This window comes from Lygodium microphyllum, chromosome 23 (assembly GCF_053477565.2).
Source record: "Lygodium microphyllum isolate KBCC chromosome 23, Lygodium_microphyllum_v1.1.10, whole genome shotgun sequence".
NCBI lineage: Eukaryota > Viridiplantae > Streptophyta > Polypodiopsida > Schizaeales > Lygodiaceae > Lygodium > Lygodium microphyllum.
The window spans coordinates 21,718,698-21,790,786 of record NC_141157.1 but is presented as its reverse complement, the minus strand read 5'-3'; the positions used below and the strand labels follow the sequence as shown (position 1 = coordinate 21,790,786).

The following is a 72,089-nucleotide window of genomic DNA, read 5'->3' as shown; positions in this document are numbered from 1 at the left end:
GCTCCTGACAAAGTGGTTGCTAGATAACACGGCCATAGAACAAAGCACCGCAGCATTGTCAACATCACTACTGACAGGTTTGGGAGTCAACCAACGCTCTAGGAGCCAATCAAAAATCCCTCTAGTAGCAAAGAAGTTGGATAAATACCAAGCAATCGACAGCCCATATAGCTTTATGGAGCAGTTTGAGCAGGTTTGCGAGGCCAACGGCCTCATTGATCCTACTCAACGCTCCCAATCCTTCGGATTGTGCTTAGGCGACAAGGGTCGGACCTAGTACACAAGTCTAGATGATGCGGAGCGTGCCGATTTCAATGGCCTAAAAAATCTCTTCATTAAGAGATTTTCCGAATGGGGATACTCCGATAACCTATTAGTGTGGCTTATGAATGTCAAGCAAAAAGAGAGAGAGGACATTCGAGATTATGTGGCCCACATAAGGAGCCTCCTCAGCAGAATTCCCCTGGGTGAGAGACCAACGAAGGTATCCACGGTATTCATCAATGGAATATGGGGCAAGGAGCTCTACAAAGCCTTGGCCGACAACTTAAGCTTGCAGCGAGACACACTGACAAGGGTCTCTCAAGAGGCTATTAGAGTGGATGACCAGCTCAAGGAAAGAGGCTCCAATGGCGTGAATCAAGAAGAGTCTAGTGCCAGGAGTTTCGAGAGAGCCTCAATGCCAAGTGAGAGAATAGACTCAAGCACTCAGGACAAAGGGAAGGGCACTAAGTCTGGACAAGAGCTTGTAGCTGAATCTGACCGAAGTCGACTTTCCACCCAGTAGAAATTTCACCTTAGCAGTTTGCTTGGTACAAGAGACCTCTCGACCATTTGCTAATTCCATAATTAAGGTAGGTGCATCTATTGTGGCTATTCCTAATCTTTTTGCACAGAATGGTGAAATGAAGGAATGTGTACTGCTACAATCAATAAAGGTTTTGAAGCTTTTACCTTGATAATCCGATGGAGATTGAATCACCAAGAATTGGAGAATCGAGCCTTTCTTGTGAAGAGCGGCAAAAACCATTGCCCTCTCAATGTCAGCTTCCATGGATGGATCTTCTTAATCACCCAGCTCCTTGTCAGCAACACTGGAGGTTCTCCCTCTAGCCATAATGGTGGCAGAACAGGAAGTCCTAGACATGGAAGAAGGTAGCTCATGCCGTAGAAGCAATGAGGAGCTTAACCTAGGAGGCTTTCCTGAGGTTATCCAATAGTTAGTGTACAAAATTGACGCTCAAACTCGGCGAGAACATCGTGGTAGACTCGTCAAGGACATCATGGAAAACCTAGAGGAGGAAACAAAACTGGCCTGTAGTGCTTTACAAGGCCTAGCAGCATACAACCAGGATTAGTAAACTAGGAACTTACACCAAAGCTTACAAATGCAAGAGATCCAGAGAGTGCTAGCCTTAGCGGGCAGGAATCGATTAGAGAGTGAGAGAGTGCTAGAAGGAGATCTCATGCTAAGCAAACTCCCAACAAAGCGGCTGCTAGATAACACGGCCATAGAACAAAGCGCCGCAGCATTGGCAACATCACTACTAACAAGCTTGGGAGTCAACCAAGGCTTTAGGAGCCAATCGAAAATCCCTCTGGTAGCAAAGAGGTTGGATAAATACCAAGTAACCGACAACCCATAGAGCTTTATGGAGTAGTTTGAGCAGGTCCACGAGGCAAACGGCCTCACTAATCCTACTCAATGCTCCCAATTCTTGGGATTGTGGTTAGGCGACAAGGGTCGGGGACCTAGTACACAAGTCTAGATGATGCGGAGCATGCCGATTTCAATGGCATGAATAATCTCTTCATTAAGAGATTTTCTAAACGGGTATACTCCGATAACTTGTTAGTGTGGCTTATGAACGTCAAGCAAAAAGAGAGAGAGGACATTCGAGATTATGTGACCCACATAAGGAGCCTGTTCAAGAGAATTCCCCGGGGTTAGAGACCAACCGAAAGGGTGGTATTCATCAATGGAATACGAGGCAAGGAGCTCTACAAAGCCTTGCTCGACAACTCAAGCTTGCAGAGAGACACACTAACAAGGGTCTCTCAAGAGGCTATTAGAGTGGATGACCAGCTCAAGGAAAGAGACTCCAGCGGCTCGAATCAAGAAGAGTCTAGTGCCAGGAGTTTCAAGAGAGCCTCAACCCCAAGTGAGAGAATATACTCAAGCACTCAGGACAAAGGGAAGGGCATTGAGTCGGGACAAGAGCTAGGAGAGATTAGGATGGACATAGCCAAAACAACAGGAGATGATGAGACAACCAATGTGCCCACATATCCAATGTGTGCATCGTAGTGGAGACCACTTGCCAGTTGATTGTTAGGACCCTAGGTCACAATCTTGTGCTAATTGTGGTAGGTTTAATTATGACACCATGCATTTTCGATTACCTCGGAGAGACTCCCATACCCGTAGCCTTACGCTCAGCCCCACCTTGTGAACAGACCACCAAACTTCTTTGGAAGGGGAGCCCTAGGATGGAAATCAATCCTACAGGTTGGGCCACCTTGACAAGGTGCATTTAGATTTTGTCAAGGTGCATTTAGATTTTGTCAAGGCCTAGGATGGAAATCAATCCTACAGGTTGGGCCACCTTGACAAAATCTAAATGCACCCACCGATTGCCTTACACGCAGTTACAAACCTAGGGATTGTGGTCGAACATTCTGAAAGGGTGTTCAGTGTTGTGGACTGATTGCAAGACCCCAACTCGAGCAAAATGAGATAGCATAGAGAAAAAAAAACCTAGAAACTGAGGGGAATAGTTAGGAACCAAACACACGACCCTATCAAGCCCAACCCATAAACAAGAGCACCGGAGCTACATGCACTTTGTTTTTTTCACCCACTCTGATTTCTATCACTCCTCGAAGCTCAATTAAGGAAAGCTAAAAGCCTGATTTCTCACAATGCACAGAAAAGAGCACACACACACACCCACACACAGAGTCAAGGTAAGTTGAGGATTGATTGTAAGTGACAAGGAACACACCTGGACTTAAGAACTCAAAGGAAAACACCAGTAAACAGAAGACCCAAAGACATAGAAATGATATCGAATCCCCAAAGGTAGGACCATGTGGAGAGCACGACCAAAAATGTGAATGCAACAAGGACAAACAATACTGCAGAAGTGGATCTGTCTGGCCTTATCAACTTGATAGACAACTTGGCAGAACAGGAAGTCCTAGACATGGAAGAAGGCAGCTCATGCCATAGAAGCGATGAGGAGCTTAACCTAGGAGACTTTCCTGAGGTTATCCAATAGTTACAGCTTAACCAGTTGACGACATCATGGCAGACCTAGAGGAGGAAACAAAACTAGCCTGCAATGCTTTACAAGGCCTAGCGGCATACAACCAAGTTCAGTAAATAACGATCTTACACCAGAGCTTAGAAATGCAAGATATCCAAAGAGTGCTAGCCTTAGCGCGGGCAGGAATCGGTCAGAGAGTGAGAGAGTGCTAGAAGGAGATCTCACGCTAAGCAAGCTCCTGATAAAGTGGCTGCTAGATAACACGGCCATAGAGCAAAGCACTGCAGCATTGGCAACATCACTACTGACAAGGTTGGGGGTCAACCAAGGCTCTAGGAGCCAATCAAAAATCCCTGTGGTAGCAAAGAAGTTGGATAAACACCAAGCAACCAACAACCCATACAGCTTTATGGAGCAATTTGAGTAGGTCTACGAGGCAAACGGCCTCACTGATCCTACTCAAAGCTCCCAATCCTTCAGATTGTGCTTAGGCGACAAGAGTCGAACCTAGTACACAAGTCTAGATGCTGATGCGGAGCATGCCAATTTCAATGGCCTGAAAAATCTCTTCATTAAGAGATTTTCCGAACGGGGATACTTCGATAACCTGTTAGTGTGGCTTATGAACGTCAAGCAAAAAGAGAGAGAGGACATTCGAGATTATGTGACCCACATAAGGAGCCTCTTCAAGAGAATTCCCCTGGGTGAGAGACCAATGGAAAGGGCCATATCCACGGTATTCATCAATGGAATATGGGGCAAGGAGCTCTACAAAACCTTGGCCGACAACTCAAGCTTGCAGCGAGACACATTGACAAGGGTCTCTCAAGAGGCTATTAGAGTGGATGACCAGCTCAAGGAAAGAGGCTCCAATGGCTCGAATCAAGAAGAGTCCAGTGCTAGGAGTTTCAAGAGAGCCTCGACGCCAAGTGAGAGAATAGACTCAAGCACTCAGGACAAAGGGAAGGGCACTAAGTCGAAACAGGAGCTAGCAGAGATTAGGATGGACATAGCCAAAACTATAGGAGATGATGAGATGACCAATGCGCCAACATATCCAATGTGTGCATTGTGGCAAAAACCACTTGCCAATTGAGTTTCAGGACCCTAGGTTAGGACCTTGTGCTAATTGTGGTAGGTTTAATCATGACACCATGCATTATCGCTTACCTCGGAGACTCCCATACCCGCAGCCTTACGATCAACCCCACCTTGTGAACAGGCCACCAAAATTCTTTGGAAGAGGAGCCCTGTTGGCTTTTGCAGCACCAAATGACGCTAAACCTACCATCCCTAGGATGGAAATCATATATTATTGTCGAACAACCCTGTTGCCCTCACTTGATTGGTCAATTGCTTACTAGGAAATTCATAAATTTTCCTACCTTGGCAAATCAGCCTCAAGGAAGGGTGATGTGGTAGGATGACTACTCATCCTTTAGAAAATTAGTCTTGTACTTAGAACTTGCCAACCTTGCTCTAAGGAGTGGCAATACTATTTTGTGATTTAGACACAAAACCATGCGACATTGCAATTTGTTGCACGAGATAGGTGTCGCACATAACTTGTGGGATTATTTCTCCCATCATACGATATTCCTTGGTCAAGAATACCTTTGGTCAAGATGTAGGGTTTGGGAACCCTCTTGACCCAATCCAACCCCTAACCCTACTAGGCTGATAACGCTTTGGCCCTAGGGATCCTAAATTCATACGAAGGTTTAGTATTTGGTCAATTGGTCCTTAGGGAGAGAACCCTAGATCATTCTTGCATGGGCGTTTAGGTAAACCTAACATCTTCAAGAATGTGGGTAGGATCTTTGGGATCGAAAGTCTTAAATCGGCATCCCAAGTGCGATACTAGGCAGAATTTTAACATAACTTAACCTTTACCCAGCACTTTGAGGCGATCGTCGTACACTAGTTAATCATACATTTATGATTCTCATGTAAGCTATTCAACTATATGCGAATCACTTAGTTGATCTAACTAACCCATGATTTAAGATGATCTTTCTTTTAAAGATGCAAATACATTCTTCTAAAATTGTAAGTACTTTCCCCTAAAAGATGTAAGTAACTGAAAGATAGGTGAGATGCATCATTCCATAAGAGTATGCAACTTCAAACCATAGATTTTTTGCCTTTAGCTATAAAATCTACAATGATCGTTACTTATCCTTGCCCTAAACTATAATGATTGACAATTCATAGCTAATTCTTATAAACCTTACGTTGATGCAACGAAATCAAAGCTTTGATATTTTTAATGAAGATGCATTCAAGTTTTGATAAAAGAACCCCATGCACGAGAAAATGCCATGAGTCCTTCATTGATTTAATCTCTCTTTTTATCACTTAACCCGACCTAAAATGCAACCATCTTCACATGCAATTTTCCATGCATTGCAACTATTTGGACATCATTCAATGGGTGTCTAAGATTTATCTCATACATGAGTCATAACTAGGAAATTATATCTAAGTGGATTATGTATTATATGTGATGTTCTTTTCGCAAGGCAACAAGGATGCCTTTAGACAAATCCACATTTTTAACTTATGCAATATGCGTTCAAGAATGCAACTACCATGACCATGCAAGTACTCGTCATGCAACTTAACTTGGTAATTCGATGCGAGTGTATAAATTTTCCAATGAATTCAAACTTGCCTACGTGAATTAAAGATATGCTTAAATGCATCCTTTCATGTAGAAATTTATCGAAACCTGGGCATTAAGATTCGGGGTGTTGTTCACTTGCGTACTCGGGGTGGAAGCTCCCGCGTGTGTGCCTCGTGACTTTTGCTTAGGAGCCATCAAGGACGTAGATCTCAACTCAGCAAACTCCCCTTGCCCTTTATCTGATTTTCCGAACTCCCTACTAAACAAGGCTTATGGATAAAACAACAAAGCATTAAACGTACCTGCACCAAATAGAGATAGGGTCCTCTTGGCCTAAAGAAATAGCACATTTCACTGCAAACTAAGTGGCCCTCTTCGCCTAAAGAGATAGATTATTAAAACCTAAAAACAACTAGTCCTCTTGGCCTAAAGAAATCAAACATTAACTACTTAAAGCTACTGGCCCTTTTGGCCTAATGAAACAAACAAACCAGCTCATAGAGATCCCTCCCTGGAAGAAGGCAGATATACGCAAATACGCCCCATTCCAAGGGGAAAAATAGGGCTCTCAGCCCTAAACTAAATGCATCAAGTTATGGCCCATACCTCCTGCATATATAGCAAGAGGCGTACGCATAACATGTCGTCGGATCAACCTATGGGTCCAAGATAATAGTGGTAGATGGGTCTCGACTACTCTTTGCATTACCAATATCAACCATCGCGTGCCATATAACGCATGGTCTGATAACATCCCCACAAGCAACTAGGTCCTGTCTTAGTATCAATAGCAACATCCAGACTAGGACCACAGTTGAAAAAGAGGTCCTCTTCATAAGCAAAATTAGCTAAGGAATCCACAAACTGATTCCAATAACGTGGAATCAGCTGAAGAGATATGCTCTCAAATTCATCAAGTAGGGTTATAGCAGTTCGATGATACATATGAAGGAGAGGATTTCAAACTATATATGTCCCATTGAGTTGATTTAAGATCAGCTGAGAATCCCCTTTTATTAACAACCGCCTACTGCCACCTTTCTTGGCAATATTTAGCCCCATAATCAAGGCTTTATACTCCACCATGTTGTTAGTGAATCCTACCCCAAGGTAAGCAACTAATTTCATTGTAACTCTACATCGGGGATCTTGGATAACTACTCCAACACTTCCTTTTCTATTAGGGGCCTTGGATGCTCCATCAAAGTATAATGTATACATCCATAATGGGTTTACACAGCCAACCATCAAGAACTCCCCTATTCGTAATTATGATAGTCAAAGTTCAACATATTTAGAGGATGAACTGACGGCTCCATCACACCTTCTTCATTAAACTCAATAGGGATTCTTGTCAAGATTTGTAAGCAGTGATGGCAGAAAACTTTAATTTTCCACATAAAGGTACTGTCTTCTTGCTCAATCACTTTATATCCCTTGTTCCACCAGATAAGCCTCCCCTGATGATATCTTTGCTCGAGATATGGGTGCTCCAAATAAGGGATTAACCGCCCCATCAACCAATTTAAGCTCTCTTGCAGGTCTCCAATCAGCCCCAGCATGGACCTGCAATGCATTTTGTACATTAGCATATTTAGAAATAATAAGGTTTAATCTTATTAAGATTAACCTTATTCTTAAATTCCACTCCTTGTAGATCAGTTAATAGAACTGTGGGCTTATTTTTACCTATCCAAACTATCTTGTAAGGGCCATCCCATCGAGGTTCCAACTTTCTTGGAAATAGCTCCCTATGCGCATCGTAATATAAAACTAACTGCCCTTTTTTAAAAGTATATTTCTTCGCTTTCAAATCATGCAACCGTTTCATCCGACGTTTAGCTACCTCGTAGTGCAATAAACTCTGCAATTTGAGCTCGTCTAAGTGGCCTATAGTCGTAAACCGCTCAAATAGGGCATCTTCATCACCCAGAGAATGATTGATTGTGAATCTAATGGTCAGCAACTCAATTTCTAAGGGCAAGATATACTCCTCCTTATAAACTAATTTGAATGGGGTGTGGCCAGTGGCTCATTTAAGCGTCGTATTATACGCCCAAACCGTCACATATAATTTTGTATCCCAGTCCTGCTTCTTTTCGGAGACTATCTTGGATATAATACTCACAAGCTGCTTATTGGTACTTTCGACTTGTCCATTTGCTTGCGGATTATAGGGGGACGTCTTGTTATGCGTAATTTTCCATGCTTCTGTTAAGCTTTTAATCACTTTATTTAAAAAGTGAGTTCCACGGTCCGATACTATTTCTTTTGGCAGACCAAATCGACAGATAATTTGCTCAAGTAGGAAATTGGCAGTCTCTTTTGCATTGTCCTGCCTTGTCGCCCATGCTTCTGACCATTTTGTAAAGTAATCAGTTGCTACTATAATATACATCTTTTGAGTAGTAGACAATGGGGTAATAGGACCCACAAAGTCAATGCCCCACTTCTCAAATGGAAGGATAGCCATGATAGGCGTAAGTGGACGCTCCCTATTCTCTCAACTATCATGTCTTTGACATGTATCACATCTCTTGACGTACTCAAAGGAATCTTGGAAGATGGACGGCCACCAATATCCAGCTCTTAAAGCTTTCTGTGCCGTTAATCACCCAGCAAAGTGTCCTCCACAAGCGGAGTCATAGCACTCTTCCAAAATAAAGGGAACCTTGTCAAGCATCATGCATCGGCGATAAATATCATCAACACCCTACCAATATAATGTGCTTGCGATCAAGGAAAATTTCAATCCCTGCTATTTAATTTTCCTCTTCTCAGATTTTGATAAAGCAGCTCCAGTCTCTCCCGTAGAAAGATAGTGTATTATAACAGCATACCAGGAGGGAATAGATGTCGTATCAATCTTGAACAAAGTTTCCATGTCACTTCCTTCTACCATGACCTCTTTTGGCTCTCTGGAATCCACAAGACACTCTACAATGCCCTAAAGCTTCGATGGCTTGCTCTTAATCTCATAATCAAATTCCTGCAAAGTGATTAACCACTTTGCTAAACGGTCAGGCTGTTGTAGCTTATTCAACAACAATCGAAGCCCTTCTGCCTTCGTATAAAAAAACCACCCTCTCATAAAGAATGTAATGCTTGAACTTTTAGTCGCAAATACCATCGCAAGGCACAAATTTTCCATATAGGTGTAATTAATTTCCGATATGCCCAACTTCCGACTGGCAAAAGCTATCGGATAGTACCACTTTTCCTCCCAAATTTGGGCCAAACAGCAGCTGATACTATACATGGTTGCTGCTGAAAATATATAGAACATTTTGCCCCTTTTTGGTGCTTTTAAAATAGGTGCTTTGGCAAGCTCTTGCTTCACATCATCAAAAGACACTTTGCAAGCATCACTCCATATAAACTGACAGTTAAAGGACAATAGGTTTATCAGCGGCAACGTTCTTTCTGCGCCAAGACATTGATAAACCTCCGATAATACCCTACTGATGACAGAAAGCTATACACTTTCTTTGGGGTACGTGGCAGACTCATGGTGACTATGACCTTAATATTTTTCAGGATCAGTCGCAATCCCTATGGAACTAACCACATGGCCTAACAAGAGCCCATAAGGGACTCCAAAAATGCACTTCCGTGGGTTAAGAGCTATGCAAAATTGTCTGCAATGCTCAAAACACTTCCGCAAAATGATCAGCTATCTATCCCTTATGGTGGCTGCCCCCAGATCGTCAATGAATACTTTCAGCTCCTCTAGTGAGATGTCACCAAAGGTCTTGTCGGCTGTTCTTTGCCACAAACCAGATGCATTACACAACCCAAATGCCATCACATGGTACGCAAAGGTACCGAAGACTGTAATAAACGCCATTTTTAGCTTGACTTGCTCAGCGATCGCCATTTGATTATACCTTGCAAAGCAGTCCATAAATGAATAGATTTTCCTACCCGCTAGTTGATCCAAAATTTGGTCAATAAATGGCAACGGGGAGTAATCTTTGACAATCTGATTATTCAGCTCTCTAAAGTCTACACAAAGATGGATTTGATTATTCTTCTTCTTCCTGATCACAATTGGTGAGCAGCATTCAGTATGTTGAACAGGGAAGATCAAACCCGCTTTCCGCAACTTCTGTAGTTCCTCGTACAACCCGTCCCTTAATTCAAAAGGCATAGGCCTTACTTTCTGACGTACAGGGTGGGTACCTTCCTTTATAGGAATAGTATGCATAGCTAGACTGGGAGGCATACCCCGAAGTTCATCATAGCTCCAAGCAAAGATATCACGGAACTCTCGAATTAAGGACACATAATCCTCTCTTTCTTCTGAACTAAGCATGGACACTAATTTAATTGGCTGTGAACCATTTAGCGTACCAAGATCCAGCTCAATAACATCCGCGTCTCTTATTCGATCATGAGGCTCTATCGACTCATTCAAGGTTATATGATAAATATCCTCTGTAGTGGACTCTTTCTTAGATCCATCGCTCGATGACATCTCAATACCAGATGGATCATCTATTGTTTCTAGTTCAGTGGAGGATAGTGGACCTCTCTCACTCTGAGGAGACTCAAGGTAAGCATCCACTATTACACGATGGGCACCTCAACCTAGAATCACTCGACTAGTGGGTATATTGACTTGACAGTCTGTCTGTAGAATCCATGGCCTACCTAGCAAAACTCGATAGCTAGGACATCCTGCAAACCTTCTCACCCTAAAGTCCAGATAGCATTCCATGCTCACAACTGTAACGTGGACCTTAGTAATGCAACCTTCTGGTTGTCCTAGACTATCATCAGCTATCCTAAGAAGTGTGGAGCTGTCTTTTTGGATCTCTAGACCTAACCTCTCCATCAAGTCTGAACTTATGATATTGACAGAAGATCCAGTGTCCATGATAGCATGCTCCACTAATATTCCATCCACATATGCTGGAACCCTAGGGCAATGCTTTTCAGCATGATCAAACCAATCTTTCCCCACTCTAGCTATGCCCAAAGGTTCTACTATATACCTTATACACAAGATTTTCTTGAATTCCTTGCATACTCCTTGAGAAAGTTTAATCAATTGTAGGAGATTCACGTCTGGTTTGACTTCGCAAAGGGAACTTGCTAGATCAAAGTCGTGGTAATTAACCAAAGTTCTCTTCTCATGCCAAACCATTCTCTCCTTTGGTCTTTCCACACCATCGGCTTTGGTGCCTCTTTTTTAGCATTTACCTTCTTTCTTGGCAATCCTTTATCCTCCTTGGGATCGACTTTACTACCAACAGGTCTTAACGGTCTACCTTCCATATCAGGATTCAGGACTCGCTTTTCCCTAGCATCTTGTTTAGGGCTTCCCTCGATAGGTTTTACAATTCCTTTGTCACCCTCTTTAATCTTTTGACCTCTTGTGACGACTCCTAGATTAGAAGTTTCAGCATCATTGACACATATAGCCTCAAGAAGGCTGACTCCACTGCCATGAGGTAACTCCTCTACAATAGCCTTTCCTCTTTGCAGTATTTGCCTTGGTCCATCATCTTGCTAGAGATTATTCCCTTGTTTACTCCCTTATTGGAGAGAACTGATCTTACTCCAACAGGCAGCAACTAAGTGGCCAAACTTCCCACAAATATCACATTTGACATTCAGGCAATTCCTAGGGAAATGTTGGCCCCCACACCACTTACAACTGAATCTTGAGGGGCCACCCTCTTCGGGGTGTTGGTTCCCTATCAATTTCTATTGCTTCTTAAGGAAATTGGTATCCACAGCTATTTGTCGATACTATTCAGAGATCATATCAGTATAGTACTTCATCATGTCCATAACTTCACCAAGGACATTAGAAGCACTCGACTCATAGCGGCGCTCATCAGTCTGTCGTCCCATGGGCCTAACCACTTGATTAGGAATCAGCCCGCTGACCAACTGGGACAACATTAGGATTCATTGTTTGGTTTCCACCACTATTTAGCAAGATTGCCTGACTAGCCACAGGCATAGTCATGCTAGGAGGAGCTGGTAACATAGGTAGATTCGACATAATACTCCCTCTGCCACTCATATTTAACATGGGGTCCCCTTGACTCCCATTGGTCAAGGCCAAATTATTACCATTCCAATTTATCCTCGCTACATAAGCCACTTGCAAGCGTGACTCTACTCCTTCTGCTTGGGTAATGGCAGTGTCAATATCGGCTAGAGCAACACTACTCAGCTGCACCTGGATATTAAAATCCAATCCATGTAGGAAATATTGCAACTGTGCAACCAATGGAATAGGAATATAAGCGTTAAGTTTGCGAAGAACTTGCTTTAGTTTCTTGGCATATGCCTGGACATTCTCATTTGGCTCCTGGCGTGTTACATTCAGAACACGCAACCAATATTGTCCACTCTTCTCAAGGGCAAACTCCCTATGGAAAGCTGTAAAGAATTGGGCACTGCTAGTTATGGTTCCGACTTCTAGACTGTGATACCACACTACCACTCTTCCTTTTAACGTCATGTTGAAGAACATCATTAGGTGTCCTTCGTCTTGGATTCGATAGTTGAACATGAGCGTTTGAAACTCCTTAATGTGGAGTTCTCCATCTTCTTCTACTAACCCATGGAAAATGGGCAACGGTGCTCCTAATGCTGGTAAATCCGGTGTACCTATCTATTGGAATTGCGATAGGTTGTGCCATGGCTAGAACCGGATTGACAACATGAGTTTGTGTAGGCAACACTAAACCCCCACTTCTTGTGGGTTGATTAACTAGAAATAGGGAAGTACCAAGACTTCCACTTGCACTCAAAGAGCTACTCCTAACACCTAGGTTACTAGAACCACTACCACTTATGTGTAACGGGCTGCTCCTTTGAGGAGAATAGCATCTTACAATCTCCAACTGCCATCTAGCCCTCTCAGCATGTTCTACTTTTTGTATTTCGGCTTCACGATCCTTGTCAGAGGACATAAACCAACTATTTGGTCCCTAAAAATCCTAGATTCGAGAACCACCACTTGTTGGCGACTCCTGGCAGATGCACCAATGATGGGACCTAAAATGGGCCGGCATTGGCTATGGCACTAGCCGAACCTCATGCATATGACAGACAACCCCCCCACACAGCCTCACGGGCCATGAGTGTCTAAAAACTCACTTTGCACTAAATGCTTATGACGATTTTGCATTTGTATCCAATATGTAGTCCAACGTTCACCTTCCCTTCTCCTCAAAGGGAGATCCCATAACATATATGCATAATGCCTCATAATACACACATAGGGAAGCACCTCTCGGCTGATTGTCGCGGCTCCATTGTGACTCCCCTATACCTCGGGGATTGGCCCCAAGATGCGTCGCTAACACATATAGCATTTACACAAAATCCACTCTTTCATAATTCAGCGTTCCACGAGATTTTGATTTGCCTCACAAAAATTTCCCCAACAGAAGCACCCGTCTAAACCTACAGCTTGGGTTTCCTGTCCTCTCAGCGTTGGTCAAAGTTTATCAATCAATTGCAATGCATTCCAGGAGATACCATGTGACATGCTTGATGCAAGGTGTATGACGATTGTGCACAACTATTTTATGATTTAAAAAAATAGTCATGTGAGGTGCAAAAAACAACCCTTTCATGAATTTTAACTAAGCGTTACGTGCTGCGCTGCTTTAGGGACTAGCACCAAAACTTCTGTGCTACTAGTCGCCTATATTTAATTATGGAACGATCCCTAAATGCTATGCACAAAGAGGGAAATCAAAATTTGTATCTTTTCAGCAATTAGATCGTCGCACAAACTTCATCCCCCCCTCACCATTGAGGTGTTGCTGTGGTGCATAGGTGTAAATGGTTGTTTTGTGTCATTTTTGTATGAAAAAAACAATGAACACGTACTATAACACAAAGGAAGAGGCCAAAATGAGGCTTAACCTCATTCTTTAACCTCGCCAAACATTCAAGCACATAAATCTTATTTTTCCATATTTTTTTAGCATAAAAATCCTAATTTTTTCTATTTTTCACTATTTATTCCTATTTACTAGTCATGAAAAATAGGTATTTTCTGATGTATTTGTGTTGGATTATTATTTTTATTGAAAATTAACATTTTCTCTGAGTTTCTCCCATTTCCACTCCTTTCTCCCAACTCAAAATTGAAAAAACCACTAATTTCCATTGAAAAATGACATTTTGCGGGTTTTAAAGAATTAATAACGGCTCTAAATCATTACGAATTCTGCATTTCTATAGTTACAGCCCTCAAACATGATGTAAACAAGATTCAAACAAAAATTCATTGCATATGAACAACATTTGGACCATGAAACAACAAAAACAAGCAAATTTCTTCATAAAATTGGAGCATACCGCGTGTCTTGCGTGTTGTGGGTTTTCTAAAAATTATTATGGGCAGCCCACAGACCGACTAGGAACCATTCTTCAATGTTGAACCTCTTTCCTCAGTCTCCTCTTCATCTTGAAGCAATCCGATCACAGCCGGACAAGCATCCTTCAGCCCCTCTTCTTCTTGATTTCTTGCATGCAAACCACCACTTAGAGGAGAGAGATGGAGGAGAGAGAAATACTAGATCTGCATCTCCACAACCGGGCAGCCATTGGAGGAGCGGATTGAAGCGATGGAGAATGAAGATAGGAAGAAGAGCAGGCCCAAGCTCAATTGGGGGGGGGTTGTTCTCTGGCCCCATAACCCATTCCCTCTCCACTTCGTGGCATGGCGCCTACATTCTTGGGCGTCCGTCTTGAAGTCTTTCACTGCCGGGAATCTCCCAGGGTTTCATCTGCCATGGCAAAAAATTATGAAAATTCTCCGACCACCGTCTAGTGGCTCTTTTAAGCACTTTCCGAGCATTACCGCTTAAAATCGTACTGATTGCCACCGCCACTTTCGACGAAGTCTATTTTTCCCCTGATATTCATAATTTTTGGCTATTTTTAAGCACTTCTAGGCATTAAAAATCATCTGTCAGTTTAACAAGCATATCAAGCAATGCAGCTTGGAATAGGGTGAGTTAGTACTGATGTATTGAGTCAAGGGACATAAGAAAAAGCTGAAGTTTCGAGGGCTAGGACCTTTTAAGATTCGAACCATCAACCAAACTGGCAATGTCGAACCTGAAACCTTAGAGGGTGAGGGCATAGGCTTCTTTAATGGCAGCTGCATAAAGAAGTATTTCCCTCCCATGCACCCATTGCATGAGCCCCCAATGCTAGCACCCCCTATCCACGTGCAAGTAGCCACTATCATTAAGGTGAACAGTGACGATGAGGAAGCAGTACCACCAACTTACCTACGCATGACGATCACTGCTAAACACACATGCACCATCAATGCCTTGATCAATGAGGGAGCTGATTTTAATATCTTGACTCATAACCATTGGACCCAAATTGGCAAACCGCAGTTGCAGGCCACTAATGCTAGTCTCACCCCTTATGGAGACCAACCCTACAAACTTTTGGAAAAGTGCAAGGTTGCAGTTTCTATCGAGTTTGAGAGCATGGCGATGATTTTCTATGTGTTGCCCAACACTAAGGATGCATGCACAGAATCGCTGCTAGGACAAACTTTTAAGAAGCAAGCTTGTTGCAATGTCGACTACAAGTCGCAACGCATCCACCTAGTCGTGGGTAACATCCGCATTGTTACAGCTTTCAACAAGGGCGGTGTGACTCCTTCCACGTCTACAAAACCATCGGTAGAGAAACCCACCACCAAGTCTCAGGAGAGGATGGTGACTTGTCACAACCTACACAGCCTCAAGGCCAGCAAACCACTAGAACCAACACTAAAGCCTATGAGCCCTAGTTCAAATGGGCACCTAAACAGGGAGCACCACCTAGGAATAAAAAACCATGGCCTCGCAAGCTAACCATTTGCACTCAAAATCTAGGAAGCTAAGGTCGAACCATAAACATCGATGCACGATCAAGCAGCAATGGGTCCCCAAGACCTTATTGCAAGCGCAAGGCTACTATACAGGTAACACATGGATTTGGCTACCTAAAGCCCAAACATCCAAAGCCACTACTCAAACACCATCTTCAAGGCTTGACCACACAAAACGTCCCGTCAAAACCACTCAAACCACAAGCGACTCAAGCTCCTAAATCCATGGAACCTCTAAAGCCTAGGTCAGCAGGGCATAAGCCAATATATTGGCCAAAACCGCAACGTGTTACTAACAAACCGACCACATCTAGTCCCGCTGATGCCCCCCTCAACTCTCAAACACACCAAGTAGTACGTCAATCACAGCCACAACCACACCCATTGAACATAAGGCCAAGCTACAACCTCACGAGCAAACCAAGTGACAACCATTAGCCAATGACCTCTCTAGCACTGTCAAACCTCAACCACCTGCCGGGCTTAGACCCTCTTACGAGCGGCACTCAATTCTAACCTTGGCACAGATTTAGCTAAAAATACTGGGGACGACTTGGTTGCTTGCCTCCAACGCTTGGACAACCCAGGGAACTTTAGTGTTCAATCCAAGCGCCATGTGCGGTGGCTCGCTGCATTTGAAGTTCCTAAGGAAACATTTGAGGTATTGTAGCTGTTCTTTATGCACACAAGAATTCCAAGCATCATCGATTGTCAGGAACATGGTGAGATGCTCTCGGTTGAAGGGTATGGTCAATACTTGGTTGAATGGCATCTTGTAGGAGACTTGAAAACTTAAAAATGCGTGTGTGGAATCTCCAATGGTGCAAATACAAAGAATGCATGCCTATATTGCTTGACAAAGAGGGTGGAAGGAAAGGACGGAAAGAAGAACTGGCAAAGGGTGACAAGTGTTGCACTCACACGCAATAGATAATATCCCACTTGGAGGCCCATCTTCAATATTCCATTGGATCATATTCACATTTGTTCATTGTAGGCTTTTGTCAAAATCATGGAGAAACTTGTATATAAATACATTTTCTTTGCTTATAGGATGCAACCAGAAAAAGAAGCCATTGCAACATGTAGGAATGTGGAGCGAGCAGAAATTGGGCTACATAAGCATCAAGTGATGATTGAAAAAGATAAGAAGAGATTAGGAAAATCTGGTAACTTGCCAAAAAAGCCTTGCTTTGGAGGAGCAAAGGTTAGGAAGTTTCTCTCAACACCCATCAATGAGGAAGGGAATGTCATGGTTCGTAGGCCGCAAGACTATGATGGGTGGAAAAAGTTACATTTTACAGTTCCTAATCAAAGTAATGGAGGAAAACAAGGTTGGCCAAGTCTAAGGTCTGGATAAGTCTTAACAAATTGGCTCCCTTACTTTGCAAGATGATGTTTAACAATGAATATAGGCAAGAATTTATCGATGCTTTACATAGCTTCTACGAAAACATGGTGGAAGTGTGGGGTAAAAGCTCTAGCACACATTACATGGTGCATACTAAGTCAATATTTTAAAATTGTATGAATTGTATAAACTATTGAGCATAGTTTTACTCATGTGGGATATGTGTCTTTGTAGCATATCCTTGAGACACATGGGCCATACTTTGCAAAAAAGGGAAGCATTGGAATTTGGGGCACACAAGGGATTGGAAATTCACATTAGATAGCGTGTGGTGCATACCAAAGAAAAACCGATCATGGTGGAGAGGTGAATGGTAGCAATCCCATGATCCAATTGCTATCTTGGTGGTATAGGATTATAGTAGCGGATGAAGCTAAACTCTCGCAAAAGAGAGAAAATGAAAGTGCTGATGAATCGGTTGTAGACATGATGGAATCACATTGTGTCACTAAAAGAGTGCGTCATGAAGCCTCAAGTGCCAAAGAAAACCATGCCAAGTGGTTAGAAACAAGGCTTCGACAAGGCAACAAATGGGTTCGAAGAGAGCTAAGATAGTAAGATGAATAATGTGTTCAGTGTGAATGCAATTCATAGTTTAAGAGAGAAAGAGAGAGTGTGCATCTATGTGAGTGAGTCTTATAGTTTAGGGTTATATAAAAGAGGGTTTCACTTTCTATCTTATTCATTGAGTTCTCACATCTCTTGTGCAAGAAAGATGGCTAGGTCTAACATAGTTGCAAATAAGCTTCCGCTCAGAGCCCCATATCGTGTTCAACCCCTTCGAGCATCTACTAGCTCAGGTGCACCCCCTTCTCAACCTAACCTAGCTTCCTCAAGCCACCCTCAAAAGGGTCCTCCTCAACATCCCCACAAGAAATACAAGTGGAAGCCAGGTACATTGGCCTTGAGAGAAATTAGGAGGTATTAATGCTCTTTTGATCTCATCATTCCGAAGGTGAGCTTCTCGAGACTTGTTCGCGAGATTGTGCAAGACCTCTACCATATAGAAAGTAGGAGGTGGTTTTTGGCACAAGGTCAGGATAGACCTGGTTGCTTCACAAAGGAATGTATTCATGCTCTATAGTGTGCTACAAAGGTCTTTTTAGTTGACTTGATGACTGATGCTCAACGTTGTGCAATATATGCGAAGCGCATCACTATAACTCCCAAGGACTTCCAACTTGTAAGAAATCTTCAAGCAGTGAAGGATGCATTTGTTCCAATGGAATGAACACAGTTTATAATGTTATCTTTTTTGGCCCAGTGCTCTCCTCGTGCTTTGGACATGTGACTATGTCCCAATGCAAAACTATTGTAGGCACCCTTAAAATATGAATTAAATTTTTTCTCTTGTCCTTTGCTCTCAACTTTGACTGTGCATCTTCGTTGTATTTTCAATTCTTACATACAATTTTCGTTAGTACTATCAATTTCAGTCGAAAAAACACGCAAAAATTTATCATTTCTTATTGCATACTTGACTCCTCATGCCTCTGTATAGTTTATGAGGTGCGAAGTTTCTAAGGGCCAGTAGTCACGATGTATATTTCTTGATTATCAATCCATCCATAACTTTAGTGTGCAATAATTTTTAAAATACTAAATTGTATCGAAATGCGACGAAACTTCACATGCACACTCGTTAGGTGACCAAGAGCCCTTTTTTTTTTGGGAAAAAAAATGCTTGCAAACCCGTGGTTTAAAGTCTTGCATCTGGAGCCACTTTCTTGCAATGCTAGACTTTGGACCAAGGGTCTACATGCATTTTTTTCCAAAAAAAAGGGCTCTTGGCCACCTAACGAGTGCACATGTAAAGTTTCATCGCATTCTGATAAAAGGTTATGGATTTACGATCACACGATGGATAGTATATATGAAGTTGCATTAACCCGATTTTGGGATTTAAATGGTTTAAAAGTACATTCTTTTTCTCATTTTCGCATCTTGCTTTCTTTGCTTCCTCCATTCTCGCACCCCCAACCTTTGTCTCTTCTCCATCTTGCCCTCCTCAGGCTTGCATGGCACGCACCAAGCAATCATGTCGCCGTTTCGGCCTTAGGAAGACCTCACGCTAAGGCCCACCACCTAGAGCACAAGGTGGAGGCCTCCTCTAGTGTTGTAGCAGCAGGTGCTCCCTATAGAGCACAACGACTACCATAGAAGATGATAAGATGGAAACCGGGCATTGTCGCCCTTTGGGAGATAAGGAGAATCCAACACAGATACGAGCTTCTCATCCTGAAAATATCTTTTCACAAGGTTGTTTGGGAAGTCATGCAAGACTTGGAGCTGAAAGGGATGGAAAGATTTTGGGCACGAGTGCGGGATGGCCCACCAGTAGGAAGGTGGACTACTACAGCTATGGAGGCCCTACAAACAGTTTCAGAGGGGTTTCCCATTGACTTGTTTGATGATACACATCTAACGGCCATCCATGCAAAGCGTGTCACAATCACAGATAAAGATATGAACTTTATTGTTCGACTTTGACATGGCAAGGGGACTCCTCCATAGGTTATGAGATTAATGATGCAAGGTTTTGTAATGAGTGTTACAGCACCATAGCATCTTGGAAGGCCAAAATTTTTTGTATACTCTACCACATTGGAATATTTATTTATATATACATAATATTTATTTATTTATATATATATACTGAATTCAAATAATTGAGTAAAGTTTCTTGAAACACACAACTCTTTATTTTTGTTTAACATATGAATGCATCGAAAGTACTAATACGTATGGATACGAGTTACGTTATTGCTTATGCACAATCACAAGTGTAGTACTACGCATTGACATAATTAAATTGGATTATGTTAATGTATGTGAATGCGCCATTCACATACGACACATTATCGTCACACTTACATGAACCACACATTTATTCAATAAATATTTATTTATAGGAACAAAGTAAAATATCTTATTGTTGAGAATAGCAAATGATGATTGCCCATAGAGGCAGATGTATGCCTTGAAGAGACTAGAAGATAGACAAATGATGTATGCTCTAGAAAGAGGGTTCAGAATCCCATATGCACAGTGAGGAGAGCAGTACTATTCAAAAGGCTATAAAGGCATGTACTTGACACTCATTTCAATGCTATGAAACTATTAGTTTGAGTTACTCAAGACTGTCTTTATGAGTCCAAGCTAATCTACCTTGGAACCTAATTCACTTGAGTTACAATCTCTCATTTTGATAATGTATCGTGTGTTTGATTTGCATCCACCATAGCTAACTAGCTCTAGATCCGTGTTTCTTTATACTTATATTCATCAAGAAAAATACATGCGATGGCTGATAGTGATGGCAGATACAAAAAGCTGATAGCCAACAAGAACTCTCAATTGTTCCGTGGCTTTTTCATCGGTGGAGAGGAGGGGCCATCTTCTGATGAAAATATAAGTTCCTTCTTTGTTTCAAAAATAATGCGCTCCCCCTTCAGCTCTTTCTCAAGGAGAAGTGGATCTGACACTTTAGCAAGGTCACCTAATGTAGCAAGCACATGCATTGCTCCACCACGCGTTTGGTCAAGAAGCTTTGACCGCTTGATTAGTACCACCTTCTCCAAGCTAGATGTCATAGGTATCGCTTAAAAAGGTCAAAGCTCAAATTTTCATGATTATATCTTGCCCTTGTGGTGAGCACTTCTTATGGAAGACCACTAAGTCTACACCAAGGTTGCCAATGTACTCCTTCAAAGCTGAATCCTTCCACCGATCCGCATGCCAAGCTCCTCCTTGCCTTGATGCAAACTCATCTATATACAGTGTGTCCTAAATGACAAAGTCAAATCAAACAATATATTTAGCAACTAACCTAGAGTTATCAGAAAGCGACAAAACTTGACGGTAGGGTGCATCGGGTCCCTTAGAGTCCACTGATGAAATCTTGGCAAAAAATAATGCATGCAGTTGCCCTGTCCAAAGTTTGCTCTACGTCGGGTCCCTCGGAGTCCACCGGCGAAATCTTGGCAAAAAATGATGCATGCAATTGCCCTGTCTGGGCAAACTTCAAATAGGGCAACTGTATGCATCATTTTTTGCCATTGGGGAAAACTTCGGACATGGCAACTGCATGCATCATTTTTTGCCAACATTTCACTAGTGGACTTCGAGGGACCCCACGCACCCTACCGTAAAGTTTCGTCGCTTTCTGATAACCAAGGCAAAGTTCGGATAGGGCAATTGCATGCATCATTTTTTGCCAAGATTTCACCAATGGACTCTAAGGGACCTGACGCACCCTACCGTCAAGTTTCATTGCTTTCTGATAACTCTAGGTTAGTTGCTCAATATATTGTTTGATTTGACTTTGTCATTTAGGACACACTGTATATAGATGAGTTTGGATCAAGGCAAGGAGGAGCTTGGCAAACTTTGGATAGGGCAACTGCAGGCATCATTTTTAGCCAAGATTTCACCGATGGACTCCGGGGGACCCGATACACCAACCAAAAAGTGGCCTCAGATGCCAGACTTCAAACAAGGAAGTTGCATGCATCATTTTTTGCCAAGATTTAACCGGTGGACTCCAGGGGACCTAAGGCACCCTACCATTAAGTTTTGTTGCATAAAAATATATGGTAGTTAGAAATCTCACCTTCTCCAAATCATCTTGTATCTTCATTTCCTCGTGTTTCAACGAGGGATCTCTTTGGGCAGAGGCATCTACAAACTCCTTGGTAGGAAGCTGGGGCCTTGGTCCAAGCAGATCATATTGTAGTGCTTCAAGTTCAGCATTCAACAAAATGTAATCTTCTTCAACCAAGGTAATATACTCCTATGCTGCTATGATGGCACTCATTGTATCTCAGCTTGTGCCATTATATCCTCCAATCTTAGCCATCATGGAATGCACATCCATGTAATCATAGTTGATCAAGTCTTCCATCGAATCTCTAACTAGGATGGAAAACAACTCTTCTTACTTCATTTCCAAGTATTGCAGCACATCTGATAGAAGCAAGTATTGTACACCGTCTACTTCAATGGGCATCAAGGAGGCAAGGTTGAGTTTGTCAACGTGTGGTTGTTCTAAAGAAGATGGTACCATGAGAGCCAACCCTTGCTCTGCCACCACCCGATGTTCCTCTTCAACATTTATGAGCTCTTCAAATAACAACAACAATTAGAACCAACATCAAATTCTATTGAAAACACAACATAAAAGAGAAACAACACATAGAGAGAGGGGAAAAGAAAGGAGAGAGAGATGAGCACCTCTGCCTCTTGCCCAAAACAACCTCTGCAATAAAACAACAATAATAGTAAGAAATGACATCAAACCCTATTGAAAAAATAGAAAACAAGAGAAAATGCAAAGAGAGATGGGCACCTGTGTTTTGCCCAAAATTTGGAGATGCATGGAGAAGAAAGTGCAAAGGTAAGCAAAACGCTCAAAACCCTAATTACTCTGAGTAGGGAGCTTCAATGGAGTCGAAAACTCACGAGTATAGAGAAGAGAGGAAAAGTGGTACATTGCTCAACTTTTAGGTCAAATTGATTTTGTGAGAGGGAAAAAAACCGAAATTGAAAATTCTCCAAAAAAAGGGGGGGAAATACAAGGTGAGAGAAACTCAAATTTTGTGCACTATTCATTCTCCCTTTTTTAAAATCCCCAACTACCCCTTTTTTTAATAAAAACCCCAAGATTTGAAGAGAGAAGATTCACCATCCATGGATGTCAACATCTAACCTTCCTATTGGACAATCCAAAAGGCCCACATCTTAAACTATATTATTTTTAAGGGCCCATTTGTGAGTTCATTTTTTTCCTAATGTATGAAAGTTAGGGTAATGAGGCGGTGGAGACGAGGTGTGAGGCGACGGGATGGGGCACAAATAGGGCGTGTGGGAGCTTTTGCTCAACCGCCAAGACCCATGGACCGCTTATTGCTTCAAGCGTTCCAAGTGAGCTCTCATGGCTATCTCTCACCTAGTCGACGCATCGTCGATCCTCTCGAGGTGTAGTGATCTTACCTTCATGCCGAAACGAGTTGCCTCCTCCCTCACACAAAAGTCGGTAGCTCCACGATCCTAGATGCTAGCTCAAGTATCCTCAAGCCTCCTCCATCTCCAAGCTCTATTCTCCATAGCCATGTGCAAAGTAAGAGAAGGGAAGAGAAGAGAGAGAAAGATAGAAGAGGAGATGGTGAAGAGCTTCACTCTCTTGATCCCTCACTCCCACACACTCACTCACTCCCTCACACTCTCACACTCCCTCCCTCAAGAACACACACACAAGCAAGAAGAAGAAAAGAAGAGAGGACTCTTGTTAGCCACACACCAAAGAATGAGCTTTCATTCACTTTTTGAACTTTATATATACAAACCCTAAAACCCCCATGGGCACCCATCCCTTGTTACATGATCGGCCATTGTGGCAAGGTCCCTTTTTCTAATTCCCTTTTCTTGCTTCATGCCCTAAGTCTATATCAGTCTATTATTTTACAAGTGGCATAGGAGGGAGCTTGGTGCTCTTTTACAAGAGTTTTTAGAGTTTTTGAGGTGCCTTTCCTTTAAATTTGCTATTGAGGCCGCCTCTACGCCTTTGCTCTCTTTCTATTCTTTTTGCACTTTTTCTTTTATTTTTTTTCCATTCCGATTTGAGGTTAACAGGGCGGCAATAGTATGGACCATGGGCGTAGACCCCCGGCAATAGTTGCGATGACAGGGGTGATTATCGATGGCTCTATGGGGTAGTCACCAAGAGGAGGCAGAGGAAGTAGAGAAGAAGGAGGGGGAGGACAAAGGGGAGAAAAGGGAGCAGATGGAGGAGGAGGAAGAAAAACATGAAGAGGGAGAAGAAGGCGAGGAGGGAGGCAATGGAGGGAGAGGGTGAGGTGGACAGGGGGAGGGAAGACATGGAGAGAGAGAGAGAGAGAGAGAGAGAGAGAGAGAGAGAGAGAGAGAGAGAGAGAGAGAGATGAAGATGAACATGTTAGGGAGGGAGAGAGAGAGGGAGTGCGAAAAAGAAGAAAAAGAGGAAGAAAGAGAAGAAGAAAGAAAAAGAGAGAGAAGAGAGGGGTTGGTTGGTTAGAGGGGGAGAGAGGGAGGGATTCTTAAAAAATTTAAGTTGTTTATTTATAATATTCTTTAATAAATTAAAAGATTAATGAAAGTTTTTTAAAGAAATGGATGTCACCCCCTCACGCGTCTCGAAAATTGGGCATGGGTAGGGAAAAACAGTTTGCAACTATGAGGCAAAAATAGGGCTGGGGGACACATGTCAAACAACAACAGGGCATTAGAAGCGATGGAATGAGACAGAGTATAAAAATTTGAATGGTCACATGAGAATTTAGGGAGACAAAACATAAAGAATAATCAGAAAATCAGTAACTAAAAATCTAAAAGACAGGATGATAGTGTGGAAAAAAGAAAAAAGGGCAATTTCATGGGGGGAATAGGATAGGAACCATAAATGCCAATGCCAACACCAAAAACGTGTGTTCACATGGAAATTGGAGAAAAAAGTCATTCATAAATGCAATAAAAATTAATAATGGAAATCCATCCATTGCAATCGAGTATGAAAAAAAAGAAAAGATGTTCAAGGGAAGGTCCCAAATAGGGATGTGAAATCAAAATGAAGTTTTGATGACAAATGAGTAGGATTGCATAGAAAAATTTCGAAAATACACGAGAAAAATACACAACAACACACAAAAATTAATAAAAACCAAGTTGTGTATCGAAATGATGGGTTGTAAAAAGGAAAGCTGTGTGGGGTGATGGAACATCTAGGCTTGTAAGGTCAAGGCATAGTTCTAATGCGAAAAGGCATATTCACATGGAAACATGTCAATCGTGTGGAAGTTATCAAAAATTTATAACGAGAGAACCGTAACTCCGAATGAGGAACTATAAAAGGGAAAAGTTGTCAGCATGCATATATAAGGTTGTGACATTGGATTTCAATTCCTGTGAAGTAAGCGTGCATTCACATGGACAAACTAAAAAATAAAAAAATGACAAAATAGGAAAGAAGGAATCCCAAGTGTGGGGTGGGACATAACGGGTGGGTGGAAAATTAGGGAGCCTAGTAGGTGTAGAAAAGAAAGTGCATCGAGTAAAGATCGGGTAGAAGCATTCTGAGGATTGTGTATAGAACGAATGTGTAGAGATGCATCCCCACACTTAACATCTTAAAGAGCCAGTTAGGCTGACCAACAACGCTGACAAAACGATCCAACCCTTGCATCCCCATAGTTATAACATGACACAATTGTAAAATCACAAAGAGAAGGGTTAGAAACACTTAGCCCATTTAGCAATTTGCTATAGACGAGTGTTGTCACACTAGGGATCAAAGTCATCAACAGGAGGTTCCACAGCTCGCCATAACACATGTCGGCCATGGAAGGGGCCATGGTACAACACCCAAGGAGGTAGCATAATCACTAAAGATTTCCAAGTTGTCATTGATGAATCACGTAGTCTTCAAGCTTACTAGTCACTTAGCAGAGGATAATAGATTCGTCACTTGCCCCATGTGCTTATGTCACTCAAAGGATTGAAGAGAACCATTATCTTACACCCACTTTAGAAATTGACAAGACGGAAGGCTCAGTGGGGGTATGCCAGTATACATAATTGATGGTGCATCAATGAATCTAGCCAGGTGGCATATAGACATAAGAAGAAAGGCCAAGGAGTCTTATAGTGCAGTACACAAGATAATGTGATAGGTCATGTTGTGGTTGTAAAGGCCCATTCCATGTATGCATAGGAAAACAAGAATGTAGCTCTCGCCATTGTCACAATGTCCCTCAATCCTCACCTCTCAATTAATAGAAGGAAGGATTGGTCATGCTCTATCCCCCCTCTGTCTCTTGTACTCCGTTGATCACTATAGGAGGGCAACCCTATTCATAGAACCAATTGATGTAATTCTCACTAACACATGTGTAAATATTATATGCCTTGTGTGCAATTGATAGTGCAACAATGCAACCCGCCCTGTGTTAGCATACAATGTGAGAAGGAAGGCCAGAGAGCCTTATAGTGCCATGCATAGTACAGAGCATTCATTGTGCATTGACAGGCCCAACATGTGAGGTGCAACACTCCATTCACACACATCACCTCTCATTTGAATGGAAGGAAAAATATTAGTGACTTACCTCAATCCACTGTCTCACACTTTATTGATAAATATAGAGAGAAGCCCATATTCGCATCTCCATCCGATTAGGATGACAACTCATATCACTCAATGAGTGTCTATGTAGATCAACTTTGCCTTGTTGATAATGCTGAATAATGTTTACTGATGGAGAGGTATATCCATAGAGGTAGCCAATACATTAGAAAAGAAACTGGTGTATGATGGTCCATCTTCTACTGTAGGAGTCAAATAGGTCAATGGAGTCATGGGATACAACACACCAAGGGAGGTGGCTTCGAAATTGCATCCTTGAAAGATCAACTAAGGATTCCACTAGTCTGGAATATGGGGTGTTACTACCTTTTCCACATCCAATTTCTCCGCTTTGTATCAATGACTTTATGGCTTGCCTAATAAATGGGTTGATCCAACTTTGAGAACCCTTTTTAGCAAAGGATTGCACCTAGCCCTTCAATGCATGCATTAGTGTGCACATGAAACTCCTTCATATGATCAGAAGGCTAAGAGATGGGCACTTTGATTAGGACCTGCTTCAAGATGTTGAAAGCTTGTTCACAATCAACTATCGAAACAAACTCTATATCTCTCCTAGCAAGCTTGTGTAAGGGACCTACCTTTATTGCAAAATGCTCAATGAACCTCTTGTAATAGCCTGCATGGCCAAGAAAACCTCGTAATTGTCTAAGATTAGTCAATACTGTCAAATCAATAATCTTCTCAACCTTCACTAGATCTATTGCTATCCCTTCTGGATGCATCCTCAAAAGATGAGTCCTTGGGTCAAGAAGTGATTATTCCACAAACCAAATCAAAGAGCACTTATACCATTTCAATATTCAAAAGGATCAAAAGAGTTGTTGCTGAAGACAGAGGCAACTACTTTCAATGGATTACCCCCCGAAGAGGAAGCTACTCCCTTGAAGGAGTCAGATCTATACCTAAAATCTATTTGTGGGTCCTTTTATTAGAGAAGGAACATTACATAACAAGGACTTGCCTAGTTGTTCTTCTATTGCGGCATTAATGCTTGTCGGCATGGTGCATCATCATCATCCTTGTGTGAAAAGAGACTTCTTCACCTCTACCATATCCACATGCAAGTCCTTGACTGCACTTGCATGAGCAAGATCCATATTATCAAAACCATGGCATTGGGCTTTGGGAACCATTCCCTAAATTAAAGGCATTGTGATCATTAAGTGGGGGTGCTTCCCTACTTGAGCACCTTTCATGGGGGAGTGCCAAGTTGCAGAGCTTAGGTTGCTTGCCCTCTAGACTAGCACCAATCCCCTAGGACTAGATAAATATGGGTGATACATAAGTTGGTTTTAGGCCTATGAAGAGAATTGGGCACCTATCTTGCAAAATCCTAGTTGTCCAAGAGGCCACATGATTTAGGGATTAGATGATGGAAGGACTTATGGGATGCAAATAAACTTGACTTCTTCACTCTGGAGCAGTTTGAGGAGAAGTATAGCTCAGCTCTCGAATTATAATGAATAGATTATAGGACTTTTCTCTTCTTTTTTTAAAAATACAACTTTTCGCTTTGTCCCAAAAAAGCTAAAAAAAGTTGTAAGGCCTTTTGACAACAAAGGGCCAAGCAAAGAGGCATTTATTGTTGTCGTTTATCTGGAATTGCATGCGTCTTGCCGATCAGTGTAGTAGACACGTCACACTAGGCTCCAGGAGCCAGGTATAGTACCTCTCTCGTCATCTCTCTGTCACCGCTGCCCTTCTGAACTGACAAATGCAAGTTTCTCGCCTTATCGCTCCGCAATGTTTTCCTTGTCCGTCAGCTTCATAGATGTCGTAAGGGAGCGGGCCCGTGCCACCATGTTCTTGGATCTCCTCATCCCTGTCACCTGTGTCAAACCAGAACAAATAATCTTCAGAAGAACCGATTGAATTCTGTCAGAACAGGTGAGGATTCAGAGGAAAACAGTGGTTATGTCCGATTTCTACTCCGGTGCCATTTTTCTTGTCTCTCTACTTGCAGGTTTCGTATGATCCTCACACACCGAAGACTGAGAAAGTTTTTGCAAGTGTTGTCAAGTATCTAGAATTAAGCAAATGGCACAGGTTGTTGAAGAGTGGTACAAGCACATGCCTGTCATCACCCGATCGTATTTGACACTGTCAATTCTCACAACTCTGGGCTGTGCACTGGAAGTAAGTGGTGTCCTCTCACTTACGCTGTCAGTTGTGGAGATAAACAAATGATATGAATGGTCTCTTCACTGACTGTAGGTGATATCGCCATACCATCTGTATTTGAACGCTGACAAGGTCATTAGACACTTCGAGTTTTGGCGGCTCTTTACCACCTTCTTCTATTTTGGAAAGCTGGGTAAGATCCCTTGAACATCTTCTGCAGCCTTGTTTGGTGGTATAATCAAAGGGTATGAAAGAACTAGTGATGCCATGCCATTTCTTCTTGATATACCAAGTCTAGATGCATTCTGACTCAGTTACCTCAATCCTGCATTGGACCACTTAAGTAATTAGTATAATCAAGATCATTACATGACTGACTGATTTGTGTAATCCGGACCATTACACAACCAACTGATTTTGTATACCATGAAATGGACGTTTAGTGGACTTGTTATCATGTTTGAAAAATGCCTTTACCAGTACCACGTGGTTTGCATGATCTGTGAGTGTTAGGACTTGCAACCTGTCCATAAACACCTGTCAAAGGGTCTGCAGCATCTGTGTGTACAGAAAGTTATACCCTCTTCTCTGCAGAATTGCAGTAGTCACACTCAAGTAATATCATCATTGCTTTTGGGAATAGAATCTATGTGGTGAGCTTTATTATTAAGAGCTGCTTGCGAATCAGAAATGGGAAAAAAGAGCCCCCACATTGGAAATAGTAACAAAGTTTTTGATACCACCTCTTCTTTCTAATTAGCTTTGTAAGTTGCATAGACATTTGGTTTAACCTGGAGCATCTATTTGAATAGCTTAAAAACATCTTCGCTATGGATTGTTGCATGAACTTGTGATATGTTGGGAATGGGCAGCAACAGTCAGTCTAAAGCTAAACCTGAGCTTTGGACAACACCATCCATAAGCCTGACATTTGGGTCTACATTAGGAAAGGTAGCTGACCATACATCCATGCACCGGCTTCAGACTGAAATCTGTCCTGCTGCAAAATGCAGGCTTGGACAGTAAGGTTGCTTTGTCCTTTGGTAAAAATCTTGGGCAGAAGTGAGCAGGTAATATGGGGTAATTGAAACCAATCTTCCCTCTCGGAGAGGGTGATAATGACCTGATTAATCAACAACTATGGCAAGTAATTAATTACATAAAACTCAAAAACACAATTTACCACTTAATCTTGGACAATGGACAGCCAGTTGGCCCCAAAACCTGCGCCCTTTGTGGTATTTCTTTAATTTGCATTGCAATCCGGATGGAATACACAGATTCCTTGAATCTCCTTCGGTCTCCAATTGTCTCTTGCTGTGAAGAATAACCAGCAAGCCTTCAAACCAAATTGCCCCTTGGTTTGCTTGGGAATTGGCCTTCAACTGTGCTCCTTGGATGGCCAATTCAGCCCAAATGTCATTTGGCTGAATGGTAACTTGAATTTCCTAAAATTGCCCCAATTTCCTTGACTAAAATTCAAGTCTTTAGGCCTTAATCTTGAGCATGCTTTCCAAGGTGATTGTCAAACCCTAATTTTTGCTGTAAATTAGGGTTAACAATAGAGACTAGGCAAAATCTCCACCTCTAATGGCTGATTTTGCTGGAAATTATTGGGAAAGAATGGGGAGAGATTGGAGGATGAGAGAGAATGTTGAGGAGAGAGAAAAATTGATTTTTGCCACCCTATTTAGACGGCCATAGAAGCTCTGACTACCAAGACCTCCCAAAACTGCACAGTCCTTGCATGTAGCTCGAGGCATTAGTGAGGGTACCAGCTTGGGCCTAAAATGATGACGGCCATAATGGCACTGGAGACGTTTGCACAAGAAAACTAGGAGGTTGTAAGACATAAATCTCCTCCTCCATGATGCCATGTGAACCACCCTGTTGGGCTTGTAACGTGGCTGACCTGCATGGGCCAAGAGGCGTCTCAGGGAATCAAGTAATTCCTAAATCTTGCATGAGCTGGTAATACCATCGAGATATGGTGATAAGCTTATCTTGTTTGCGAAGGAGATGGAGAAGCCTTTGGTACTTGTAAAGCACGTATATGTAGAAGGGACTTCCCGAAACTTGAGGAGATGGGGAAGGGGTTGGAATACCGGATGACTAAGGAGTAGATGGAGCTGTCAAGGGTGGAAGGGGAGTGGGTGATTGTTGTAGGAGGGGGAGGGAAAGGAGTCGTAGACAAAGGAGGGGTGTTAGAGGTAACCTAGAAGGAAGCGGAGGGGATGATGGTGGGGAGGGGGCTAGTCGAAGACGGTGAACTACCTGTAGTAGAAGCACCATCAATTGGATCCTTGAAGGTTGCAGCCTCATTGAAGCTTACATTCTTGCTCATCTTGATCTTATGAGTTGTCGGATCATAAGCCGATAGCCCTTCGTAGTCATATTGTAACCAACGAAGATAAACTTCTTCGACGTGGAATCAAGCTTTCTCCATCTTTTCTTCTTACATTCTTGCTCATCTTGATCTTATGAGTTGTTGGGTCATAGAGCCGATAGCTCTTCGTAGTCATATTGTAATCAACGAAGATAAACTTCTTCGACGTGGAATCAAGCTTTCTCCATCTTTTCTTCTTGTCCACATTGACATATACCTTACATTCAAAGATGCGAAAGTGAGAAACAAAAGGCTTCTTCCCAAAGAAAGTTGGGTGGTAGGGAGTCATATTCTGCAATGCTGAAGCTGACCTATTGCGAATATGAACCGTAGTAGCCAAGGCCTCACCCCATGAAGAATGGGGAAGACCTCTATGCTCCACACTGTTAGAGATCATAGCCTGTCGAGGACTGCACAGTCCAGTCGGACTGCCACGTGGCAGTCCGACTGATTGCAGTACAGTCGGCTGCATTTAATGTAGCCGACAGGCCTATTTCTGGCGCCTGTTTTCTGGCTATTTATAGCTGAGATTTCTGCAGTCTGCATACACTTTTCTGCTCGCAGATTACAGACTGGTGGCTCGCGCAGATTCCGTCTCTGTTCGCAGATTTCTGACAGGAGACAGTGCGGACAGCAGCAGACTTCGAGGTGAACAGCAGGTTGCATTGTCGAGGTGGAGACACGCAGTCCAGCGCACTACGCCCGTGTATATATCTGCATATCTTTGTATACAGCACACTTTATACAGCAGATCTTCATCTTCCACTGTCTCTTTCTCTCTCTTCTCTCTCTTTGCGTTCTCTCTCTCTCAGTCCTACGCTTCCGCAGTGCTGCACTCTGACATGGTATTAGAGCAGTGTTAAAGGGCTGATTGAGTGCAGAACCAACCTGAAGAGGAGTTTCTATCGCGACACCAGGCTGCATTTTCAGCGTTTGAGGGCAGGCAGGAAGGCTGCGCCTTGGAACAAGGCTGAAGTGAGCGTGGGCGCGCAGGAAAGGAGTCCAGGTGGTGGATTTGCTGCTGTTTGACGAGGAGGAAGTTTGAGTTTTCAGCTTTCAAGTGCAGGTTTTGCTTTTTCATCGCCTCCGGCGGGTGAAGAAGTTTCAGGACGCGGAAGAGCCCTAGTAGGCTGAGTTATCACAGTCAGAGGGGGCTGCTTTTGCGTTTGTGAAGACATTACAGGTGAAGATGTCTACCGAGATTGACTTGGAGTTCCAGACGATTATGGACCGGAAGGTGCCTGTCTTACCGGCTCTTCCCGCAGATCAGAAGCTCGATGGCGACAACTCCAGATATGAGGAGAACGGCATCTATAAATTGAAGTCTTCCACTGCCCTCTCTACTCTCCTTCTTACCTCTCAGACATAGTCAGAGCTATGGCATGCTCGGTTTGGTCACCTCAACTATGATTATCTTCGGAGGGCGTCACGTGGACAGCTTGTTGGAGGGTTGCTGGATATAGTGGTGAGCCAGCAGCCATGCGTCTCTTGCATTCGTGGGAAGCAGCATAGGGATGCCATTCCCCACAAAGCTTCGCGGCGGTCTACTTCACCGATGGAGCTTGTATCTACGGATCTTTGTGGCCCTATGAGGAACGAGTCCTTGCGAGGGAGCTCGTACTTCATGTTGATCGTAGATGACTACAGCAGGATGACATGGGCCTATTTTTTGGCATTGAAGTCAGAAGCTTTCTCCCACTTCAAGGATTGGCTTCTCTTTGAGGAGAACCGATCAGGCCGGAGATTGAAGACCTTACGATCCGACAAGGGTGGTGAATTTGTTTCTAATGAGTTTACTTATTTTTGTGCAGATAAAGGTATTCACCAGGAGTTTGCTAATACCAACACTCCTCAAGAAAATGACATTCTTGAATGGAAAAACCGTAGTGTGATCGAGATGGCGTGTACCATGATGGAGCACCGACAGACATCTCAATTTCTGTGGGCCGAGGCTATGGCTATTGCAGTCCACATCCTTAATCGATCACCCACTTCGGCCGTTGATGGGATGACACCTTTTGAGGCTTACTTTGGGACTAAGCCCGATGTTTCTTATTTTAGGGTCTTTGGGTGTAATACCTATGCTCACATTCCCAAGACTCATCGTGATAAATTTGAAGCAGCTTCTCGAAGACAGGTATTTGTTGGCTACAGCTCCCAGTCCCAAGGCTGTCGTTTGTATGATTCCGTTAAGCGGGATGTGTACACTAGTCGAGATGTGCGGTTTGTGGAGGTTCCGGCCATATCAGCGGGTGAGGAGCATCCCGTTCTTGGAGATCCAGGGGAGAGTTGGACTCCTGCTACAGTTCCTTTGGAGCCCGTGCCTTTTGATTCTGATTCTGTTTCTGACACAGAGTCTACTGTTCCACCGGTCCCCTCCGAGGAGTTACCACGGGTGGATATCCCAGAGTCTTCAGCTGTTGGAGAGAGACGAGGGGAGGTCCGGCCTCCTCGTTGGGCCCGTGACACACTCCGTGATTCAGGGATCGAGCGGGTCCCTGAGGAGTGGGGCTCGCAGGATGGTCCGCGGCGGTCACGGAGGCACCAGGCACATTCTACGGAGCTTGTTTGCTCTAACTATTGTTTGATGACCCGTGTTATGCAGGATCGAGAGCCCACCTCCGTGAAGGAGGCTTTACAGTCCGTGTTGAGATATCGAGCTCCACTCGTGATATGCCAGGGTGACCGTTGTGCATTTATGTCACCGACGTGTCAGTTGCAGATGCGGTTGGTACACCGCCCATGAATAATAGCTAGACGACAGCTATTCTTATCTACTCTAGTTCGTGGCTCAGTTAGTATGCCACCTTAGTTAGTTGTCTTTGGTTTGAGACCCATATATAGGGTTATTCTATTTCTTTGTATTAGAGTTCTTTTGGCTTACACAACTAAGAAGAGGAAAACTGTTTTCAGCCTCCACCCTTGTGTGTCTTCCCCCATTGTGCAAGCAAGAAAGCTACAAGTGAGACTCCTTTCTTCTTTCCCATAATCTTGACATGGTATCAGAGCCTTGTTCGTGGTAAGGAGCTCAATAAAGCAAGCCAAGCTTGCGTTGTTCTGGTAAGAGGAGCAGTGTTGCTTTCATTTTCTGTTTTGGGAGCAAATCTCTGCAGGTAGCACAGCTGGAAATTGCAGGAGTGTATTGTCTCAGGTTGAGACACCCTTCGCGGTGAAGCAAGAGGGCAGTATATGCTGCGGGAAATGGCTTTAGCCCTTGGCGATCCTGTTTTTTTGATTTGAGGTCATTTCGGGGCCTGTTTTGGAGGCGGAAGTTTTCTGCACGTACTCAGAAAAAGGCCCAGTTTTATGCTGTGCGACCACTGTTTTACAGGTCGGTGAAAAATTACCACAGAAATTGCATCGTATGCTTATGTGCAAAGACATTGGGAGTTACAAAATCATCCTTGGTTCCTGTTTATGCAAAATCGTCACTAGGAAGTGACTGTGTGGTCAAATACCACTTTCGCCAGTCTTGCAGATTTGCCCTTGTGAGGGTAAAACTGTATTTTTTGCAGTGACAGAATTTTTTGCAGTGTTTTGTAATGGCGTCTGATTCTCTTTCACAGATTGTAACTGAAAAGCTTGACAAGAATAACTTCCAAGCATGGAAGTTTAGAATGACGAATTTTCTTATGGGAAAAGGATATTGGGAATTTGTTGCAGGAAATGAAGAAGAACCAATTCTTTCTGATGTTCCCAATCAAAAGCAAATGTAGGTATTCAAAGCATGGCATGAGAGAGCCAGGAAAGTTATGTATTGGCTGTCTATCAGTATTTCAGACTCTATGATTGTGCATATTCAGGATGCAAGTACGCCAAAGGAGGCATGGGATACTTTGTCAAAAATATATAGCACAAATACGCAAGCCAGGAAAATGTAGCTCAAACAAGAGTTGCATAATGTGCAAAGAGAAAGTATGAGCATCAATGACTACCACATGAAAGTGAAGAAGATTGCAGATGCACTTGCTTCCATTGGGTCGCCAGTGGAAGATGATGATTTAGTTTCTGTGACCTTGAATGGTCTAGGAAAGGATTATGCACAGTTTCGGACATCCATTTCAGTTCGTGAAAGATTTTCTGATTTTGAGGAGTTAATTGCTCTTCTAATTTCTGAGGAGCAGAGAAATGGTGGTACATCTTCTTCAGGAGGAACTTCAAAAGAAGCTGTCTTCTACTCAAATGCTGGAAGAGGTAGAGGCAGAGGTAGAGGAGGTCGATTTGGAGGCCGTGGTAGAAATCAGAATATGCAGCAAACTCAAGAAAACCAGTTCTATGGAGGAGGACGTGGTAACTCTAGAGGCAGGGAGAGCCAAAGAGGTCGTGGTGGATGGCAAAGAGGCCAAAATGCAAATAGCAATGTTGAATGCTACTACTGTGGTAAAATGGGTCATATGGCTAAAGACTGCTATAAAAAGCAGAATGACATTATGAATGGGAAATTGCAACAAGGGAATTATGCATCTTCTAGTAGACAGGGTGATGACAGAAATGAGCATTTGTTTATGGTGCAGCACATGAACAATTCTGTGACAAGTGCAGAAGAAAGCAACGATGTATGGTATGTTGACTCAGGTGCATCAAATCACATGACAGGTCATGCAGAATGGATAGAGGATGCAAGGAAAATGGAAAAACTAGGATTTGTGGAGACTGCTAATGATACTGCACATCCTATTGTGCAAATTGGAAAAATTCCTTTGTCTATGCAGGATGGGAAAAAGAAATACCTGTCCGATGTATTTCATGTCCCGAATATCACCAAGAATCTGGTTTCTGTTGGTCAAATGGTTGAGCAGGGCTTGCAGGTCAGATTTAATCCTCATGGATGCTTTGTTGAGGATATGAAAAATAAAGGTCGCTTGATAGCAAAAGGAAAGAAGAAGGGCAGAATGTTTATGTTGGATGCAGACATGTCTGAATTGAGTGCAACAATGTTTGCACATGGGACCGGTGTAGTTGCAGATATTGATATCTGGCATAAACGCATTGGTCATGTTAATGTACAGCAACTTAAATCAATGTAGGCCCAAAATATTGTTGCAGGATTGCCTAAATTCAAGGTTGCAGAAATGCATAAGGTATGTGAAGCCTGTCAGTTTGGAAAACAGGCAAGGAAACCATTTCCTAGACATGTTTAAGAGAGTAAGAAGCCATTGGAATTAATCCACTCTGATGTGTGGACTACTAAAGCTGCATCTCTTGGAGGATGTCATTATTTTGTCACTTTTATTGATGACTATAGCAGAAAAGTTTGGGTGTATTTTATGAAGAAGAAAAGTGAAGTGTTTGGGCATTTCAAAACTCTTAAAGCTATGGTTGAAAAAGAAACAGGTCTGCAAATAAAATGCCTAAGGTTAGATGGAGGGGGAGAGTACCTCTCAAATGAGTTTGCAAGGTTCTTGCAGAAGCATGGCATAAAGCAACAATATTCATGTAGTCATACCCCACAACAAAATGCAATTGCAGAAAGGAAAAATAGGCATATTGGAGAGATATCTCGTGTCATGCTCAACGAAAAAGACTTGCCAGATTTTTACTGGGCTGAAGCAGTTGCTACAGCAGTCTACATAATGAACAGGACTCCCACTGCAGCAATACATGGGATGACTTCAGAGGAGAGGTATATTGGTAGAAAACCAGATATTTCTCATTTGAAAATTTTTGGTTGCATTGCCTATGTACATGTGTCAGATGAGTTGAGATCCAAGTTGGATCCAAAAGCTGAGAAGTGCATCTTTATTGGTTACTCTCTACAGTAGAAAGGGTATAGATGCTATAACCCTTCTACTCGTAAGTTTACAGTGAGCAGAGATGTTTTTGATGAGATGAGTAGCTGGTATAAACCAGTAAATGTGATTGATGATGTAGATGCACAAAATGGTAATGCTGTACAGAATTCACAGCAGCAGTCACAAAATATTAGTGGACCTGGAGCGTTCTCTAGCAGTGGTTCACATTCTTCGCCATGGACAGGCAGATTGAGATTAGGAGAATCTTCTCAAAGCAATGCAAATAGTGGTATGCAGGTATCAAGAAAAGGTAGATCAGCCCATGTTTGATGTGAATGCAGGTCACTCTTATGTGGATGGTGAATCTAGTGGCTCAGAACATAGCATTGATGATGAGTTGGGTATTCCTTCTATTGTTATACCTGGAGTAAGGAAGACCAGGGATGTTTTGAGAGCACCTGGGAGTGAACCTACTTTGCGCAGGTCAACCAGAGTTAGGTATCCTGTGGATAGGCTGAAATGTGATGGATTTACAGCCATTCACTATGCATATATGGTCAAAGTGATACAGGAACCAGAACCCACTTCTTTTGAGCAAGCCATGGGAAAAGAAAAATGGGAGAAAGCCATGGATGAAGAAATGGATGCCTTGGAAGCAAATGCTACATGGGAATTGGTACCTTTGCCTAAAGGTAAGAATGCAATTGGCTGTAAGTGGGTTTATAAGGTGAAACACAATGCAGATGGTTCTGTGAACAGATACAAGGCAAGATTAGTAGTCAAGGGGTATGCACAAACATATGGCATTGACTATGAAGAAACATTCAGTCCGGTTGCAAGGATGACAACCGTAAGAGCAGTCATTGCTATGGCTGCATCAAAGGGATGGTCTTTACATCAGATGGATGTAAAGAATGCATTCTTGCATGGTGATTTGCAAGAAGAGGTCTATATGGAGCAGGCACCAGGATATGTGCATGCTGTTCATCCTGAGTTTGTTTGTAGGTTGAAGAAAGCCTTATATGGCTTGAAGCAAGCACCTAGAGCATGGTTTGACAAGATAGGGCAGTATCTTGTCACTATTGGCTTTCAGATTTCCAAGGCAGATTTCTCACTTTATGTGAGAAAAACAGAGAAATGTATTATGCTACTTGTCATTTATGTTGATGATTTGATTATGACAGGTGGCAGTCATGAAGATATCCTTCATGTGAAAATGCTATTGAAGCAGAAGTTTGAGATGAAGGATTTGGGAGAGCTGCGTTATTTCTTGGGCATTGAGGTAATTAGATCACCTAGTGGGATACAGCTCTTGCAGAGGCAGTATGGATTGGACATGCTGTCCAAATATGGGATGACAGGCTGTAAGTCTATTTCAGTTCCTTTGGAGCAGAATGTGAAGTTGAGCGCAGATGTAGGTGAGTTTCTGGAAGACCCTACTATGTACAGACGCATAGTAGGAAGCTTGATTTATATGACTATTACCAGGCCAGATTTGAGCTATGCTGTTGGATTGGTAAGTCAGTTTATGCAGGCTCCAAGGAAACCGCATTTGGATGCGGCTAGACGCATACTCAGGTATGTGAAGTTCACATTGCAGTATGGACTATTTTATGAGACTGGGGTTCAGATACAGTTGCATGGATACACTGATGCTGATTGGGCTGGTAGCATTTCTGATAGACGATCTACCAGTGGATATGTGTTCTCTTTTGGGAGTGCTGCAGTCACTTGGAGCAGCAAGAAACAGCCTACAGTTGCCTTGTCGAGCACAGAGGCTGAGTACAGGGGTGCAACAATGGCTGCATGTGAGGTAGCTTGGTTGCATAAGCTACTTTATGATATGCATCAATCTACAGATGGGTCGGTTGTCATTTATTGTGACAACATGAGTAGTATACACTTGGCAAATAACCCAGTCTATCATGCTAGAACAAAGCACATTGAGGTGCATTATCACTATGTGCGGGAGAGGGTTTTACTAGGTCTTATTGATCTAGTTTATGTCAGCACAGAGGATCAGGTAGCTGACATATTCACAAAGGCATTGGGCGCAGAGAAGCTGCGCAAGTTTAGAGACCTGCTTGGTGTGCAGGAATTGGGATTGAGCTCCAGGGGGAGTGTTGAGATATCGAGCTCCACTCGTGATATGCCAGGGTAACCGTTGTGCATTTATGTCACCGACGTGTCAGTTGCAGATGCGGTTGGTACACCGCCCATGAATAATAGCTAGACGACAGCTATCCTTATCTACTCTAGTTCGTGGCTCAGTTAGTATGCCACCTTAGTTAGTTGTCTTTGGTTTGAGACCCATATATAGGGTTCTTCTATCTCTTTGTATTAGAGTTCTTTTGGCTTACACAACTAATAAGAGGAAAACTGTTTTCAGCCTCCACCCTTGTGTGTCTTCCCCCATTGTGCAAGCAAGAAAGCTACAAGTGAGACTCCTTCCTTCTTTCCCACAATCTTGACAGTCCGCACCATGGAAGAAAGCTATGGAAGCCGAGTTGGAGGCTATTGAGAGGAATGGCACTTGGTCACTCGTGCCACGCCCCCCGAATAAGAAGGTGATTGGCGTCAAATGGGTCTTCAAGACCAAGTACCTAAGCGATGGCTCTTTGGACAAGTACAAGGCTCGCCTTGTTGCTAAAGGTTTTGCATAGCGCCCAGGGATTGATTGTCATGATACTTTTGCCCCCACTGCTCGTATGGCGACTATTCGAGCTGTTCTTGCCTTGGCTGGCCATAGGAGATGGCCTGTCTATCCGTTGGATGTGAAGTCGGCCTTCCTCAATGGTGATTTGAAGGAGGCGATGTATGTCGAGCAGCCTCCTGGCTTTGGATCTTCAGATGGGAAAGTCTACAGGTTGAAGAAGGCCTTGTATAGCCTCAAGCAGGCTCCGCGTGCATGGAACGAGAAGATTGATTCGTTCCTTCAGTCACCGTTGGGATATCGGCGTTCTAAGGCCGATCCGCAGCTTTATGTACACACTTCCGAGGATGGTTGTGTGCTTTTTGTGTTGTATGTTGATGATTTGATTGTCACAGGTGATCATGCACAGAAGGTCCAAGAGACAAAAGCAGCTTTACATCGGATGTTCGAGATGACGGACTTGGGTCTACTCCATTTCTTTTTGGGCCATGAGATTTATCAGTCTCAGAGGGGGATTTTTATCTCTCAGGAGAGATATATACAGGAGCTCTTGGTTTCTTTTGCGATGGAGGATTGTCGGACCCTTTCTACTCCTATGGATCCGAACTGGAAGGCCACTTCCCATTCAGCTTCTTCCATGGCGGATGCTTCCCGCTATTGTCAGTTGATTGGATCATTGATTTGGCTCCTCAACACTCGTATTGATCTTTGTTTTGCTGTTGGACTCTTGGTAGGGTTTATGAGTGAACCTCAGACGGTGCATTGGCAGGCTCCTCAGAGGATACTTCAGTATTTGAGGGGGACGTCTGATTTAGGGATTCATTATCCCGCAGGCACAGGTGGTTCAGATCTTGTTCTTGCAGGTTGGAGCGACTCGGATTGGGCCGGTGATGTGGACCACAGGCGGTCTACTACAAGTTACTGTTTTACCTTGGGTGCAGGTGTTATCTCATGGAGTAGCAAGAAGCAGCCCACGGTAGCCCTTTCGTCTACTGAGGCGGAGTATCGGGCCGCGTCTTTCACCACATGTGAGGCTATGTGGCTTCGGAGATTGTTGGAGGAGCTTGGCTGCCCCTAGACTCGTCCTACTTTGCTGCAATGCGACAATGAGAGTTGCATTGCCTTGGCACAGAATCCTGTTTTTCATACCCGGACGAAGCACATAGAGATCCAGTACCACTTCATCAGAGAGAAGCTTCTGGATGAGACCATCACCGTAGAGTATTGCAAGACGGAGGACAATCTTGCAGATTTGTTTACAAAGGCACTTTCCCAGGCTCTACTTCGGAGACATTCCAGATCTCTCAGGCTTCTACGCCGCCCAGGCTCTGAGAGGGGGTGTTAGAGATCATAGCCTGTCTAGGACTGCACAGTCCAGTCGGACTGCCACGTGGCAGGCCGACTGACTGCAGTACAGTCGGCTCGATTTAATGTAGCCAACATGCCTATTTCTGGTGCCTGTTTTCTGGCTATTTATAACCGAGATTTCTGCAGTCTACATACACTTTTCTGCTCGCAGATTACAGACTGGTGGCTCGTGCAGATTTCGTCTCTGTTCACAAATTTCTGACAGGAGACAGTGTAGACTGCAGCAGACTTCGAGGTGAACAGCAGGTTGCATCGTCGAGGTGGAGACACGCAGTCCAGCGCATTGCGCCCGTGTATATATCTGTATATCTTTGTATACAGCACACTTTATACAGCAGATCTGTTAGCAGAGTATTTGTCAGCTCATGTGTGAGTCTGAGCTTGATCTGGGTTGGGCATTTTTATTAGGTATTTTAGGTATTTTTCTAGTGTGGCATTTTATGCCAGTGGGACATTTTATGCACCAGTCGGCCAGCATTAATGTTGTCCGACCAACATTATTGCTCCCCACTTTTTCAGCCTATTTATACTCAGTGGCTCCTCCTCAGTCAGTCACTTCATCTTCACCATCTGCAGACTCTGTGGAGAGAGGAGCCAGTGCCAGTGCCCACGTAGCCAGTGACTCACTGTTGTATGCGACTGTCTCGTGTTCAGATATATGGATTCCATTTCCCGTGCATACATCTGAGTTCTCATCTGTATCGTGTTCTTTTCTTTTCTCTTTTTGTCTTGTGTTTCAGCAGTTTATTTCAGCACATGTTTATGCTTCCACCGCTGCTCCACTTCTGACATGGTATCAGTTTTCAGGATTTGTGTTTCTGCTGTGTTTTCTTGCTGATTTCAGGACTGTTTTGTACCCCTGCTGATCAGACGACTGTTGTCGCAGCAAGGCGACCTGTTTTGAGGCTGTTTTCAGCCTGCGTTTTTTCCAGTTTTGCCATCGCCTGCTGCCTCCGCACCCTCTGCTGCCTACGCACCCTATTCATCTTCCACTGTCTCTTTCTCTCTCTCCTCTCTCTCTGCGTTCTCTCTCTCTCAGTCCTACGCTTCCGCACCGCTGCACTCTGACATGTGCATAAGGTACTTGGCCTTTCTAAGGAAGGTCATGCCCATAAGTCCGCAAAGATTGGTGTGAATCAACTCAAGCGGTTTAGAAGCCCTTTTGAGTAGCAACTTCTGGATGAGGTTGCCTATGCTGCTTGCCCCTCAAGTAGCTGGGGCATAGTATGTGAACAGGAGGGAAATCTGAAAGTTCCTCAACCATCTTTCATTGTGAAGATTGCCAAATAGCATCAAGATTCAAATGCCCATAAGGAGCATGCCAAAGTAGTCCAAGATCGTGTGAAGATTGAACAACAAGGGCTGTGAGTGTATAGAGTACACCCTCTTATATATGTGACCAAAGAGCAGCTCCTAAAGATGCATCCTTCGCCGTAACTATATCCTAGGTAAAGATGACTCAGGTACCTAGCTGTATAAGACCGTAAATAGACAGAAGGTTAAAGTCCAAATCTGGTATATAGAGGACTTTGGCCGAAAAGAATGCCGATTGAGCAACAAAGTAATGGTCCTCACTTCATGAATGAGGATCGAAGAGTTGTCACCAATGGTGATGGATCCCCCTTTGGAATGCATATCCTAAAGTCAATCCTGTTGGTAAGTCATGTGGAAAGAGGCCCCACTATCCATGAGCCAAGGCTTCTCCTCAGAAGAAGAAGCAAGAGCCGTGTCCTCCACCTCAAACAAGTGTATGAAGACAGACTTAGTGGTAGCAGGTGTAGTCTTTGAATCCTTGGACTCCTCGTTAGGCTTCAAATGGGGGTACTTTTGCCAACACTTCTCCTCAGGATGAGTGCCCTTCCCATAGTGTGGACACTTAGGCTTCTTTTTCTCATCCTTGAGGCTTGGAATTATCCTTCTTGTTCTCTTGTTTCTTAGCCTATGGCTTCTCCTTCTTCTGGCCCCTAGAACTTGTAGTAAAAGCCTTTGTGGTACTGGATCCAGTAGTCCCCACCTTTGTGAGATGCTCATCATGCTCTAAGACAAGTGGTGAAGCTCATCATGCTCCAAGACAAGCGGTGAAAGCTCCTCCTAAAGAAGAGTATTTGAAGTCCTTGAAGTCAGAAGGCTAGTGTAGAAGACATTGTTGTACTTAGGAGATGGTAGCCAAGTCAATAGAATCAGGGCTATATCCTTTGAAGATATCATCTTCTTGAGGGACGCAAGTTTGTCCCACATATCCTCCAATTTGTTGATGTGATCTTTCATGGAAGGAGAGTCATCAACATCAAGTATTGAAGCTTCTTTTCCAAGGAGATCCCATGGGCAAATGTCTTATGATGGTAAATAGACGCAAGCTTATTCCATACCTCTACCTTCTGGGCTTCAATTTGTGAATATGGACCAAGATAGAATCTTGCAAACTCATAAAGAGGAAGGATCAAGCTCGAGAGTTGAGCTGATCTCAAAGGGCTGCACGATCCATCGATGACCCATGTGCAGGGTCTTCCAGGGTTGGGGGAATAGAGAGAGAGAAACTCCCAGAGGTGGAAGGTATCGAGAATACACTCCACCTAATACAACCACGAAGAATAATTGGAATCATCCAACTTGTTGTCTTTGGGCAAAGAAGGAAGCACGAGTACTTGTACAGTGGGTGCCATGTAAGGCATCTTTAAGCTAGTAGTAGACCTCGCTTATGAGAAACATGGAGGGAGAATGAAACCAGCCTTCCTTTCATGGATGGGTGGTAATTCCCTAATTGCAACTTAGTTATAGCAGTAACATTTATTACAAAATTGAGAAATGCAAATTAACTTACAATCTTGGACAATGGGACACCTTGTTGGCCCCAAAACAAACTGGCATCCCTTTCGGTATTTATTTAACTTAACTGAAGAAGAAGTTGATGTAAAATGGGATTCTCCCAATCCCTTTTAGTATTCCAACTCCCCTTGTTGTCCAAAATGACCAGCAAGTCTTCAATTTGATTTGCCTCTTGATTCGGGCAGTCAATTGGCCTTTATCCGCTTTGATGGAGATGTAAAATGCCCCGGCCACTTGTTTACTATCATCAACTGATACTTATGGCCAAATGAATGACCTAGGCCAACAACGCACCAGATACCACCAAGTACCTGTGCGGCATAATTTATATAGCAACTTTTGTCTTTGACATCCTGTAATTTCCTTGGGTCCTGGGCTTGTAAATTTACTCTAATCCCAGTTACACCTCACATGTACAACATTTACTTAACCATGCGATTAAAAATTAATCCACATGTTAAGTGAGGTTTCAAAAATACACATCCTCATGATAGAGAACGAGAGGGTTGCTCTGAACGGAGAGTCCACATAGGGGCTCAGACCTCCGATAATCTCGTCGTCACTCAAAAGAATGATGAGAGACCTTATTCTTTGAGTCAGTAAAGCCGAAGAACTGGTGTTGAGACATCTTCGAGAACCTGCAATCATGCAGAAAGCTGCGCTTGACGATCAAACAACATGAAAATAGGAGGAATGAGCTATCATCTACACCCAAATGCTATCGCTTGCACCTAGAAGCTGTTGCCTACACCTAGAAAGCTGTCGCCTATAGTTAGAGATTGTCACCAAGGGCAAATGCTTGCAAAAGATGATGACCAAAGTGTGGGAGGTGGCAGCTATAAATAGCTGGAAATTCCTAAATTTGGCTGACCTGAAAATAGGGGCCAAAATATGGCCGATCTGCTGGAAACAATGATAGGACTGCAATAAATGCAGTCTCCGATTGCTGGAAAAAATGCCATGAATAATGCCACAGCAGTCCAGACAATGTGTGACTGACAAGGGATGAAATTTGATTGATAGGCATAAGAACTGGGCCTAAAATAGGAGAAATGCATGCTAAAGTGCCAGAGCTCCCATGTTGCCATCAGACTTTGATAGGAGCTCACAACCGGGAGATGACAAATCAACAATACTAAAAGTAGCAGGTTAAAAGTACTAATGGTTGGAACTTGGAGAGTTGCCACTCTTAGGCTATGGCAAACCAATGTTGAAATCTTGTAGCTTGAACAAGCAACAACAATTTGATGTGACATTAGCATTTAATGCTAATGTAATCATTAATATAAATATCAATGTAACATTCAAAGCTGTTATAACACTAACATTTAACATTAAGCTCAATGTTTCAATTGTTTTTAATGTTAAGGTTATTTTTTTACAATAATATTAATGCTGTTGATAATGTTATTAACATTAGCTTTGACAATTATATTGGGTATGTATATTGATTGATGTCAAAGAGAGAGAAGACGTAGGGGGGAGAGATAGAGTGTGTTAAGAAGACTGCTAGGGTTTGCACTGAGGACACACAGAGTGTACGACCATGACAGAAACACAAAGACACAGACACAGAGGGGAAAACTCAAACCCTAAACGCAAAACTCAAAACTCAAACCCTAAACGCAAAACTCAAAACTCAAACACAAACAGAAGGGAGAGAGAGAATACAACTCTGAAGTGAATGAATGCTGTAAATGAATGTAAGAGTGTACAGTGTGCTCAAGGGTAGAGCAATGTCGGAGTGTGACGTCCACTGAAGACGGATCCCAAGTCTGTGACCACCAGTCGGAGCGTAGGAGTGCTGAATAGTGAATGGCAGCAGGGTGGTCACCAAAACGCAGCAGTCTGGAGGTTGGAAACTGGTAAACGCAGCAGTGTACCACCGATCGGGGGCTGGAAACTGTGCACAGTCTGCTGTAAACAGCAGGCTGAAACAGTGTCTGAGAGTGTTAGGGCCTGCAATGCTGAAAAAGGAGGATGGCTGACCTTGGAGATGGTGGACAGCAGGCTGAACAGCAGTCTGGGAGAGTTTGGAGCAGTTGCCAGCAGCTGAGAGCTGTCGCCTACAGCAATGGACAGACTGAAGATGATGTGGCTGCAGTCGATGATGGCTGGACAGCAGATGGAGGCGGGCTGTAGGCTGGAAACTGGGCGCCAACAACAGCAGAGGGTGTGTGGGCTGGTGTAACCTGCAAAACAAGGATAATGGTTGAATGGGGGCAGCCTGTCTATTTATAGATGTGGAAGGGCACCCCAAAAATTAGGATTTTCACCAAACTTTCTCGAACCGCTCTCCATTTTAGGGTTTCCACTGAACTCTCTCGAACCGCTCCCCGTTTTAGGGTTTTACTCTAAAAGAGCATTTTTAGTGTGTTTTGGGGTTGTTTAAGAGGCTAATCAGCAAGTAATGCATATTTTAGCTCAACACCCCCTTCTAGGCCCAAAATTGAGCCGAAAGGTTAGGCCAGCCATGGTGATGTTTATGTACCCCAAGGCGTCCCACCCCAAAGTAGCCAAGGCATCGGACAAAAGGTGCACGTTGGCTGCCCAGTGGCCTACCAAGATTTTAGAGGCGATGGTTATCTTACCAAGGGAATCCAAGTAGTCACCCTAGAGAGAGCAGGGCATCGGACAAACGGTGCACGTCGGTTGCCCAGTGGCCTACCAAGTCCTACAAAGGTGGATTGAACCACATTGAACTTTGTGTTTTTTTTTTGGTGAATAAGTGTGGTAAATTTTATGGGATGTGGCCGATTGAGTAATAGTGACCCAGAAGACCGGAGTAGGGAGGGTACACCCAACACATCACAAAACAATACAAGCTAACCCATCTACTCACGGAATCGATGACGAGGAAAAATAGGTGATGAGGTATCCATGTGATGAAGAAGGATGATAGTGTGGTAACAACAGCCGCTGGTGGAAACAGTTTAGGATCCACTCAAGTGGTGCTCTGCACAATGAGATGCAAAGTATGCTACATACTGAAGAATGCTCATGCAGCAGGTGCCACTTGGACAGTGTCCCTCATGGGAAAATTGTTCACTTGCCCAAGCGCCCTAGTACAAAGATGATGAAATCATGCAATGCAAAGGGTAAGATACAACAGGGGGGAGAAGCCGATGTCGAAGAAAAAGTGTTGAAGCCCGTAGAATACCAAGAAGGATAGGAACTCCCTCTCAACTTGGATGTAGATGCCGAAGAAGGAAGAGGAGCTTGATATCGGTCTTCGTGTGGTGCCGAGAACCATAAGGAATGAAGAGGAGGAGGAAGCATCCCAGTTGGAAGAGCTAGGTAGAAGTTACCGCCATGATAGCATCAAGAGAGATGCTGCACGATCTGCCTCGAGAGGGGAAGCCTCCATGTTGGTAGAAGAGCAAAACTCCAAGGATGATGAAACCATGAAGGAACGGCGTACATCCCAAGTCTCCAGCCCAGGTAGGACTGGGCAAACTTGCATGTTAGCCCTACACTGAAAACAAAACCTGCAAAGGAGATCAAAGTTTGCAATCACAGAGGTCAGTAGTGAGATGCTCCAAAAACAAAAGAAAACAAAAATGAAAAGCTAACTGAAGGAACAAGTGCAAAGATGCAAATGTATATGTGTGTGTGAGTAAATGCAGCGGAAGACTTAAAATGTAGAGACAAAAATCCTATGGGCCCGATTCAGAGTGCGAAAAATGAATGCTAGACTGACCTAGGGTATCTGAAAGGACCTAGAGACATGCTAGTCTAAGAAGGTGGCCATCATCACATACGTCCAGTAGCGGGGCTCTGCCAAGGGAATGCCTGACGAGGTGGGGAGGAAGGTGAGATAGATGCATGAAGTGTAACGGGATCGGAACCTGTAGACCAATCAACCAATTCTTCAGGAGTAGAGAAGGATGGCCGCTGAGGTTGTCCAGGTGCCACATGTCCAGTAGTCGCTATGGGGGTTGGAGGAGCAGATAGGGCACAGCGGAAGGCGTAGCCCCATTGGACTGTGAAGCTGCAGCGGTCTGCTGAGGCTTTTTAGGTGGAAGACCTTGGGCCTTGGAGTGACACTTCTCGTCCACATGGCCTGCTCTCTGGCAGTGTGTGCAAAACCGGTTTTTCTTAGGGAGTTGCTGCCAGATAGGTCTTGATTCTTTGGTTTCATTAGAGGAAGAGGAGTCACCCTTTGATTGGCTTGTCTTTGCATCTTGCGACTTTTTGCCATTGGTGGTTTTCCCTCCCGAAGAAGAAGCAACCAACCCCCTCTGCTCTGAATAAGACTGTGATGAGGATTTCTTGTGGACTTGATCATGCAACCTTGCGTAGCGCAAGAATTGGCACTCAAACTCGTAGAAGGTTGGCAATCGAGGTTGGGAGATGATGTGTTGAATGAAATTGAAGTATTTTGCGGGCAACTTATTCAAGAAGAATGTAATGCGACTGTCATCTGACTTTGGAGAGCCAGTAGTGGCGAAGTGGGCAAGTAATCGCCTATAGTCAGCCAGCTTGACTTTCAGATCATCCCCTTCCTTAAGAGAGAACTCTTGAAGCTCAAAGTTGAGATTGATGCGTGGAGTACGATTACGAGCCGCATAGCGGTCGAGAAGGTGACTCCAATGCTCTGACGCGAGCGGGAAGTGCTGCAACTGAGAGTGAAACTTAGGAAGCAATCCCTGCATTAGCTCAACATTGGCTGTAGCATTGCGGACTCTCCATTGACGGATGTAGTCAGGGTGAGCTAGTCGAGGGTCCGACATAGACTCTAGACCAATGACGAGGTCCCAAAGACCCTGAGACTCAAGCACTTGTTGCATGAAATTCGACCAAGTAGTGAAATTTGACCCGTTAAAGTGTGTCTTATCCGTGAAGGCATTCTTGGCCATTGCAACAGGAGTGGTGGTGCTCGGAGATGGATAGTGTGAAAAAGTGTAGTGGAGGTAGGATGAGGGAGTGGAGTACACTTGGGAATGGGCCCCAGAGTGCCTACCAGGCATGTGGGTAGTGTGTAAGGTGGATCCATAGGTAGGGATGGGCTGACTAGGCATGGGCATGGTAGCCACATGAGGAACCCAAGGAGGTGGGATGGGAACATGGGGAGTAGAAGATGGGAATCCTTGCATAGGTGTAACCCAAGGAGAGTGTGAAGACGCACCATAAGCTGAGGATGGAAACCCCTGCGTATGAGTGGTCATGGGAGATGTGAAGTTGGGGATAGTGAGGGGGATGCCCATCACAATCGACCCAGGAGTGATGGATGTGCTCATTTGTTGAAAGGTGAGAGGCATTGTGTTAAAGGGTGGCATTTCCCCTAACGAAGCACCATGGTGCAAAGAGGTAGAGAATGGGGTGGAGAAGGAAAAGGTGCTAGGAGCGGAGATGGTAGATCCAACCCCTAGGGTGTGTGATGCAGATGTGGAGTATAATCCAATATTTTGGAAAGATGATGAGAGATGATCAAGGTGTGATATAGAAGAGGGCGGGATGGGAGGGAAGTGAGAAGTGTGTGTAATATGCTAAAATGAAACAGAAGCTGTAGATGTACCTGAATTTCGTCTGCTTCGTGAGCCCCCTCTATTGAAGTTCACATATGCAAAGCCATTCGAATCCTGTACCTCAAAAGAAGAAACAGGCGAGGGTTTTGATTCATGCAACACAAAAGAATTGTACAAACCTGACATTGGACCTGGTGGAGATGATGAAGATGGATCGCTAGACGTTCCAAATGCCGTATGTCCTCCATGATCGAAGAGGTGGCCAGCCTCACCAACCGGTCCGAATGTGGCAGCAAAACTGGTAGGAGGGGTGTAAACATCACCATACTTGTTGCGATAGTACTCCTCAAAGTCCTCTGTCATGTTAGTGAAATCTGGTGAAGGTGGAGTGTCGTACTCCTCACCGAGTCCATAATGCCGTCTCAGGGCCTCCAATGATGGAGAACCCTGATAAGACATCATAGGAATTGGAGAAGGTGGCTGGGACATTGTGATTCGGTTACGAGTCGTATTGTGTGCCTTGCACAAAGACTAGCTCTCAACAATATCCGCAGGATACTCTTTACAAGAGCGCAGGCTCTAATACCATGTCAAGAAGATTGCTAGGGTTTGCATTGAGGACACACAGAGTGTACGACCACGACAGAAACACAAAGACACAGACATAGACACAGACACAGAGGGCAAAACTCAAACCCTAAACGCAAAACTCAAAACTCAAACACAAAAACTCAAACACAAATAGAAGAAGGGAGAGAGAGAACACAACTCTGAAGTGAATGAATGCTGTAAATGAATGTAAGAGTGTACAGTGTGCTCAAGGGCAGAGCAATGTCGGAGTGTGACGTCCACCGAAGATGGATCCCAAGTCTGTGACCGCCAGTCTGAGTATAGGAGTGCTGAATAGTGAATGGCAGCAGGCTGGTCACCAAAACGCAGCAGTCGGGAGGCTAGAAACTGGTAACAGCAGCAGTGCACCACCGATTAGGGGCTGGAAACTGTGCACAGTCTGCTGTAAACAACAGGCTTAAACAATGTCTGAGAGTGTCGGGGCTGGTAATGCTGAAAACGCAGGCTGGCTGACCTTGGAGATGATGGACGGCAGGCTGAACAGCAGTCTAGGACAGTTTGGAGCAGTCGCCAACAGCTGAGAGCTATCGCCTACAGCAATGGACAGGCTGAAGATGATGTGGCTGCAGTCGATGATGGCTGGACAGCAGATGGAGGTGGGCTGCAAGCTGGAAACTGGGCGCCAACAGCAGCATAGGGTGTGTGGGCTGGTGTAACCTGCAAAACAAGGATAATGGCTGAATGGGGGCAGCCTGTCTATTTATAGATGTGGAAGGGTGCCCCAAAAATTAGGGTTTCCACTAAACTTTCTCGAACCGCTCTCCATTTTAGGGTTTCCACTGAACTCTCTCGAACCGCTCCGTGTTTTAGGGTTTTACTCTAAAAGAGCATTTTTAGTGTGTTTTGGGGCTGTTTAAGAGGCTAATCAGCAAGTAATGCATATTTTAGCTCAACAAAGAGCGCATGTGGAAGAAGACAGGGGAGAGAGTAGGTGTGGAAGAGAGAAGATGCAAGGAGATTGAAGTACCTTTGCAATTAGCCTAATCTCCATGGGTGTAAGGTGAGATGGGTGGAGCTTATGCAGGAGCTTGACCTTGAGATTCATTACTGAAGGGGTGCAACTAACATAGTTTTCGATACCCTTAGTTGAATCCTTGAAGTTAATGCCTTATTTTATCTTTCTCTCAAAGATTATTACCAAAAGGATCCTCACTTTGGCAAGCTTTGGCAACCAGTTCAAGATGGACCTAGTAGCCCAAGATACTTTGGCAGTTTGAATGCCCGAAAGGTGGCTATTGAGAGAAGAACGGTGGAAATTTTTTCATTTGTAATGGATTACTATTTAAACAAGGTAAAGTTTGTGTGCCCAATGATTAGGATAATTACAAAAAGAATTTTGTACGAGTGTCATGATATGCCAAGCTAAGGGTCCCCTAGCATACATTGGACTTTGGCGCTGCTTACTTGCTACTTTTATTGGCTGCACATGAAGATTTTGGTTGTCTTACATGTGTGAGTATCTAGAGTGTTGACTTAATAAAGTTGAATGGCACAAACAAGGGGGAAGATTACATCCTTTACGAATTCCGGATAAGGAGAGTAGCATTTTTATGTGTTTTGTAGTGGGATTATCTCTTGTATAAATTGAGGTTATGATGTGTTCTAGGTTGCGGTTGACTAATTGACGAAAGTGGCTCGATTCATGACCATAAAGACGACTGTTAAAAGTCTAGAATTGAATGGTCTCTTTGTTGAGCTTCTCTGCAGGCTTTATGGTTTGTTTGATGAAATAGTTAGTGATTGAGATTCTAAGTTCATTGCCCATTTTTGGCAGATGGTCTTCCAAAAATTGAAAACTCAATTGTCCATGTTGTCCTTGACAATCTTGAGACAAATGGACAGACTGAAAGGACAAACCAGACTATGGAGGATATGTTGCATGCATATATCTTCCATAGACACTCTGATTGGGAATGCGATCTTCCTCAGATTGAGTTCGCATATAATAATGCTAAGCATTTGGCTACTAGTTATAGCCCATTTATGCTGATGTATGTTTATATATGAGTTCCTTGAATAACAAATGGATGCCCAATAAATGACAAATACAAAGAAAACGAGAATCAATGAATAGGTACAAGAATGTCCACATAGGCAAGGAATGTGATACAAGCACATGGAGTGGTAAGGTTCTGGCCAACCATTGAAGAACCTAGAATGAGGGTGAAGCTTGGAAGAAAAAGACAGTAATAGGGTGCACAAGGCTCAGCAATACTCATAGCTGGGGTCCAGGCTGGTGTGGTACACTCGGTAAAGTTGAAAATGCCGTGAATAACCGTCTTGTATGAATCTGGACTGAAAGCAGCCAACCAGCACATATGCATTTTGGATGCACATGAGGAATATCTGTGTCGTAGTTGTAGTAGCAGTTGGAGGCAGCATAGATTGTGTTTTGACAGCAAGGCTGAGTTTTCAGTATAGGAATGCAGTCTGGCAATTGTCAACAGCAGTGTGGGTGGCAGATGCAAGCGCTTGGGAGTGGGAGGCTGTGTTTTGATCAGAAACAGCAGTGTGGAGACAATAGGCAGCAGTTGACTACGTGGCTACTATTGTGGGAAGCAGAAAAATGTGCATTTAGAGGCCTAAACAGCAGTGTCCAACTCTGGAGAAGTTGTGGCTGAAGCAAAGGCTGTCGTGGATGCAACAGTAAGCAAGCAAGGACAGCAGGGGCAGGTCAGGATGGTTAGAAGGGTGGTGAAAAAGGCTAGAATAATTGCGCTGAGTGCTAATGATTGGGATGAAAAGTGTTGGTTGATAATAATTAATTAGTGAGCAGTAAATTTGGCCTAATTTAGCGTTGCTTAACATGCTTGATACCCTTCTCTTTATTTTTATTTTCTATGCTTGTGTGGCTTTTGTCATCTCATGTATGGAAGTTGGATCTATGTGGGTGTTTCAGTCTTGTTGACCTTGAGCTGATCCAATGGCTTGCTGAGTTTCTGAACTTGGTCAATTGTGTTAGGTATAAAAATGCAATAGCTGACCTTCTTGAGAATATCCAATACCTCTATAAGTTTCTGAAAGCTGGTGCATCAGTAAATTCGATTGGCTATAAAGACTTTTGTCTTGGAAATGTAGTTCTAGATTGCAACATTCCCAGTAATAGCACTCCCGCATCTTCTGTATAAGGTTCAACAGTGAGGATAATGCTTGTCGTTGATATCATAATGGAAATAGAGATGCAGAGGGTGGACAGCAGAGAGAAGAACAGGAGTAGGATGAAAGCAGATGCAAAGGAATAACTGAGATCGAATGTATTACATGGGGAAGCCCGATAACAAGGAGTGATGCAGGACAATGGGCACTGGGATTGGGCTGACTAGTAAATGGTCTAACCATGGTGGGTAGGAAAAAATACTTGGAGCCAAAATATGGGTCCAAAAAGGGGCTCGACATGGAATTGCACAAATGCTCTCAACAATAGACAGTGCACAGGATGAATCTGAAATGCAGACTCCAAGGATCTGAGAATGAACAGGATGAAATAGTCTAAGCTACAAAAGCCTGGATGCAATTGGTCAAACTAGCTGGAAATGTTATTTATAAGCAGTCCTACTTTCTAATGTCCATCTGGTTTGACCTGCATTAACATGACGTGACCTGCCATGGGGCAGGCTTGCCTGGTTGCTGTCATTTCACCTCTTGATACGCCTAACCGCTGGTGTGCATGCCAAACCCTAATGGATTGCGTTTGTCACCAAGCTTCTGAATGTGCTGGAACCAGGTCTACAACATGGCACATGGGGAGTCTGACACTATCAAGTCTCTTGCCTTGTCATATGTTTAAATAGGATATGCATGTGACAAGATTGGCAGTCTTTCAAATGCCTCATGCTGGATTCAGCTTTTTGTCCCCGAGTCTGGCAAGCTATGCAGTGAGATGATTCTGAGTTTTAAATTGATAGATGGGGAAAAATCTGCTTACGTTTCACTAAATTGACAAAAGTGGCTTGTCTACTTTGTCACTGCCTTTTCTTTTCTTATGCACTTGCTTGAAGGGTAACTAAAACACCTTTTATGGCATGCATTTCTTTCAAACTAGCATGCTTTTGAAAACCAGTAGGATGAAACTGGTGTCTCTAAACGTGGCATTTTCAGATTTGGACTTCCTATTTCACATGTTCTTTTTGGCACGGTACTGCAAGCTGCTAGAGGAGACATCTTTCAGAGGTCGCCCAGCAGATTTTTTCTACATGCTCTTCTTTGGAGGTAGCTTACTGGCCGGACTTGTCTTGATTGGTGGGATGTTCTCTATGGTGTCTGAATCATTTGCAAAGATTCTCTTCTTGAGCAACTCACTGACCTTCATGATGGTCAGTATTGTCATTTCACCCAAATTAAATCGGAAACCAGTTTGACAAACTGGTAATCATATATTTTGGATTGTTGATGGAATTGTGGTGCAGGTTTATGTCTGGAGCAAACGGAATCCCCATGTACACATGAGTTTTCTGGGACTCTTCACATTTACTGCTCCTTACTTGCCATGGGTGAACCTTCCGAACTGTGTTTGCCTGTCTTTTATCAGCAAATGACATCTGCACTGCTATCTGGCATTCTTGGTGATAGATTTGATGTCTCTGTGTGAAACAGTTTCTTCTGGGATTTTCCATCCTTGTGGGAAGCAGTTCTTGGGTAGATTTATTGGTAAAATACAGTTTCCTTTAGTTGCTAACTTTCTGGATTGTGCAGTTCTATGCCTTTGTTGAATGTTTGCATGCTTTATATTGGCAGGGCATGTCAGCTGGCCATGCTTACTATTTTCTAGAGGATGTGTATCCTGTTATGACTAACCGAAGAGTTCTGAAAACCCCAGGATTCATACAAGCTCTCTTTCCTGATGAAATTTTTGCTGTTTCAAGACCTGGGAACAGATGGATTGCCAGAGCAGAGGCTGGAGTGCATCCTGAACAGGAATAACAAAGAGCATTTTGACACAGGTTCACAAAATCCAGAGCAAGTGTGATTTGTAATTGGTTGATCTTTGAGGCAGCATTTGTGCTTTACCTTCAGTCTTGATTTGATTGTGAGTCTCTTAAGATTATTGCCATGATCATCCTTTACATATCTCAACACATGATCACCAACTAACTTGATTCAAATACTAGGGACGGCCCTTGTAACCCTTAGTCAATCATATGAAAGTTGTCTAATGCTGACTTGCCACTAACCGGCTATGTGATATACATGATGCAAAAGACGAGGGAAAGAACCCACTTTTGTAGATTAGATGTCAAGATCTCATACAAGTCATTTTAAGGTAAGCTAAAATTTTATTATTAGCCATAAGAGTGATGATGATGTTTTGTTTCGTAAATATTTCTAGCCATTAATTCCAGTCTTTCTCTATTATTTTGCATATTTAATTATTTATTAAATTTGGAATTTGCCATCCATGAGAGGGTCACATGTAAATTGGTCCTTATTTTGGATGTAATCATTATCCTCCACTCCATTAAATATCTCTGTTTTTTCTCTTTCATTGTTGTAATAGGATGATCTGGACTTAATTATTATCCTTCACTCCATCATCAATAAATATCTCTATTTTTTTCTCTTCCGTTGTTGTCGTAATAGGATAGTGGACATGTAAATTTGTTACTTTTTTTGGAGCTTCTTTTTTCTTTAAAACACAAGAAACAAGTCATATCGATGTATTGTTAATCAACAATGGAGAAAAGAATGATGATTCATCTCTATACTATCATTTAATAAACGTCAAAATTTTAAATTGTACAATAAGCGATACATGTGTATATATATCTTTATATGATCTTGAGAGAGAGAGAGAGAGAGAGAGAGAGAGAGAGAGAGAGAGAGAGAGAGATTTGCCAACCTTCAACTCTCAATCTTGCCTCCATTGTAGTTACATATCCATGGTTGTAATTTTTTGAATAATTGTTATTTACTTTTAAATATTTACTATTACTATTTTTAAAAATAGTGTCTCGAAAACAAGTAAATATTATTATTGTCAAGTATATATGTTGTTCAAGACGCTCATTCGATTTAAGGTTGGTTCACATAAGTACTTATAAAAGTTTCAAGTGGAGTGTTTTTTAGTATTATTCACTATCTTATTTGCATTGCAATGGCAGTATTTAAGGCAAGACTTGAGCTTGCTTAATAACAAGAAATATTTAAAGATTTGTAGGAGTTTTGGTAATATTGCTTAAGTCGATCTAAGAGTCAAAGCTCATGGACTTTGTGTATGAGTTTGCAAGGTGGAAGCAGAGAATGTGGGTTTAAAGGACTCACTTGCTAAAGTCCTTGTGTGCTTGGTGGAGTTAGAGAAAAAGTTGGCAATGGTGGTGCTTATAGCTAATAAAAAACATTGACAATTAAGTAAAGGAATAACAACTCGAGTGTAAGAGAATATATAGAAGGAAAAAAAAAGGTAGATAAGCAAGGTATAACAGATACATATTTTTTCAATATTATGAGATTAGAGGGTGCTTTCATTGTGTGTTCCAAGAGAGATTTGGAGCACTATTTAGGGTGATTTGACTTTCTAGAATATTAGGGTTGCCTTAGACTTTTCCTTTAACAACTATGTTGACATGGAGATCTCTTATAGTTCAAGAGGGGGGGGGGGGATATCTTATGGATTTATGGTTGTACACTTTTATAGACTTTTGTCCTTATGCACATTTTTATAACTATAATTATATTTGAAACTTCAAAGCCTACTCTAGATTAGCTTGTGGTTTGACCATAAGGAGTCATCTTAGATAGAGCCATTAAGAGATGTAGAGTATATCGCCCATGGCCATCGGTCCATGTTGTAGGTTGAGATACCACTTGAGGACATAAATGATATTTGCACATCATCGAACAACTCTACCTTGAAACTTTAGCTTATCCACATTGAATTGATCCATGAGAGACCTTGGGATGATATTGATTTCCATATTGGTTCATATTGTATTAGATTCCTAGTTTTACTTTGGTATTTTTTAGTTATTTGTTATTTTCTAGTTAAATATTTCCTTTTAGATTACATTTTTAAATTCTACTTGAAAAACATGAGAGTTTTTTTGAACTTTAAATATATTTATTTGTGTCTTATAAGCTAATTTGTTCTTTTGTAGATGCTAATATAACTTTTCTCTTTTTCTTTTCTCTCGTGTATATACGTAGATATGCATCCGAAGAGATAGATGAAGGTAACATGAGAGCTCTTTTTGATAAGTGTTTTTTTGTAAAATAGATTTTTCAAATCTTGCACCATTCCGTGTAGCAAATTTGATGGATGCAACCAAAATTCACACTAGAATAGTTTTGTTTGCACATACACTTGTGTTATAGTTGTCTCTAGTTAACTTAGATGTGCTAATGCAAAATAAAAACTTTCATATGTAAGCTTGATAGTGAATCCTTAGGAGTCCTAGCAAATGGAATATTTTTGTGTTGGATAAGCTTGATGGTGCATGTAAATATTGGAAAAATGGACCTCTCTAAGTTTGGAGGATTTTGTGATGGAAATTAATTGCAACTTTTCAATCCATAGTAAATTTATATGTTATACATGATATATATCATAGTTGGCACTTGATAGATTCTTGGGAGATTTGTGTGATAACTTTGTTGATTGGAGGTGCATTATGCAACATATGCAATGCATGAAAAGGTACATTGTTATGATGAGTCTATCTTACTTTGATGAATGTGCTTTACATAATATAGATTTGTATAAGGGATCATATTATAGAGTAACTAGAGAAAGGAATTAGATTGGGTATCTTGGATGCCATGTGAGGATTACCATAACTTTGGACCAACAATTGGCAATATTATTTCTCAATATTCAGCAAAAGTTCCTTTAATGGGAGCACGATGAGATACTCATTACCAAGGAGCAACACATGTTTTGGATGTGCTCATTGTATAGAAAATGTGACATCTTATGGAGTTGTCCACTAATAGTTTGGAAATCCTTTAATCATATTTAGTTTGGCCATACATTCATAGTTAGCTTTCATTAGTATTTCTTTGTGGCTATTATTCTACGATGTCAAGTTTTCCTATCATTGACATTACATAATTTAAAACACTTCTTTCATTGATAAATAAGTCTTGTATTTGTGTATTTTGTTGCTTTCTTGCAATATAGTCACTTTCATGGTGTTTAGTGTTCTTTCGAATTGATCAATGTCATAGGCATTGAAAGTGAGAAGAGAAAAAAGAGGGGTTGTTAGGCCCCATTTTTGGGGATGGAGGAGATTTTTAGAATGATTAAGCACTTTCAAGCCCATTGGTAAATCGTGTGTGGTGTGAACACTCTTACAAGGAGTGTTATACAAGTGCAAACCATTGTCCATTCAACTAGGCATTAGCCAATGGTTCTTATCTAGTTAAAGATTATTCCACTTTGGGTTTCCAAAATAATTGGACATTAGTGAAAGGACTTTCATCTAGTTAAGAGTTGAAAGTTCCAAGCATTTTCTAATACTTTTAAAGCACTTTCATTATATATTTTCTTAATAATTTTGATTACTCTAGTCCTTAGTGAACTTTAATGTTTACTTATTACATGGGACTCGTGATAGTTTTTGGAGGGCATATGTGGTGTTTGATTAAGTGTAGACAGTTATGCTCATTGTTTTTATAGTTGGGCAAGTACATATGTTGTAGCTCTAATATTTGATGATAAGTAACACACTTGTTACAAATGTATGGCATATTATATCTTAAGTTAGAAACACACATGATCTACATTGATAAGGTGAATGCTTTAGATGGTTCACATGATCTTCACAATTTACCTCTCTAATGTTTGCACATTCACATTTTTTCCCTTTAGAATATGGCCCCCAAGGCGTGAGTGTTTAGATTGTAAAATAGAATATATTCTCAAATGACCATTTGCTTATTATTTATTTCATTTATTTAGTTACATGCACTTACAATTAGTATAGTTATAGTGTCATCATATGACGATAGTCAATTACATATTGGTTGACTTAGTAGATCACTTTCCTTTATAGTGCACATTTTCTATAATTAGTATACATTGTAGTCTCTTAGAAAGAAGAAAAGAAGATCAAGAAGAAAATGTTTTGGTCTCCATCTCTCTTTTTATGTGCTTGAGTGAGTCTACATCTTTTGTACGTGTGTTTGGTATAGTGGTTCAAAAAGCTCCCATCATGTAAGTTTTGTCATGGTATCAAAGCCTCACCACCATCACCGGAGACTATTTTGCAGGCCAAAGTAGAGGAGGAGAAGTGAGAATTCAAGTGAGTAAGCAATGGGTTAAAAACTCTCCTAGTTTCTCATTCTTAACTTTGGTTATTGTTGTAGAGACACCCAAAGTAGGGCATAGCAACAATGTGAGATTGTTGTGAGATTTGGTGTACAAGAGGTACAATGTATGTACTGCAAGTTCATCTATAGGGTTATTTTCATAGTTTTGTTGGGCATATGAGGCCATTTGGCTCCTATTTTGGTCCCATTTGATTGGGATAGTTATTGTTATATCATACTCTCAACAATGTTCATTGTTCTTGAGTGTATACTATTTGAGAAGTAAAGAGGTCAAGGGGGATAAAAAATAAGGAAAGCCATAAGTTTGATAAAATGAGAAAACGGACTCGCACTTGCACTTCATAGAGCTTTCCTCTTAAATAGGCATATGAGTACATTGGATACATTGTGTTGAGACCTCTTTGACTTGCCACCTCAAATCCTTACTCATCCAACTCAACATCCTCATCTCTCCATACTCAAGGTACAATTCATATTGTATTGTATACAAAGAATGCACCACTCATATGAATAAATATAAATATTTTAACACTTCCCATTGGTGCCTTTTGAGCTACTTCTGATTTTATTTTCCTTGATTTATGTTTGTTTTCAATTTTGTTCTTGGGACTTTGATTGTTCCCCCCCCTCACTAGGTGCCTCTTTACTTTGCAAGTGGGTGGTCGGGCTCTATATTATTTACCTTCATCTTCTTAATCCTCTTAGTCTTCATCTTTGTTTTCTTTAGCTTCCTTGGTCTCCTCTGCCTTCATCTTGTGTGGGTGCACCTCAGCTCTCATGAGAATTTTAGCCTACACTCTAAAAGTGAATGACCACGTACCTTGCGTAATAAAGTTGGACTCAAGAGAAAGGAGAAGTCATGTAAGTTAGTGTCCAAGAGTCAGTAGGCATGAGACTTGATGTAGGGAAATAAGTGGGGATTTAGGTGACTTGAAATAATCCACCTGTAATTAAATTCAAAACTTTAGCTTTTACTTTGTTTTGATATTCTTTGACTTTAGAATTTACAAAACATTGTTAACATTTTATCCCCCTAAGAGACGAGTATCAATCCCATGGCACTCATGTCAAAGGTAGACGTGAAATGTTGGGAATAGTCGATGAAGTAGCTTTGAAGAAGGAATGGTTCTAATGGAGGACTAATACATGTGGTTGACGAACAAATTTGGATGAGAATGATGATATTTCTACAACAGGCAGTGTGGGTGATATTGCTATGATGTTGGTTCTTATTGGGGGAAGAACTTAAAGGGTACCAAAAACAAAAGAGGAGATTGCAAAAGAGGGAGATTCAATATAGATGTAGAAGTGAGGGCTCATGAGTCTCCACAAATATTTGTACATGCAAAGTAAAACCTCACATGCAATTACTTCCTAGGGTAGAGTGCTAGTTATCAATTTGTGCACATGACATAAAATATTATTGGTTTGGGAGATGGATCAAGCCTAAAGTGTTATCCCATACTTGAGAAACTAAAATCATGAATAGGTTATGGTGCAAAAACTATGTGAGTAAACGTGCTTACATGGGCTAATACATAGTTAAAAGAGTACTCCATGGGCTCTTTGGTTGATGATAATGGCTGATGAAGCAAGACACTATGAACTTGATGGACATGGGAATAAGTAGCATGGTTGAGGGAAAATGAAGTTGTCGATGAATGAAGATGTGAGAGAGACAATATTGGCAGATGGAGTCCAATCCAATAAGCTCTTAAAGCACATGGTTCTCCCCATAGGATCAAAGATAGGTGGTTATTGATGGAATTGATTCCTATCTACTCGATGTACCTTGTCATTCTTGCTTCAAAGTTGAGTTGTTGGCATTGGGATGAATGAAGTAGAAATGGAAAAAGTGAAAGTACATGGAGATAGGTCTAACCAAGGCAAGTTGAGACTTCCTAAGTATGTCTTGACATTAATGCACCTTGGATGAATGTGAGGGATGCTAGGAGAAGGGCTAGGGGGTTAGAGACGGAGCTGATAGACCAAGATCATCAGACGTCCAACTTGAGGACCCATAGGTGCAGTGCAGTGCATGTGTGTGAATATCTTTTTTTTTTCTCTTCCTTTTTTGTCTCCCTTATTTTCCTTCTCTTTTTTTTCTTGTTTCTTTTCTCTCTTTATTTTATTTCTTCTTTTTTGACATAGAAGTATTCTTGTACAACTTAGCAAGCAGCCTATCAAAATAAAAGAGAAAGTATGAGAGATTTGAAGGCTGATAGGGAGGCATAGGTGTGTGCACGATGAAGATTAAGTGGGACATGGGCATATCCCATTGACTTATTGTTGATGAAGCCATTACTGAAGAAGAACATGTCCTTGGTGACGAAGACTTGTGTGCTCGTTGATGAAACAAGTTGCAACTACTACTTAAGAGATACATGACCATTAGATGTTGTACTCAAAGTATGCTATCAATGAAGAAATTATACGTCATTATCGATGGCACTTGGATGTCCATGTCTTTGGTTAGAGTCACTTAGATGATCATATGAGATTACCAGAGCTTTGAATCTTCAAAGAATGCTTTTATTATCGATGATGTTGTTTTCATATACTATAGTTTAAATCTGCAGAGCTCATCTATTTTCCATGATGTTGTTGTCAAGTCTAGAATGTGCATTGCTTTGATTTTGTTACAAAACATGGTTGAATAAAAATAGAAGAAGAGATTATGGGAGAAAGAAGAACAAGAATGAGACCATGATAGCATGAAAGAGACGATTGATTTTGATCGTGAAAAAAGTATATTGTTTTATAGCTTTCTAGCTTGGATATACACCTCATTCTTTGCTTATGGGATTCAGTTACATATGTCTCTAGCACTTTGCCTCTAGCACAACACATACATTATTTTAACATCCTCTCTTGGGTTCTAGCTTACCCTCCAGATAACTAAACTTGAGGATGTAGGTTTTCCCCCTTGAATCCCTACAAGGCCCCTAGCTCATGTAGTGTCAAACAAAGTGTAGGAAATCTACTATTTAGAAGAGAGTTTCAAGACATTCTTTAGAGTTTTACTTTCTAGCTCCAATATTCTTGCTCAGTGTATCCAAACTTGTAGTTTTTGCACCTTGGTTTTCTCTTGTTCCAACAATCTTGCTCTTTGTGTCCATTTCTCTCATAGATCCTACAAATTATTTTTGAAAAAGAACCTTTGTTGTAAACTTTAGCTACTATGGGGCTCAGGTGTAGAGTATTAGGATTTCTCCTTAAGTTTGCCTTCTCGCTCATATAAAGTGGCTTCAACTACATTGAGTTTTCTAACAAGTACATTCCTCAGTGTTGCTACCACTTGTCATAACTTTTGTTTTGTTTATTTATACTATTGAATAACATGGCAATTACTTCATCTTCTTTAATATCTTTGCCAATGGAAGAGAGCTGCACCTTTAGACATTTGAATTTATTGATGAGTGATGTTAGGGAGTCAAAGTTATTTAGGTCCAAATTGAAATATTCCATCAAAATATTAAAATTTGAATTTTTAGTTGTGAACCAAAGATTTTATCAAGCTCTTTCCATGCTTCCTTTGCCCCTTTTATCCCCAAAATGTGGTGGAATACATCATCTGAAAGGCTCTATGCAATAATTCCTAATGTTTTTATTACTTTTCCTCCTCCATTGTGGGTCATTAGGATATTTTTCTTCTTCAAACAACTCCCATAAGTCCTTGTGTATGAGATGGTACATGGGTTTTATCTTCCATGTATGAAAACCATCACCATTAAAAATTTCCATTGTTTTTATTTTAGGCACTTTGGGAATGGAGAGGTTTTACTAGCAACCCATACAACAGTGTCTAACTCCAATTACAATGAATATTTTGAAATTTTAAAATTAATAAAAAAATATTTTTGAGAAGCAAAATCTTGAATAAGAGACACTTTCAAGATTTTACAATATATAGTTTTTGATTTGTAGGGACAACCTTTTTAACCAATGGCCCATTGTAGTGTGGCTATATACTATATTGGACCTTTAAATAAACTAGTTTGAATAAAAATTAGATGTGAAAGAGATTTACATTAAACTAGTTTAGGTGTGAACAAGGCTTAAACAAAAAACTAGCTCAAAGAAGGAGAAGAGGTGTGAAAGGGGTTTTATTTAACCATAATAAGGTTATGGCTCTTAAGGAGGAAGAATAAGGAGATAATAGGACATTTTTGGCTTGGCACCGATTACTTTTGCATGTCTAGAATAAGGAGATAATAGGACATTTTTGACTTGGCACCGATTACTTTTGCATGTCTAGAATGTTCGTTTGTTGGGGTTGATTTTGTGGTAGTTGCTCCTTGAGTAGCATACAACTAAATTTTAGAGCTTCAAGCTCTTTCTTAAGACCAAATAAATCTTCCTTTCTTCTCTTCTCTAGTGCCACTAATTGGCATAGATTGATGAGGCCTTCAGGATGTATGTGTAGAGGTTGATCAAAGTCAGAACATCCTTTGACTGCAAGCTAAATCGGGATGGAGCTTCAATGTTAGCAAAATCTCTCTCTCTCTTCTCTTTTACTTCACCTCTCTTTCTCTCAGACTCTGTTAATTGAACTAGGCCCCCTTCTTATCTTGTAAGCCACTTGTGAGCTTGAAGCAACCTAGGAAGCCTTCACCAAGCTACCTTCTTAATCATAGGGCTTAAGGTGCCCCCTTTTAGGTAATGGGGAACAAAAGAAAGAGCCACCGAGTAGAACTTATATAACCTTTGTAATGGTTGCTACTCCTCTTCTTCTTGATAGTGCCACTTTTCCTCTTCTTGATAATGCAAGCCTTTAAGGTGAACCAAAATAAGTGTAATACGGAGTCATACTTGATGTTGATAACCTTCCTTAATGGAGTTTGTAGCTCCTAGCCTTTAATCTCCACTCCAAGAGCTTCCTGGATAGCAACACCACAATTGCTTGGACCCTTCCAAACCTTGAATTAGAGCTCTACGGACACTCCCACAACCATATAGCCTCTAGGAAAGAGGCTTTGATACATGTTAAAAAATATGGTTGAGCAAGAAGAGAGGAAGAGATAATGGGGGAAAGAATAAGAATAAGAATGAGACCATGATAGCATGAAAGAGACTTCATTGATTTGATAGTGAAGTAAGTACATTGTTTTATAGCTTTCTATCTTGGACATACACCTCACTCTTTGCTTATGGGATTTAGTTACATGTGCCTCTAGCACCACACATACATTTTAATAGCTTTGTCGCTTGACATTTTCATGCATTCACTTGGTAAAGCTTTGTGAATACAATGTAGTAGATTCAAAGTCAAAAGATAGAAAGAGCCACAAGTAACTTTTTTACATTTCACTATCATACCTTTAGTAAAAGTTGTGATCTTGTACCTTTGATCTTGCTGTCACATAAGATGTAGCGTAGTTCTACAATTCAAAGGGATTTGGCTCTTGTTAGTGCTATTAAAGGAAATTATATACGAACAAACTAAGGTTAGTTATATACAAGGGTTAGTATTTCGTAGCTTTTAGGATTCACCATTCATAGAAAATTAGATTGTACTCCAACTCAACAACAAGAGCATTCATGCCAATTGGTTTTTGTAGCTAGCAACAAATGTAAGTAATCAAATTGCTAAGCAAGGATGATCTTGCAAAGCAACTAGCAATGTGAAATTTCTCTACAGTTAGAATCTTATCAAGCAATGGGTGATATTTTAAATTTTGTAGCAATGCTAGGTTTTGAGAGAGGATGATAGAGCATAAGGAAATGGTCTCATAGTAAGTTGGATCAGATTAAAGTGTATTGAATGTATGATGCTTCCTAGCCATTGTCATAAGATGACTGCCATCACAAGCAATCTCAGTCGATGAGAATACCACTTCTACAAGAATAGACTCAAGGAATTGCAATTTTGCTCAAGCTCATTACGTAACTGATTGATATTTGATTTTGGTCATAGAAGCATAAGAGGGAATAAGTCAGAATGAGTGCAATTGCTTGTGGAAGAAGTGCCTTGATATATTCATCTTGAACCAAGAGGTTTTTGTGGAAGATGTGTTCACTCTCTTACCAAGTGGGATGCCATTTGGAAGCAACTTGTATCGTCACATTATCAACAAGGCCTAAATCTATCATTACGAATAGCCTGGCATAAGTGATGAATATGGCATCAAATTGGAGTAGCCACTGTTTTAGAGGAATGGAATTTCTTTGCCAAATGAGCAGCCATGGTACTTAATGGTCAATATACTAGCAAAGGTTGGAGGCTAGAAGGAGGATTAGGTCTAGTAGGGATGATTTGGAGGTGATTTTGAGTAACCTCCTTTGAAGGGTTCAAGGATCTAGCCATCTCAATTGGATCTAATTGGTGGGTTGAGTTAGTAGGGGAATTAATAGCTTTAGCCTTAGGTTCTAAAGTCTCAAGCACACTGTGTCACTAAATTGATTGCTTATTACACATTCTCTATTTAAAAAAGTTTATGTCAATAAATTAACGACTCACTTTTCTTTAAGTGTTGATGATGATCTAGCATGGCCATGAGACCATTTAGAGACCAGTATTCCTAGTGCATCACTTAATGGGGTGATCAGAGCACTGTGATGGGGATATTTGATTCATGTAGTACAAGTTATGAAGGGGGAAAGAAGTGTTTGCCAAGTGTAAGAGTGTACACAAGAACTAAGGAGTTACACATAAATGAAGATGGATAAAGTTCTAAGAAGAGGAAGTGCATTAGCATTGTGTATATGTATTTATGTGTGCATCCGGGGACGCCTGGGAACGTTTACTTGTGTGTAATGAGCATTGCATTCATTTGGGGTCATCCTCTCCCTTACAAGTCAAGGTTTAAGGTCTTTTCTTTCATTAAGAAAGACAAGAGATGTAATTATCTCACTAAGAAAGACAAGAGACGTGATCCATTGGAAGTGAGGAGAGAAGTGATTTTCTCTTTTTAAGGTCTAAAATGACACAAAATTTTGTGTGGAAGTCAATCTTAAAGTTGAGGCCCAATGCAATTTAATGAACTCTCCTTAAGGTGGTTGCATGGACCACAAGTTAAGAGTACAGTTTGAGAAGCTGTTCTTTTTAAAAAAGGCATGGTGAATCCATTTTTAAAATATCTTGCAATAGAAAGAAGATCTCTAAAAAACGGGCCGCTAGAGTTATCAAAAACAACGAGATCTACAACTTTTGTGTTGGACATTTTTTCATGTGAGCAACATATAGAGAGATATCTCAAAATTGGTATTGCAGAGTAGGCCCTGGAACAGCCACATCTTGCATGAAGATCAACTCAAGTCTTTCTCCAAGAAAAGAAGCTCTCCTTTGCATGCATCCAAGAGGAGAAGAGAAGGTGCAAGTGTTGTGGAAGCTCTACTCAAATCAAGTTCCAAGAGGAGAAGAGATGCGGAAGCTTTGCTGAAATCAAGTTCCTAGAGGAGAAGATAAGTGCTGCAGAAGCTCTTCTAAAATCAAGTTCCAAGAGGAGAAGAGAAGGTTCAAGTGCTGCGGAAGCTCTGCTGAAATCAAGCGCCAACAAGAGGAGAGCCCTACACATATTATGTAGGAGAGAAGGAGACTCAAGAAGGATCAAAAGGTGCCGACTTGTTGTGAAAGTGTTAGCCGGTTGTATACTGTGCAAGGAACCGTGATCTTGTTTCCAAGATCTACAAGTAAGAACTGGTTTATGTGTAACGGAGGAGCTTGCTCCTTGTCAATAATATAACTCCAGAAGGGGGGGGACTGGCCCATCTTCCAGTCCCTAGTGTGTTGTCAATTTCTCTCTCTCTCTCTCTCTACATCTTTCTTTTCTCTCATCTGTTCTCTCTCTGTGCCAACATAATATTCACCATATATATTTTAATTATATAAGAAAGTCGAGTGTGTATCTCAGACCTTATAACACACTGTTTTTAGCTACTGTGTCCTTGTGAATCGAAGTTTTATGTACATCACTCTACTTTACATAATTTGATGAACATTCATCGTGTGTGGTAGTAAAAGCAAATAAAAAATGTGATTTTGTATCACTCACCCTTGGAATAAACCACTCATAGAAGTTGGGATTATATTGTAATGAAGCATGGCCATCAAGAAGTTGTTGATCATGTGTGAGATAGAAAATATATCTAATAACATATATCATCATGTTGCTTTGTCCCAATTGACTAGGAATATGCAGCTCTTCCTCTGAAAGGAGTTTGTCAGAAAAATGATATATTTTAGAAAATTTAGAAATGTTGACATCGTAGACAATCGCAAACACTCTTATGTAGAGGCTACATATATTGGATTAGGCATGGAAGTTCAAAGTGCCTTTCTTTTCTTAGCAATATTCGTTAGATGACTCTCATATCTTGGAGCTAAACCTCTACTAGAATATCATTGCCTTTCAAACTCACTTTGTCCTTTTGATTTTTGGGCCAATGCTATAATGTCTTTCTTTCTTGCTATGCACTACCCAAGATGTGACACATGAATCAAGTGATTCTTCTCTTGCTCTATTATGGTTATTTTTTTCATGACTTTTTCCACGGCTGCTAGATATCACCAACAAATTTGTGATTGTTTGTGAATTCACAACTACCTCAAGCATTTGCTCTTCCAAATTGTGGATGCTAATGTCACAAAAAATAGCTTTTCATCAATCATTAGCTTGCTTGTTTTCGGCTACCTAAGCATCTTGTTCCTTGACCTAGATCTGTATTTGGATCTCTTTCTCTTTTGCTTGGATTTCAATGGGACTTTGGCTGTGGTTAGTGGAGGTGGCTTTGCGGGTGGTTTTGGCAACCAAATCTAATAATTTCTTGCATAAAACCCTTGAGCACGTAGCAATGCTTTGGGAATCCATTGCAATTTTGTGCTAGCTCTCCATCGATGCTTCTAATTATATACCTTGGGCTTTCTCCTCCTTCTAGATGAATGGCCCTTCATGATAGATTGAGAAGCTTTTGTAATATTCCTAGTAGCTTAGGTCTTCTCTTTAATTCTAGGAGGATTCCTACTAAGTGGTTTCCTCTTAGCCACTTGTGCCTTGAGGAGTTCTTTTAGATCTCTTTGGCCATCCTCACTAAGGTCCTTCTCTGACTTTGAGGCAAGCTCCCTGCATTTCCCTAAAGAAGATATAAAGTTTCATTTATTTAAAGTGGTTACAATATTGATATTTGGTGAGCTCAAGTGCATGTGGTGTGCCACATAGTTGATTTCACATTGGGTTGCATACATGAAAGCTAGACTTCCTTACCCATATTTTCTTGGTTTGGAAGAACATAGAAAATGATAGGTAGGCTCTTAATCTCTATAGTCAAAATAATCTTGCATCATCCTAGGAGGGGATAAGGTCCTCCACAAGGTTTGATAAGTGTATTTATTCAGACAAGATCAGGTTGACCGAGATTTTAGTCCAAACATCATAAGTCAAGATGTTGTAATCGGAACCTTCGTTAATGAGAGCATCAATGATGAGTTCTTTCTTGGTAGCTAGATTGACTCTAAGATATGTAGGAGGTATAATCCCTTTATCTTTTGGGTTAGTGCTAGTGTCTTTGACCCTAAGATATGCACGAGAGGTATTAGCCCTTTATCTTTTGGGTTAGTGTTGATGGCTTTGAACTTTTGGATGTTAGGCTTAGTAGACCTAGTTAGTAGGGTACTACTAGACACCTTGCATGTTGGACAATCATGATACATATGAGTGATGCCACACTTAATGCATCTTAGGTCAACCTTTATGGATGTTTCTATCTCCATCAAGTTTGCTAGTTGTGGCCTTGGCTCTTGAGTTGCTAGCTTAGTCATATTGTCAATGGACAGTTGGATGGGATTGTTTGCTCATTGTTGTTAAGTTCTCAAAAAATACTTCTCAGCCTAGTCTTCTATGGGCATTGATTAGAGTGTTAGGCTCTTATAATGGCCAAATGGCAAACTCTTTGACTTTTCTTGCTAAGTCAAGGTTTGGTGTAGCCTCACGTGGGCCTCTACTATTTGAATCTCTAAAATTGTAAACTCTATTTGTATATCTAAACCTTTTTGTCTTGAAGTTTCTATCCTTCAAATTTTAATCTCTTTGGTTTATTTCCTAGTGATTGTGCACTAAATGCAAGTGTTGAAATTGTGGGCTCAATGGATGGCTTCTTCTCAAATTATTTGTACTTGATCACTATATTCTTACTCATCGAGCCCACACAATGATTGGAATTCTGCTCATGGTGACATGCTAGGCTAGGATGATTTCCCCCTTTCAACTTATAGTAGGTTTTATGCCTAGATGTGGAAATGTTTGTTGTGGTTGTGCACCACGATCTTAAATGTCTCTAGGCGACATTAGCCTAATGTATGTTGCCTAGGTGTTAGATGTGCTAGGTCCTTGTAATGTGACAAAGTATTTCCTAGCCTACTTGACCTTGGTTGTACAAGCTTCTTAGTGAATTTCAAAGGTAGTTAAACGCTTCTTCCAACAAATTGATTCCAAAACATGGAGTGTTCAAGACACTTGAGACACTTTGAACGTATAAGAGTTAAAAATCTGGCTTTCTTTCAAATTCACTATACATATGTGCAAGCAATACCATAGGGTAAAACCATCGTTAATAGGTTAATGAGTCAATGTTCACCTAATGGGAAGAAAAAGGGATTGTAGTTTAAGAAAAGTGGACCTTGCAAGAGTGAATTGACAAGAATGGACTCATGAGAGTGAATTTACAAGAGTGAACTCTCAAGGATGAGTTGGCGATAGTGAACTATGAGAGTGAACTTGATATGAGTGAACTTCAAGAAGATGAGTGATAACTAAAAATGAGTGAACTTTCAAGATGAGTGAACTTGATATAAGTGAAGGAACCTGATATGAGTGAACCTAATGAGTGAATGTGATATGAGTAAACTTTCAAGATGATTGAACTTAATATGAGTGAATAAACGTGATATGAGTGATAACTAGATATGATTGAACTTGATATCAGTGAACTAGATATGAATGGACTTGATATGAGTGAACTTGATATAAGTGAACTTAATGAGTATGATTTCTAGCAAGAGTAAACTCTAGTGAGAGTGAACTTAAATGAGTGAAATATGGTGAGTGAACTTACAGTGAGAATGAACTATGATGAGAATGATCTTTTCATACGAATGAACTCTAATCCTCAATGCAAAGGATCGTAAGTATCAAATGACAATAAGTGACAACCAACCAAATAATGAAATACTCATGAAATAATGGCTGTGTATTTTATATTTTCATTGTGAGTTTTTTGTTTTTTGAGTTCTAATCACTTCCCTTATTGCAATGCAAATACAAGCAAACAACTGTGACAAATATGATATAGTTTCAATTCGTATTGGTGTGACAAAAATTGTCCATGTAAAATAAGTTTGAGTTTTGAGTTTTTGCCTTGCCTTTTGAGTTTTGAGTTTTGAGTTTTATGTTTTTTGAGTTTTACTCACCCTTCTTTCTTCAATGCACACATGATCAATAATCCATGATAAGAAAGTTTCATCTATATTGATACATGGATTGATCAAGTCAAAATAGTTAAGTTTTGAATTTTGAGCTTTGTGTTTTGCATTTTTTGAGTTGTTTTAGCTTCAATACACCATAACCCAACAAGCATGACAAGCATGATGTATCTTCAATTTACACTAATATCACATGGTTTGTTTAAGGAAGAAAAGTTTGAGTTTTGAGTTTTGTTTATGTTTTTACATTTTTGTGTTTTTTGGGTGTTTTTAAAAATTTTTTTGTTGTGTTTTTCATTTTGAATTTTTTGTTTTTGTCTAGTCTAACAAATCCATTCTTTCCAATCTCAACTTGACAAACTGGTTCCTTTTGATTTGGCCTTTCTAGCCTAGCTGCCACATGTATTTTGGAGTCTGCAAGTTGCATGTGTGGATGATCAATACCCCATAAATAAAATCCACTCAAGAGGACAGGCCTCCTATTTTTACGCATAGTAGGAGTGTGAGAACCTCGGTGGTTATACCGTCCTTTGTCTTGGTAATGGAGGCAATTTATTAGGTTAAACGCACAGTTGGGACATTGGATGGACTTATTTCCTATTAGAAGTTGCAACTCACTTTGGCGATAATATCTCATATTGTCTCTCAACACTGTGCTCTAACTAACCACGCATTCTCCTCTCTATCCCAACAAATTAAGAATACAATACTAGCTTTGAGGTGTAGTGAACTCACATATCTTATCTTCTTGGATCATAGTCCAAAATCTTGAAGAATTGAAGATGGTTCCATGACTAAGAAACACAATCCGATGTTGTCACTTCTTTGCATCCACACCATTGAGCATACCAAAAGTTGAGAAGCTAGTAAAGAAGGAGAAGAAGAGTAAAGAAGATGATATATAGCTTCACTTTTCTTAGTCCTCACTCAATACACCTTTCACTCACTCTCTTTCTCTCAGTCACTCTCAACAATGGAGGCAAGATGATAGAATAGAAGCTTCAATAGTTGCATTGGTAGAGCTTCCGCAACGTGGATACACTAAAATGATAAATGCAATTGAGACCTACCACCCTTACATAGAAACAAATGAGGATTACAGTTAGGTCACTTCTCTAGGGTGGCATCCCATTTGCATTTTAGGGTTTGTGTCCCTTTTACACTTTAGGGTTTGCACACTTGTGGATTAGGGTTTGTGCCTTTTTGCATTTTAGGGTTTCCAATATTGTGAATTAGGTTTGCACCCTCCCTCCTACTAACTTTTTAGCATCTAGGCAAGTCATTCCTTGAAGCATACTTATACCTTATTAGTCTATGGCTACACTAATACAATGATAAATACATGTGTGTAACCTAGATAGCTATTGTTGCGAGTACAACAAATACAAATGCAAGTGATGGTATAGTGCGCATGGGAGTGAGCCCACTCACAAAATAATATAAGTACAATAAGTAATTCAAGTACCCATAAGTAATACATTGGGGAGCTCCGAAAATAATAATCCAATATCAAATAAATCCAAAACTTTAGCTTTCACTTTGCTTTGATATTCTTTGATTTTAGCCTTCACAAAATACTATTAACATACAAGTTGGAAGAATTCGAAGAACCCTCTTTACGACGTTTTTGGGGTTGCATAAAGAAGTTATTTTACTACTATAATACATAGTAAAAATAGGACAAAGGTACAAGCATTAGGCCCATATATAGTTTTCTTCATCATTAACCAATTGTACCAATTGGTATTGCTTGTGGGTAGTTAAGAAAATACTTTGTACTTTGTCAAGGACACATGTTAGAGAGACTTTGGAGTGACTTTAGAGAAATTTAGTGCTTCTATAATACACAATAAAAATAGGGATG

The 72,089-nt window shown here is 41.6% G+C and overlaps 1 protein-coding gene across 1 annotated transcript; it reads left to right on the top strand.

The window, feature by feature from the left end:
• The first annotated feature begins 28,037 nt into the window (after positions 1 to 28,037).
• LOC148015959 (derlin-2-like) lies at positions 28,038 to 54,827 on the top strand. Its single transcript, XM_087664782.1, has 7 exons — positions 28,038 to 28,248; positions 28,325 to 28,497; positions 28,576 to 28,675; positions 53,644 to 53,858; positions 53,952 to 54,035; positions 54,139 to 54,192; positions 54,280 to 54,827. The coding sequence occupies exons 2-7, from the start codon at positions 28,399 to 28,401 to the stop codon at positions 54,463 to 54,465; spliced, it is 738 nt and encodes a 245-aa protein (XP_087520908.1). The 5' UTR covers positions 28,038 to 28,248; positions 28,325 to 28,398; the 3' UTR covers positions 54,466 to 54,827.
• Positions 54,828 to 72,089: the final 17,262 nt, after the last annotated feature.

What these genes read in the sequence shown, in the direction of transcription:
- LOC148015959 (XM_087664782.1), top strand. Translation starts at nt 28,399, where the DNA reads ATGGCACAGGTTGTTGAAGAGTGGTACAAGCACATGCCTGTCATCACC. An exon ending in CTTCTATTTTGGAAAGCTGG is followed by an intron (nt 28,676 to 53,643) that starts GTAAGATCCCTT and finishes TGGCATTTTCAG; the next exon opens with ATTTGGACTTCCTATTTCAC. An exon ending in GTTCTTGGGTAGATTTATTG is followed by an intron (nt 54,193 to 54,279) that starts GTAAAATACAGT and finishes TTATATTGGCAG; the next exon opens with GGCATGTCAGCTGGCCATGC.